The 72089-nt window shown below is 40.5% G+C and overlaps 1 non-coding gene and 2 pseudogenes across 1 annotated transcript; 2 read left to right on the forward strand and 1 right to left on the reverse strand.

The window, feature by feature from the left end:
- Positions 1 to 11610: 11610 nt before the first annotated feature.
- Positions 11611 to 19607, reverse strand: LOC101608740 (annotated as a pseudogene).
- A 390-nt stretch (positions 19608 to 19997) lies between these two features.
- Positions 19998 to 33619, forward strand: LOC101609034 (annotated as a pseudogene).
- On the forward strand, positions 23890 to 23996 carry LOC123456112. The gene has a single exon (XR_006634333.1). It is a non-coding gene; the product is annotated as a U6 spliceosomal RNA (small nuclear RNA).
- Positions 33620 to 72089: the final 38470 nt, after the last annotated feature.

Below are 72089 nucleotides of genomic sequence, written 5' to 3' on the forward strand. Positions count from 1 at the left end.
TATGTCCCTATGATTTTTTGAATTTCTCTGGAATCTGTTGTGATGTTACCTTGTTCATCTCTGATTTTATTAATTTGTGTCTCTTCTCTCTTTCTTTTGGTCAGATTTGCTAAGGGTTTATCAATCTTGTTTATCCTTTCAAAGAACCAACTCTTTGTTTCATTAATTCTTTGGATTGTTCTTTTTGTTTCTATTTCATTAATTTCTGCCCTAATCTTTATAATTTCTTCCTGTCTACTGATTTTTGGTTTGCCTTGTTCTTCTTTTTCCAAGGCTTTAAGGCGAAGCATGAGGTCGTTTACTTGCGACCTTTCTAATTTCTTAATATAGGCACTTAAGGCTATAAATTTACCTCTTAGAACTGCCTTCATTGTGTCCCAGAGATTTTGGTATGTTGTATTCTCATTATCACTTGATTCTATAAATTTTTTGATTTCCTTTTTGATTTCTTCATTGACCCACTCATCATTTAGTAGCGTATTGTTTAGTTTCCATGATTTTGTGTATGCTCTATAGCCTTTCTTGCTACTGATTTGTAGTTTAATTCCATTGTGGTCAGATAGAATGCAAGGAATTATTTCAATTTTCCTGAATTTGTTAAGATTTGCTTTGTGTCCTAATATATGGTCTATTTTAGAGAATGTTCCATGTGCTGCTGAAAAGAATGTATATTCTGCAGCCTTTGGATGAAATGTCCTGTATATATCTGTTAGGTCCATTCCTTCTATGACCTCATTTAGTCCAGATGCCTCTCTGTTTATTCTTTCCCTGGATGACCTGTCAATTGATGAGAGTGGGGTGTTAAAGTCACCCACCACCACTGTGTTTGGTGTTATCTGTGACCTTAGTTCTAATAGTGTTTGTTTGACGAATTTGGGAGCCCCCATGTTAGGTGCATATATGTTTAGGATTGTAATGTCCTCCTGTTGGAGTGTGCCCTTAATCAATATAAAGTGACTTTCCTTATCTTTCTTGACTAATGACGGACTAAAGTCTACCCTGTCTGATATTAGGATAGCAACCCCTGCTTGTTTTCTAGGCCCATTTGCTTGAAACACCGTCTTCCAACCTTTCACCCTAAGATAATGTCTATCCTTTGTAGAAAGGTGAGTTTCTTGGAGACAACAAATTGTAGGATCCTGCTTTTTAACCCAGTCTGCAAATCTATGTCTTTTCGTTGGGGCATTGAGACCGTTGATATTAAGAGATATTATTGAAAGGTGTGTATTTATGTTTGCCATTTTTGTGTGTGTGTGTGTGTTTCTGGTTCTACCTGTGCTCTCTTCTGTTAACTGGTATTTGAGTATAGCTTGTTTTTTCTAGGTTCCTTATATGTGTGCTTTTCCTTTTGTTCAGCATGGAGGATTCTATCAAGTATTTTCTGTAGATCTGGTTTTGTCTTCAAATACTCCTTTAACCTGCTTTTGTCATGGAATGTCTTTATATCTGCATCTATTTGAATGGATAAGTTTGCAGGATAAAGTAACCTTGGTTGACAGTTGTTATCTTTCAGAACTTGGAATATATCACTCCAAGCCCTTCTGGCTTTAAAAGTTTGTGTTGAATAATCTGCTGTAATCCTGATGGGCTTGCTTTTGTAGGTAACTTGATTTTTCTCTCTAACTGCTTTCAATATTTTTTCTTTGGTGTGTGTTTGGAAGTTTGATTATAATATGGCGAGGAGAGGTTCTTTCTGGGTTTTGTCTGGCTGGGGTTCTAAAGGCTTCCTGTATCTGCATTGGCACCTCTTTCCCAATTTGGGGGAAATTTTCTTCTATGATTTTGTTGAAGACGCCTACTACGCCTCTGGAGTGGAGTTCTTCTCCTTCTACTATGCCCTGAATTCTTATATTGGATCTTTTCATGGTGTCCCGAATATCTTGAAATTCCCACTCATACTTTTCTGTAAGTTTGTCTTTCTCTTTGTTGGACTGCATTAGGTCTGCCACCTGGTCTTCTAGCTTAGATATTCTGTCCTCTCCCTCATCCATCCTACTGGTGAGATTTTCTACAGTTTTTTATTTCATTAACTGTGTTCTTCATTGCTAGTAATTCTGACTGGTTTTTCTTTATTATTCTATTTCCTTATTTATGTCTTGTATTGCCTTCTTTATTTCATTAAATTGGTGTCCTGCATCTTCTTTGATTCCTTTGATTTCCTCTTTGATTGTTTTGATGTGTTCTTTGACCTCTTTGAACATATTTATAATCATTCTTTTGAACTCTTTCTCAGGCATTTCCTCTAACTCTTTCTCACTGGAGGACATTTCTGATGCATTAATACTTTTAGGTGGATTTATATTGTCTTGCTTTTTAGTGTTTCTTGTGTTATAATGTATATATTTTTGCATCTTGGATTAAGTTAATGCTTGGGTTTTCTAGCTAACTGTGTATTCTTAGCTGTATCAATTGATTTGATGTAATATATTTTCAGGGTAGGACCTTAAGGTGTTAGGTGTGGCTCTTAAAACTCTCAGAGTATCTACAAAGATGTTCTTAGGTGTTGAGTTTCCCTTCTATAGGAGTATTCAAGCAGGCTGAGTGGAATAAAATACAGGTAGATTCTAAAATTTAACTAAACTCTGTACACATTCAATCAATAACAGCCCCGAGTATGTATGCAAGAGTAGTTATTATAACGACCAGATCCTCTATCAACAAAGAGGTTAAGATATCTGGTCTGTTGAGGGATCCAAGTCAGCTTGCGACCAAGTGAGACCCTTCTCTGGTGCAATCCCAGTTACCTTGGGTGATTTTGGTCTCAGTCAAGTTGCTGCCTGGGTCGTCGGGCTGCTGTTCTGATTTCTGGAGTTGGGCACTTGCTTTTCCTGTGGGGCAAACTGAGCCTGGCAAGTGTTGTCCTGCAGATCAGCACCCCTGCTGCTGGAACTGCTGCTGCTCAAGCTGCCCCTGCTGGGTCTGTAGCCACTGCTGCTGAAGGTGTTGCTGCTGGACCCACCGCTGCTGCTGCCTCTGCTGCTGCTGTAGCTGCCACTGCTGGAGCCACCACTGCTGCTGAAGCTGCTGCTGTGTCCACTGTCGCTGCTCCCCCTGAAGCTGCTGCTGCCGAGTCTGCCACTGCTGCCACTCCTGGGTCTGCTGCTGCTGGGGCCACTGTTACCGGTGCTGGAGCCGCTGATGTTGCTGCTGAACTCTGCTCCTGCTTGGGTCCCGCTGTCAGCCCAAGTTGGTGTGGATGGGTCCCGGGCCGCTGCTCTGTTCACCAGAGCTGGGCTCAGGTGGTGGGGGAGGGGAGGGAGCCGCAGCTGCTCTGGTTCTCTCGCTGCTCCACGTGTTCTTCTACCTTGCGGTCTGCTCCTCTGTTGCTCGCTGCCGCTGTCCCCTCACGTTTCCCAAGTTGCGGAGAGCGCGGTGTGAGGGAAAGCCCCCGCACCTGGCTTTTCCTGCAGCTCCAGCCGAGCCTGGCAGCTTTCTGGTGTGCCGTGGTTGCGGCGGTTGGCCGAGCTGCCGGAGCCGCTTTTCCCGCCTGTGCAGGCTCTGGATGCTCTGGAACTCTTCTACTTCTCCGCTTCCGCTTCAATTTCCTACACACCTCACTTTTTAGTAAAAGTGTGTATTTTGCTGAGTTTTTTTGGTCTTTTTCCCCGCTAGGCTGCTTTGGCGTGGTACCTACGCCACCATCTTAACTGGAAGTCCAATAAAAATGTTTTTAAAAAAGACTGTCAAACACCCACATCATTCAAGTATATATACATACTGTCTATAGTTGCCTTCATGCTATGACAGCAAGCATATCCCATATAGACTCCAAAATATCTTTTTAATTTTTTAGGGCAGGGGAGAAAATTGGCCCACCAGGTCCTCAGTTACTGAAATTGAACTTCAGACACTTGTGCTACATAGTGGACATGTGCAACCTTGAGCTTGCCTCACCTTTATGCATCTGGATAACATTGGATCTGGAGAGTAGAACATGGGTCCTTAGGCTTTGCAGGCAAGCTCCTTAACCACTAAGCCATATCTCTAGCCATATTTTTTAAAATATTTATTTGAGAGAGAAAGGAAAGAGGCAGAGAAAGAGAGAGAGACAGAGAGAATGGGAGCTCCAAAGTCTCCATCCACTGCAAACAAACTCCAGATGCATGTGACACTTTGTGTGTCTGGCTTACAGGGGTCTTAGGAAATCAAACCTAGGTCTTTTGGCTTTGCAGGCAAGCACCTTAGCTGCTAAGCCATCTCTCCAGTACCCAAATATGTATTTTCTTGATTTCTTAATTACTTTTTGCTGATCCCAGAACTACCACTGATTCTCCATGTTGACAGGAACATCCAGAAGACATTAAAAACATTTTTTAAAGGTTTTATTTATTTGTTTGTTTGCTTGCTTGAAAGATGCCGATATAGAAAGAGAATGTGCATCTGGCTTGTGTGGGTACTAGAGAGTCGAACCTGGGTGCTTTGGCTTTGGAGGCAAGTGCCTTAACCTCTAAGCCATCTCTCCAGCCAGGTTTTAATTTTTTTTAATTCATTACTTTATTTACTTGAGAGAGAGAGAGAGCAAAACAGGCAGATAGAGAAAGAGAGAATGGGTGCTCCAGGGCCTTCAACTACTGCAAATGAACTCTAGAGACATGTGCCACCCTGTACATTTGGCTTATGTGGATCCTAGGAAATTGAACCTGGGTCCTTTGGCTTTGCAGGCAGGCATCTTAACCACTAAGCCATCTCTCCAGCCCCAGAAGACTTTTAAAATCATACAGAGTTCTCCCAGGTTACTTGGATTTCCATGGCCTGGGGTGCAACCCGGACAGGTGATGTTCATGCACAACAAAGTTTAGAATTGTTAATTAGCTCAGTGACTTTCATTTTGAGCCATTGTGGTGCCAGGGATAGAGCTAGCCTTAGTGAAACAGAATTTTGGGGAATGGGGTCCAGACATACTAAAGTGTTTTTGTTAAGTTAGACTCCATAGGTAATTGAGAAAATTAGACAGGACTGTGAGCCACTCTCTAAACACAAAAACAGAGATATTCAAAACTGTAAAATATGTCAGAATTACATTAAGGTGCTCAGAATTCCTAGGCCTTATTCTGAGTGAGTCTAACTCAGTAGTTCTCAGCTGGACATGGCTAGGGAGGCCTCCAGAAGCTTCTGGAGCAGGTGCCTCCTTGGGCCCCACAGAGAAACACTGTTCTTAGTGCATAAGCACTTGGGCCCTGCTGGGGCCCACAGGATGACTCCAACTCTGTGACTCACAGTGCAATCCCCCCTGGGCTTGCTTTTCTTAGCCTGCTTGAACTGTGGATAAGTATGTGAATGTGCTTGTTGAAAAATAATGTGTACAGCAAGATTATTTACTGTTCATGAGAGACAAGTGCTATAGTGATATATCTTGTTCTACTTCCAGACAGATTTACATTTATCCCAAAGGATTCTCTAGTGATGAAATCGATGCAACTAGAATTAGGCTCAAAGGAGAAGAGCTGGGTTTTATTGGACCTTTTCTGCATCATTTGATTCACATCCATGTAGTAATAATAAAAGAGAAAAACAAACATTTATTTTCTTAAGAAGTACACAGATCACTTAAGTTAATCCTCATGCAAGTCCTTTATGTTAGGCATTATTAATAGGCTAATTTAACCTTTTAGTGTATGAAGTATGTATAAGTGTGTCCATATGTGTGAGGTCGAGTGCAGCACAAGCTTGGAGGTGAGAGGACACCTTCTGGCGTCGGTCCTCACCTTCTAGGTTACTGGAGGCTGGGTTTCTGTTAACACTCCATTTTCTACGACACCTGGTCCATGAGCTTCTGGGAGCTTCTTCTGTCTCTGTTTCCCATCTCACTGGATGTGCTGGGCTTCCAGAAACCTGCCACAGCTTCTAGCTCACTCTGTAATGTGAGGGCCTGGTGATCTGAACACAGGTCCCCACACTTGCACCATAAGCACATTATCCATTGAGCCATCTCTAACATCATAAATAGGCTAATTTTAAAGATGAGCACATTAGATCATTTCCCCAAAGTCACTGGTAACTAGACTATGTCAGGGCAGCAAGTTCTGACTCAAGTCACCAGATTCTAGAGCCAACTTGAGTATTCTGTCATTCTCGGTTATTCCTGTTGAGTAACTGTCATGACCAGTTTCTTAGTCTGTTTGACTTGCTACAACAAAATACCTTAGTCCAATAACTTACAAATGACAGAAATTTATTTTTCATAGTTAAGAAGGCTGGAAAGTTCAAGGTCAAAAATTGGCATCACTGGAAGAACTTTGTCATTGAGCAGCTTCCATATCTAAAGTGATTCCATGGCCTGACCTCTTACCGTGTGTCAGAAGTAAACTAAGCAGAATTCTCAGCAGAGACAAAAGCATAAGTGTGAGTACAAGAAAGAGAAAACAGTATCACCAAGCATCCCTCCTCTGTAACAGGGACAACATGAAAATCCTAAGAATTCAATACCTCTCAAGACGCTCTTTGCAGCAGTGGTAGGATGGGCAGCCTGGGGAATGAGGGTCTGCTTTAAGCATGTCAGCCATTTTATTGAGACCTAACTATACTTGCACACATGTTTGCATAATGCCAAGGCTGCTGAGCTGAGTAGCTGTGACCAAATGGCTTATGCTTACAACAAGCTTATATTCACTTGCTGATTATTTCTAAGAAGCATTCAGCCGGTGGCCCTGCCTTGGCTGCCATGACCTCCCATGTAGATATAGGTGGTCTCACTAGTCTTTGGACAACATTGGTGAGCACTACACAACAGAGAAGTCAGTAACAAAAGGGGAACAATTCCCTTCTTGTGCCCCACTAGGATCACAGCCAAACCATAGTGGCAGGGACATTCCTGCTCTAGGAGACAGCCAAGCAGAGGGGGCAAAAGGTGGAGCTATCGCATGCACCTGGAGCAGGGCAACAGCTCCTGATAACAAGGCTCTTGCATTTTCTCTTCAGTCTTCTCAGCCAAGAGCTGCTTGGTGCCTGATGAAACAAACAGGCAATGGACGTCACAAGTGTGATGTCTCATGCCTATGATGTCAGCACTTGGGAGGCTGAGGTAAGATTGCCAAATTCAAGGCCAGGCTGGGCTGTGGAGTGCATTCTGAGTCAGCTTAGGCTAGAGACCCTACCTCAAAATAAATAAATGAAGAAGGAAATACTGAATGGTAAGATGCAAGATTCCCACAGCTCTTTGATCAAAAACCAGAACAGGGTTTATGGCTTCTACTTACTTCCTGATCCTTTTGATTGAAGCACACACACACACACACACACACACACACACACACACACACACCACTTCATGAATATTTAACCCTCTTAGCCTTACAAAATAGGTGGCCATGTTGTGTTAGGGTCACTTTTACTTGGGGCTTAATAATTGCATTACTATACACTATACATCTACTACTCCTCTTTGCCTACAAGTTCATTCCTCTGCCAGCAGTCATATGGTTTACCTCATGTACAGCAACTTGACTGAAGAAAAACAATATCAATTTCCACTCATCACTTCTTTACTTCCAGGGCCCCCCACCATACTGGATGAGGGTCTGTATCTGGAAACAGAACTCAAGAAACTGGGGTTTTCAATTCCCCAGTACCCACGTAAAGTCAAATGCACAAAGTGGTGTATGGGTCTGGAGTTCAATTGCAGTGGCTAGAGACCCTGGTATACCCATTCTTTCTCTCTCTCTCTCTCTCTGTCTGTGTGTGTGTCTTAAAAAAAAAAAACAAAAAGAAAAAAAGAAAGTGGGTATTCTGTTGATCCTGCTCTGGAAGTGTGTCTGAAGCACTTCAGTCCTCAGATGTCCCAGGGGACCCCTCCCAACACTACCTGGCAGTCATAACATGGCATCACAACATAAGAGGGGCTTTATCATCACTGCTCAAGAAGTTGCCTCTGGAAGCTATGCCACTCTGCATGTTCAATGCTGATGATGTGTTGCAAGCCACCCTGGCTTTACTCTTTCTATCCTTGGCCTTGATAAGAACCGTTGACCTTAAAGTCCCTGAGAAGATGTTGGGCAGCTGCTCTTTTGGGCTTGTGGGTAGAGTATACAGGACCCAGATCTGACGATAGAGAAACCCTCAGGCTAGAGGGGAAAGAGACACAAACACAACCTGAGCATACAGGTAACTAGCTGTGTCAAGTTAGACTTGGATGTGCTGATTCAACAAGGCTTTCCAGAGCAGTAACATCAAAATATAAGCAGAATCCAGGCAAAGCATTCTTAGCAAGTGATGGGACAGCATGTGTTTTAACCTGGAGGTTTAAGAGAGAGAACTGTGGGCTTCAGTAGGACATTGCTCATACTCTGTCTTCCTTAACTCATGAGGTATGCATCTAACATTACAGATGACAACTGCCTCCTACCTTTATTTGGCCTTCCCATTAAGCCATCTCAAGGTAAGGGAAGAAATCTCGAAATCCCTTTCTTCATCTTTCCAGGTGCTCTGTTTCCTCTAGAAAAAGCAGAGATCCTTCACTCTGCTGAGTTCCTGTGAACCAGTTCCCAGCATTGTGCCTGGACTGTGTAGCACTCACTCATTCTGCTAGGCCTGACACTGTTCTTTCACAGCATGATCAATGGCCAGTCAAAGCCTATGACTTTTGCTGGTCCCTGTGCAGATTTAACTGAGCGAAGCATGAAGGATATTGAGACCTCTGTCCGAGTTCTCACAAAGAGAAAACATTAAAAAATCATTAATCTGGGGTTTGTTTTGAACTTTATAGTTTTCATGAGGTTTATTCAACTGATGCCAGCAACATCTGGAGCAGGAAGTATGTCTGGTCCCATTACAATAAAAAGGCTCCTTTGGCTAGGCTTCTCTTCTAGGAAAAGATCCAGAAAGCAGCGGGGCAGGGAGTAGGCGTATCCGAGGCAGCGCTTCGCAATGGGAAGAGGTATGTACACCCAAGGAGAGATCAGCCATCCCAGCAGGTTAAGGCCAACCCAACCAAGAATCCAGCCAGTTCTTTTCCTCCTGCACCCTCCCCAGATTCTCACTTTATAGGATTTTTATGATTCTTCTGCCACACATGCCATGCAACAGTAATCCACCCACACTCAAAGCCAGGCTTCAGGCCCTAAGGCAATGCTCAAGCCTTCTCCAGTCATTTATTCCTTTTCTTTACTTTTCTTTTTGTGTGTGTGTGTGTGTGTTGGAGGGGAATTTTTTGAGGTAGGGTCCCGCTTTAGCCTAGCTTGACCTGGAACTCACTCTGTAGTCCAAGGCTAGCCTCAAATTCACAATGGTCTTCCAACCTCTGCCTCCCAAGTGCTGGGAGTAAAGGTGTGCACGACCACACTCAGCTTTAGTCTATATCTTTCTTATAGCTACTATATTAAAAAGAAAAGCTCAGCACATAGAGAGTCAAATGCACTTACTAGTGACATCAAAGTCAAATGAGTTTAAGACAATAGGGTAAGGGTGACTTTTCCTGCCATAAAAATTCCTTTTCAGTTATTATGATCATGCTTTGTTAATAAAAATATTGTTTTTATTTCTTCCTCTTTTCTTCCAGATTTTTTAGTCCATTGTATTGCCAACATTTGATAAATCAAGTCAGAGTTGCAAGCTAAAAGCTCACTGCACCAGAACACAAGCATCTTTCAAGATGAATTCTTGCTGTCAAATGATAACTAAATATGGGGTTTCCAACACCCTCTCAGTAGCATGGTGAAATGGTTTTGAAAGGGGCAGGTGTAGAATCCCTGAGCTTTAACAGATGGTAAAGACCTCCTGAGTAAAACCTTCCACCCAGTAGAGGAATTATGTCTATAGCAGCTAATCTCTTCCAGCCAGGGCAACACACATCTATGAGAGGTAGGATTCTCAGTCCTGGATAGTGTTGACTGTTAAAAGTTTTCTTTGTGGTGGCACACGCTTTTAATCCCAGCACTCAGGAGGCAGAGGTAAGGAGGATGACAGTGAGTTCGAGGCCACCCTGAGAGTACACAGTGAATTCTAGGTCAGCCTGGGCTAAAGTAAGACCCTACCTTGAAAAAAGATTTTCGAAGTAGGGTCTCACTCTGGCCTAGGCTGACCTGGAATTAACTCTGTCATCTCAGGGTGGCCTCGAACTCACGGCAATCCTCCTACCTCTGCCTCCCGAGTGCTAGGATTAAAGGCGTGCGCCACCACGCCCAGCAATTTTTTTTTTTTAACTAAAAGAGGATCTGCCTTCCTCAAGATGCTTTTATGGAACCATTTGAGGGCCCGAGACCTACTCTGCCTAAGTCCAGCTGCTCTTTGTGGCAGTGGGGGCCAGCTCTTTGCTTTTACCAATGGCACTGCTAAGAATGTTCTTTTCCGCAACTCCTAGTCCGCCCAAAGCAGGGGTGCCCACATCTAGAAGTGGAAATATTACTAGACCATAGAATAATGAATGTTCAGGCTAGGGCTTTAGAGATGGCTTAGTGGTTAAGGCAGTTGCCTGCGAAGCCTAAGGACCCAGGTTCAGTTCCTCAGAATCCACATAAACTAGATGCCCATGATGGTACATACATTTGGAATTCATTTGCAGTGGGTAGAGGCCCTGGATATTCTCATTCTTTCCCTCCCCCAATAAATAAATAAATAAATATTTTTTAAAAAAAGAGCCGGGCGTGGTGGTATGAGCCTTTAATCCCAGCACTCGGGAGGCAGAGGTAGGAGGATAGCCGTGAGTTCGAGGTCACCCTGAGACTCCAGAGTGAATTCCAGGTCAGCCTGGGCTAGAGTGAGACCCTACCTCGAAAAACCAAAAAAAAAAAAAAGAAAATGTTAATGCTAAAATCTTATTTTTCAAAGTGCTAGTATCATTTTTTTATTCCCACAGTGTATGGCCTTTCATATTTTATTTCTTTATTAGAGAGGAAGAGAGAGGGGATGAGAAAGAAAGAGAGAGAGAAAGGAAAGTGTGTCAGGGCCTCCAGTCACTGCAAACAAACTCCAGCCACATGAGCCACCTTGTATATGTGGCTTACGTAGGTACTGGGGAATTGAACCTGGGTCCTTAGGCTTCATAGGCAAACACCTTAACCACTAAGGCATCTCTCCAGTACCCTTTCTTATTTTAATGAAGAGAAGTTTTAAGCTTTTTTAAATTTCACTACATGAAATTTATTTTTTAATAAAAAATGTATAACACTGACACCTACTTTTAAATTAATTAATTTATGTGCCCAGTCTCTTGTAGAATACATATTGGCATTGAACCAGTTTAAAGAAATGTAATGGCTATCTACAAAAAAATTAGTTTTGATTGTATTACCCCCATACCTTATGTGTATGCACACATAAAATTATAAATTTTCAAACTTTACATTGAGCATTATTTTAAAAAGTAGTTTTCCACTGCTATAATTTTTATAAAGGACTTAAAGTTTCAAATAAAGAAAAGAAAATTAAGGTACTAGGATAGCTCTGCTGTGTCTTTAACAGCATTTGTACACAGAACAACTTGAGTTGGCATGCAAGCAACTTTTCTTGTTGTCACATACCTGAATTAGGGGCAAATCACACCCATTTTACAGAAAAATCCCCATACATACACTGCAATAAGCTCAGAACAATGTTAAAAGGACAAGTGAGTATGGCACACATAACCCTGTTTCTTTATAAATTAACTGGAATTCTTGATCAAGAAATAGACACAAGGAAATCCAGTTCTTAGGGCTTTGCTCTCTGGAAGAATACCTTTAGGTGATTTTTAAAAACTTTAGCGTCAGGTTGCTGAAGCGCTTGACAGAACTCCTGAATTATTGCTGGAGTCATCTGTAAAGAGGGCAGGTATTCTTGTTGGAGATACTGAACACATCCTGGACCCCGTCTGAGATGAATCGTTTTCAGTGTCTCGGCGCATTCAGAAAGTGCCAATACTGTTTGTGCTTCTGCCAGGTCAAAGGTTTGTTTTAAAGGTGCTGGGACAATGTGCTTATAAACAAAATCAGCAAATCCCACTGGTCCATCTTTACCTCCCCAGAGCTCCACGAGCTTTGAGAGGATGATGAAGCATGTTTTCTGGGCAAGGGGATCTAGGTACTCAACTGGTCCTTGGATGACAGTAACCAGCAATTGTTCTACGTTCTCTGCGCCTTGATTTCCGATAACTTCACTCATTCCACTGCCAGTGACGGTCTGTAGAAAGGCAAAATAGCTCCTCCACAACCTCTGCTTCGCTAATGCTGCAGACTGGTCATTGTCTTCTGCTGGCTGGAGCAGAACTTCAAGAATTGCATGAAGCAGGGGCATGAACATCTGTTGTAAAAATGGGGATACCTGAATCTTAAATTTGGCTGTAATCAGGTTGATTAGTGGAATGAATTCCTGGAGGTCTTTTGCTTCACAGTCTTTGAGCATGTGTTCTGAGGCAGATGGGATGAATGGAAGGACTTCTTCCTCAAGGCAAATAATCATTCGATGAAGGAATATGCAAACTCCACTTCTAAGAATATGTTTTTGTAAGGGACAACAGGGCCGGCAGGAACGTCTGCAAACAGTCCAGATAAACTTTGGAGCAGCCACACTGTTTCACAGACTGCTTGTCACTGAAAGCTTTGCTGGTTCAACTGGCAAATCCAATAACATGGTTGAGACAATCTGCAAGAGATGCTTGTCTTTCTTCATCTTGTGCCAGCATCAGTTTTTCCAACAGAATTCTAAACTTTTCCATTAGTGGAGTCAACAGATTCCTCATTAATCCATGCTTCCTTTCTGCTGGGTATTCACTATTAAGAATCAGCACTCCAGCTGTTTCATAAATAAATAGTTGATCATTGCTACTCAATAAGGACTGGTAACCATTCTCAGGTGGAGAAAGGGTTAATAAGTCTTGTATTCTATTCAAAATATCCTCAATGAAAGGATTCATTTGTTTATTGAGAGATTTGACAAATCTAGAAAATAAGTAGGCAGTTCTGCTCTGGACTTTAGCTCTAGAATGCCACAGACCCCTGTGATCCAGGAAGGCCATTAATACACACGGAATATGTTGAGGTTCAACTGTGAAAAACTTTTCATATATAACAACAGTTTCAAAGAACTCCAGTGTCACAGATGTATGCTGATAGGAACTAACGCCTGATGTTACCAAAGTTCGCATCATATCCTGCAAAGCACTAGCTTTTGAAACATTACCTGAGAAGTGAGCACCATGGGACACTGGAAGAACTTCTGCCAACATATGCAGCAATCTTATTGCTACTTCAACGTCCATAAACCGTGTAGTCTGCTAGTTCTGCAGTGTGGCACTAAAAACTCTGTGAACAGAAGCCAGCAGTAACTCTGGTGAAACTTGAGCCTGTCTGTCCAACAGTGACTTTAGTTGTTTTCTATATTCTACAAACATGGCTTCATCTTCACCCTCATTTTCAAAGTTATATTCTTCATTGTAAGTCAGTTTTTTCATGATGGCCAACATTATTGCCTCTACATTAGCTTTTTGCTGATCTGAGAGCACTGTAAACTGTTTCAAGATATGAAGATAATCATAACAAAACCCAATAATGGTAGAAGAAATGTCATCATCCTCATGAGCTAGCAGCTGTAACATAAGTGCCACTTTTGTCTTGAAAGCCTGGAGTGCCTCTTGAGCATTCTTGATATCTCCATTCTTAATTAATTCAGTCCAGCTAACGATCAGTGACTGTCCCATTCCATTTACCAGCTTAGAAAATCTTGCCAGGAAATCCACATCTTCTTCCTGGTCAATGCTGAAAAACCCAGCAGTCTGTAATACCAGACACAAGAATTCTACTAGCTTCATTTTATCAATAGGGTCCATTCCTTTATTTACAATTTCAAATAAACAGTCACATGCTTCCTCCCGTAGAACTTCTACTGACATATGAACTAGCAGCATATTAATAAACCTATCATTGGCTATAAAAGATAAATCTATCCAAAAGACATAAGCCCCAGCTACTTCAAGGCACTGACATGTCACTTCTGAATTTGTATACTGATAATTTTATAAGATTTGGTACCACGATTTGGTACCAGATTTGGAATGCACTGTTCCCTCATAGGATCTTTTATCAAAGTATTCCTACAGCCTCCTCTGATGTATGGACCACATCGCGATCCACCAACTTAGAATCAATGGCCATGAGGATTCAGAGGTACTCCCTTAGGGTTTAGTTCCACAACTGAGAGAATGTAAAAAAAAAAAAAAAAAAAAACAACTTAGGCCATTTAGTGAGATATTCTGTAAGAAAAAGCAAGGCAAAGACTTGGGCTGCTTTATTTCTTATAAAAGTCTTCTGTGGTTGGGGATTCAGCACCTGAGCTTGAAGCCACGATATCTGTGTCTCCTTAATTAGCTGTTGTTGAACAGAGGTTCGTTCTGAATGTTTGTATTTAACTTGATGTTCTAATACTTGAAAGCAGAAAAATTTTATGTGATCATCACTGTATGTTCTCTGTGCTAGAACTTCTGCACACACCTGCCAGGCATCTGGAGAAATCTTTACCTGCTCAAAATAAGCCAGGGCCCTTTGTCTGAAGTCTGAGTCAGCATTTGGATTTAGCCCCGAAAGAACCTGTTCATGGGCACAGAGCGTGAGGACCTGCCAGCGCCTGCAGCCTCATGCAGAGTCCGGACGGCCGCCCGCTGGCTGGGGCCTGGGCCTACAACTCCCAGCATGCAACATGCAAGTTTTAAGCTTTTTAATCTTTATTTTTATGGTGGATGTGTTTTGACTATTTAAGACTTTCTTATTCCAAGATTAGAAGAAATATTTTTGTTTTGTATTTTGATTTTTTAAACATTTCATAATACAGTGGCTTCATGTAAGGAGTAGGGAGGTGGGGCTGCAATGACCTTGGGCATGAGCACCACTTCTCTGCACTTAACAATCCTCTTTTCCAGCTGACTTGTTGTAGCTATTATTATATACCAAAATTCCATCTATATGGACACTTGTTTCTTGGTTCTCTATTTTTTTTAAGGTAGGGTTTTGCTCTAGCGGAGGTGGACCTGGAATTCACTATGTAGACTCAGGCTGGTCTTGAACTCATAATGATCCTCCTCCCTTTGCTTCCCAAGTGCTAGGATTAAAGGTCTGTAGCACCATGCCCAGCTGGGTTCTCTATTTTTATTTAGTATCCAACTTAACTATCTCAACAGCTGTATAAGTACTAATAAGTAGTAAGCAAGGGTCCAGATGTATCAACCTTTGGCATCTGCTTGATTAAATGTCCAAATCACTCTAATGAACTCCAAACCATTTGGAAGTGTGACTGAAATGGCATCAATCAACTTGGACATACATGACATTTTATGATACTGAATCTGTTTATTCCAGAATTAAGAAAGTTCATTTATTTTTTTCCTTTTTGAATATAATTATCAAAATGTCCTCACGAGTCTTAAATATCTTTTTATAAACATATTCTTAAATATTTCATTTTCATTGCTGTTACAAAGTATATCCTTTCTAAAATGCTTTTACTTCTTACTAGTACATAATCATATAAATCTTTTAATTTGCGTTTTAAACAAAACACTTCCCTAAATTCTATTACTACTTTTAATTCCTTTCTTTGGATTTTTCAGTGCAGATAAAGCTATTTTCTTGAGTACCAACTTTGTTTCCTTTTCTTTGTTGTTTGTTTCTCTTCTTCTGCTTCTCATTGCTTTTGCTTACCTTACCCTGTAGCTACAGTCATCAGTGTTGAATACATGCTGTGAACATGGATAATATGCTTTTAAAATATTTTTGTTTGTTTTATTTATTTATTTGAGAGCTACAGGCAGAGAGAGAAAGAGTTGGAGAGAGAGAGAGAGAGAATGGGCGTGTCAGGGCTTCCAGCCACTGCAAACGAATTCCAGACACGTGCACCCCCTTGTGCATCTGGCTAACGTCTGTCCTGGGGAATCGAGCCTCGAACCGGGGTCCTTAGGCTTCACAGGCACGCACTTAACCACTAAGGCATCTCTTCAACCCCATGGATAGTATTTTACACACACACACACACAGGGTGGGGGAGGCTCTGTTTACATTCATATTTTATCAGTTCAGGTTGAATATTTTTATATCAGTGCAGACACTGGCATTTGTACTCAGGACAACCCCATCCCATCTAACTGCCAGAGCCCAGCCCAGCCTGTCTGCAGGATTGAGGGCATCCAAAGGCTCCTTTCTCTCCCGACAGCTCAGCAATATCTCTAAGAATGCACTCTGTCCAGGATGGAAGCATTCTCATAAGATGGTGTCTGGAGTCCTAGTAGTCCTATTCCAGAATCAATAATTTCTTAAATAAAAATCACTTCAACCTGGTTATTTAGACTATTTTTGAGTAAAGAATTAGCTCAATAGAATTTTATGCTGTGCTTTTTCATAACAAGGCTAAGTGAATATGTGGCAACTGTACTGTTTTTCCATCTCCATTGAAATTCCTCTCAAATTACCAAACACATGTGGTGCCAACTCTTCTGTGGCCCTTATGTTACATCCTCCTTGTCAACAGTCTCACCACTGTCTACTTTAGAGTAATTCCTTAATTTCTCTCTGAATGTCCCTATCTTCTTCACAGGAAAGTATAGTCTTTCCCTTTCCTAGGCTTATCTTTCCACTTGTATTCTTACCCTTTGCCATATTCTCTACCCTCTGTGCTTTTAGTTATCCCTTTTCTGAGCTTTCTCTTTTCTACTACTTCCTTCCCCTAAGGTCACAGAATTCTCATGTGGTCTTAGTCCTGTAACCATCCAACTCTGACCTCCTTTTGCTTCTTTGACATAGTAGTGGCTTTAAGACTGGGTGACTTGACATTCCTTCTTGACTTCCTTAATCTTGTCCACATGTCTAGGAGTGGGAACTCACTTAGCTTTCCTTCACTTGAGCATCTGAGTGAAATTTTAACTTCTTTTTTTAAAAAGGAATTCTTTAATTTACTTGAGAAACAGAGTGACATACAGAGAGAGAGAGAGAGACAGAATATGAAATGAACATGGCAGGGCCTCCTGCTACCACAAACAAATTCCAGATGCATACGCCACCTTGTGCATCTGGCCTTATGTGAGTACTGGGAAATAGAACCTGGACATTAGGCTTTGCAAGCAAGTGCCTTTGACCACTGAGCCAGCTCTCCAGCCCCAAATTTTACCTTCTTCTAAGACCTAAGACTTAAGTCCCCAGTTGGGGACTGGGATTTTTTTTTTTAAGTTTTAAAAATTATTTTATATTTATTTATTTACTTGAGAGAGAGAATATGGAGCTTCAGGGCCTCCAGCTACTGCAAACAAACTCTAGACATGTACCACCATGTACATCTGCCTTATGTGGGTTCTGGGGAAATGAAACCTAGGTTCTTAAGATTCACAGGCAAGAATCCTTAACCACTAAGCCATCTCTCCAGCCCTTGTTTTGTGTTTTTTAAAAAATATATTTTATTTATTTATTTGAGAGAAAGAGGTAGAGAGAGAATGAGAGAGAGAGAGAGAGAGACAGGGAATGGGCATCTCAGGGCCTCCAGCCACTGCAAACAAACTCCAGATGTATGCTCCTCCTTGTGCATCTGGTTTGCGTGGGTCTTGGGGAATCTAACCAGGGTCTTTTGGCTTTGTAGGCAAACACCTTAACCACTAAGCAATCTTCTCCAGCCCCCTTGTTTTGTTTTTTAAAGACAATTACATTCAGGTACAACTGAGATTTTATCATTCATTGCTAATGGACTCTTGGGTTACTTCCACTTGCTGGAGAAAGTTTGACTAAGCACATGTTGTTTCACTCCTTAGTCTAGCCTGACCTTGTCTGTAAGACATGTCTAATCCAATAGACCCTTCATAAGAATTGATTGAAACGTTGTGTTAGTCTCTTACTGCCTACTTCTTATGCCATTTCTAAGCCACCTGGGTATGCCAATCCTCAGAAATCTTGAATTTTGCCATGAGACTGTATCTGTCTTCAGCATGATCATGCTGCTCTCAGGTAGCGTCTCTGCTGTCACTCTCTTCTTAACTCTTTCTCCTCCACACTGCTTCCCCTAAAGTCTAACAACAGCCCAGTACTGAGCAACACCTCTCTGACCAGGTCATTCTGAGTTCGTTGATCCCCATACCATTGAGAGCTGGAGGACTATGTGGGATGCTAAGAACAGGACTGAAATTTTCTTCTTGCCAGAGTGATGTATATCTTAGTACATTTCCTGTTAATTAGCTATGACTAGGAGTATTTTCATGTCCCTAGGCTGATCATCCTCATCTAGAGTCACTAGAATTCACTTGGGAGACACTGAAATTTCATGTTTTTAAAAGTAGTCACTTGATAGTCCAGGACTTCTGATTTTGAAAGAAATATAAATCCAGTTTAGCATCAAGTGTGAGTAGCATTTTTTTGCCACCAGGGGATACAGGCATGAGCTCATGCCTCAGAACCCTACTGGATGGTCACTCTTGCTGGACAGTGGGCCTAGGACTGTCACATGAGCATTCAAATAAGCAAACCTAGGTTTGATTTTTTGAGTTCTTTGCTTCCTTGTGGTTTATACATTCTACATGAATCTGAATTCTGTGACAATAGAAGCTTATGCAATGTCAAGCACAATGACACATTCTGTATTTCCCTGGTCTAAGTTTAAGTACCTAGTCCCTTTGAATTATGTAACAACTAATCAGCCAGTTGGCCTGATGTGAATTTATCCTTTGAGGCCCTGAGTGAGTGTGGAGGGAAAAGGGAAGGGCACACAGCCATGTTTGGAGGAGGAAGAGGAAAAAGAGAGAAGCACCCACGTCCCCTCTAGATGGATGAGCTCAACAGGAAGACTGAGGTTGCTACCACCATTTAGAGGCAAGAACAAGGTGAAACCTCACTATAAGACTTCTACAGGCTTTGGTTTAGGACCCCCCTCTAAAAAAGCTCAGGACTGATTTTATTGGGGCCAAGACCCACAACTCAACAGACCTGATATGCAAGTATGTAGTGAGGCTGTTTTGCCTACTACAGCAGCTGGCATGGATGCCACAGGCAAAGCAGGCTTGTTCTAAGGACATAGATGTTTTCTAAAGTAATGCCATCTTTATATTTTCAGTATTTGCCAACCACCCATCAACTTCCTTCCGAATTAACCGCTTGTTTGCACTGTGCTTCCTCATACAATGATCCATTAATAAACTGAGTCCAGGGCTGGAGAGACAGCTTAGCAATTAAGGTGCCTGTGAAGCCTAAGGACCCAGGTTATACTCCCCAGAACCCAGGTAAGTCAGATGCACAAGGTGATGCATGTGCACAAAATTACACATGTATACAAGATGGCACACACATCTGGAGTTCAATTGCAGTGGCTAAGGCCCTGGCATACCAATTCTCTTCTCTCTCTCTCAAAAAAAAAAAAAAAAAAAAACTGAGTCCAGCCCTTGTGTGCTATATTCTTGTGTCTTTATCTCTCTGGTCCTTATTTGGGAAGAATAGTAGTAGGAATCCAAGAAAAAGCAAAAGAAAATAAAAGGGAAAAAAAGCATGCAGATTAGCAGGCTGGTAAATGGGAATGAAGGAGGATAGGAGAAAGCTAGCTTCTTTTATGTAGTTTCAGTTAGAAATTGAGGCCCAAAGAAAACCAGGAGATACCATCCCACATGCTACTTCATCCTGGCAAAAGAGAACCTTTGGCAGAAATGGAATTTGTGTCTGATCAAGACTGAGGTACCGCGCACCCATGCTGTCCCTAGTGTAGCAAACTGGAGCTGAGCTCACTCAAGTGGCTGGACCTGGGATCTCTCTCCAAATCTACAAAACAATCAGAAGTTCCCTTGAATATAAAGGCGGCTGTCTTCTTTCTGTCACTAGCTCCCCCCACTTGCACCTCTCTCTGTTCTCTGCTCTGCAGCCTCTCTTTCCTGGGCCACAGGAACACTCGGGGGTCTGGCTTCCCCTCACCCACACTGGCGGGGTGGGAGGGACATAAAACTGTTCTTGGTCTGGGGTAACTTTTCTGCTTGCCTCTTCTTCTGTTTTAGTTTGGGGTAACTTCTCACTTTGATCACATGCATGATTTTCCCCTGCTGTCGAATCTACTCCTGTGTCTTTCCTTTATACCTAATCGACCTAATGGGCGCCCTCACTATCTCTAGTCCTGCTACCTGTGCAAGTTCTTTAAACCTGGGTTAACTGTGAGTGTAACTTTCCTCCTTATTCATTTCCTCTGACTCTCTCGATATCTGCCCTCTCATTTTTCCTTGAGCCTCACCATTTGCCCTCTTCCCTGCATGGAAGAAAGCATATACAGATACATTGATTCCTTCTAAGTCTCTCTACACAAGCGCCTACATTCTACTTTCCACATGTTTGTGGCTTTATTCTGATTTCTCCTTGAAGGCCTCAGTTTAAATCATCTCCACATGCGTGTGTCTGTATTCATCTTTCCTTAAAACAAAAAAACTCACTTTCTCTTAAATGAACCTTTTGAATTATACGGTATTTTCTACCTAAGTGTGTGTTTCTGACCTCCCATGTTTATGGCTGTGCTCTAGCCTTCCTTCCTAGATGCCAATCTCCCTTAAATAAATTCAAAATTTGTAATTTCTCCCTAAATAAGCTTAATAATTCATAACTTATCCCTTATTTTTTTAAATTATTTAATTTATTTATTTGAAAGAAAGAGAAAAAGGTAGAATGGGGATGGGCACTGCAGGACCTCTAGCCATTGCAGAGAACTCCAGATACATGCACCACCTTGTGCATCTGGTCCTACATGGGCACTGGGGAATCAAACCTGGATCCTTTGGCTTTGCCAGCAAGCGCCTTAACTGCTAAGCCATCTCTCCAGCACAGTTTATCCTTCTTGAGTCCGACTTTATTAATTCTTTATTAAAGGTAGAACAAAGCCCAAAACTTGGGGTTCATAAATTCTGGGGAGCCCCTCCTGAATCCCAAAATACTGCATCAGGAACATAGTAACATTTTCCCCAAGTTTAAATGCTGTCATAAAAACATAAGCACAATAAATAATTACAGATGTTCCAGACCTGGTTTTATAAACCAGGAATTAGAATAGGCCTAGGATCTTGATTTAAGGTCTTGTTCTGGTTGGGAGAGGTGTAGAATTACAGATAAAAGTGTGCACCTGTTCTGTGTTGCCTCCTTGCATAGGCTTTCTCCTAGCCATTTTATACTTCCTCAAAAGTGATTTATCTTTCAGACTTACTTATTCCTGAGATCCAGACAAGTCAGTAGAGGTTTTATTAGAATTTGCTCAAATATAATTGAGAACATTTTCTATGTCTTATTAACCCATACTGAAATGAGAATTTGGGGGTTCCTTATCAATATATCAATAGTTTGGGGTATCCCTAGATTCTTGTCTTATGAATTCAAAGAATTGAAATTCACAGACCAATGGGTAAAGTTTGGAGAGACTTTATTAGGTTAAGAGAAGGAAAGATCTGGGCCAGTTGGTGCACACCTTTAATCCCAGCACTCAGGAGGAAGATGAAGGAGGATTGCCATGAGTTTGAGGACAGTTTGAGACTATATAGTGAATTCTAAGTCTGACAGGGTTACAGTGAGACCCTACCTTGAAAAATAAAAAATAAAAAAAAAAAAAAGAGGGAGAAGGAAAGAGAAGAAAGTCCAGTGCTCCTGCCCATTAAAAGGTGGGAGGTGGTAAAGCCTGCCTGTGACCCAAATTTGGGTTCTTAATAGAGTCTGAATGGGGGCTGAGCTAACAAGCCTCAATGCCAGGATCAGATTTAAATGTTCCAAGAATCTGAATTCTAGGAGGGGAATTCCTTCGCAGAGAGGACCTCAAAGCATTTATGGAAAAACAGATCTAGGGAACTCCTTTATGCAAGAGATAAGGAGAAGTCCACCCTTCTCTGATCTCTAGCAAATTGGGGACTGCAGGCCCAAGCACATTCTTGCTTTTTACTTCTGGGGACCCAATCACACTAAACTGCCTCAATATGAAAAAAAAATAAAAGTCATTCATTGCATGTACCAAAAACATATTTATGTTCTAGGCCTAATTATCGTCAAAATGACTTATAACACTGTTCTTATTTTTGCTAAAGTAGTTTATATTGAGTTTCTGTCAATTAGAACCAGTCCTCATGGATTATAATTATTTAAATTTTCAGATGACTCAACCTGCAGGCTGCCAGTGATGGAGTCCATGGGTGATGTTACTTTGTTTTTGCCTCTGCAGAAATTGGAACTTTTATCTAAGTATTTCAAGAGAAAAACAACTATTTAAAATTAAAATTAATGTTTTGAGTAATTAGCCTCCAAATGCTAATTGATTCATCATGTTAGGAGGCATGCCATTTATATGGTAGTATTTAAAAGTACAATTAGTTAATTGCCTAAGCACGCAATTGCTACTATTTTGTCCTGATAGTTTCATGTTGTCCCCAACTAGTTTCATTAGGATGTTTTAGGATATTTTCTACATCTTTATCTTGGCCACATTGTAGGAGAAGATAATTACTATCCTACACATCAAAGATTTAGTTTTACTTGCACAAAAGAACATGGCCTTTTAAGGTTATGGGTTCCATATTTTCTCCCTATCAGAACCACTTGGAGGGCTCAGTAAGCCATACTGGGTTCTGCCTTTAGCAGGCCTGGGCTGGGAGTCCCAGAATTTACATTTTTCAGAAGTCTTATAGATATTTCTAGTATGGGGATCACTCTACTATTACAGGCTAGCCACACTACAAGTAGACCTCCTTAAACACAGTTTACCACTTCTCTCTCAGCTCTTCATAAACACCTTGTTGGAAGAGGTACTTTACAAATAGCATAGTCAATCATTTACTCAAAATTATTTAGTATGCTCAGAATCCTAAACTCAAATGCTTGAGGGGCCAGGAAGATAACCCAAAGTAGTTCAGGCTAGGAGGCGAGGAGCTAGAAAAAGGAAATGTGTATGCCCATGTGCATACACTGTATAAATGGAGGGTGTATCCCAGCTGAACAGATGTTCTGTAGTCAGGTGCTTGAGATCACAGACCTTAGAGCATGGTTCATCACTTACTAGCAATGTTAGGCTAGGCAAGTTTCTCACTGTTCTCATGCCTTGTTTTCCTTTTCCGTACGATCTGGATTATAAAACATACTTTGTAGGATTTGCTTGAGGATTAACACCAGTACATAATTTAGAAGATAAAGTAATTAGTACTAAGATAACAGTAAAGCTTTCATAGTATTGACTACATGCAGTCACTAGTCAGCATTAGACCAATACTATTGTGCATATTAATTTGTTTAGACTTTGTACACTCTATGGCATAGGTACAATTATTGGCCACATTTAATCAATGAATAAATTGAGGCATAAAACAGTTATATAAAAATCCCAAATTCAGGGGCTGGAGAGATTGCTTAGTGGTTAAGGCACTTATCTGCAAAGCCAAAGGACTGAGGTTTGATTCCCCACTACCCACGTAAAGCCAGATGCACAAAGTTGCACATGTGTCTGGAGTTCATTTGCACTGGCTGGAGGCCCTGGCATGCCCATTCATATTCTCTTTCTCTGTCTCTTTGAAAACAATAAATAAAAATATTTTTTCAGGCAAACCCAACAGACTGGCCTTTTTGTTGTTGTTTTTGGTTTTTCAGGGTAGGGTTTCACTCTATCTCAGGCTGACCTGGAATTCACTATGTAGTCTCAGGGTGGACTTGAACTCATGGTGATCCTTCTACCTCTACATCCCAAGTGCTGGAATCAAAGGCATGTGTCATCACACCCAGCCAGACTGGCCTTTTATATGAGAATGAGAGAGAGAGAGACTTGGCACTCCAGGGCCTCTAGCCACTGTAATCAAACTCTAGATGTGTGCCCCACCTTGTGCATATGTGTGACCTTGTACATGAATCACCTTGTGTGGCTGGCTTTCTTGGATCTGAGAAGTTGAACATGGGCTTCTCAGGCAAGTGCCTTGAAGTGCTGAGCATCTTCCTAGCCCAATAATAAAAATATTTTTTTAAAAAAACTTTTAAAATGCTCACTTTGGCAGCACATATACTAAAATTGGAGTGTTACAGAGAAGATTAGAATGGCCCCTGAGCAAAGATAACACACAAATTTGTGAAGCTTTCCATATTTTAAAAAAGAAAAAGCTTTAAAAATTTTTTTAAATATTTTATTTATTTGAGAAAGAGAGAGAGAGAGGAAGAGGCAGATGAGAGAATAGGCATTCCAGGGCCTCCAGCCACTGCAAATGAACTCCAGATGCATGTGCCCCTTAGTACATCTGGCTTATGTGGGTCCTGGGGAACTGAATGGGGGTCCTTAGGCTTCACAGGGCAAATGCCTTAACCGCTAAACCATTTCCTCAGCTTTTTTTTTTTTAAAGCCCAAATTTAGGGGCTGGAGAGATGGCTGGGTGCTTGAAGGTGCTTTCTTGCAAAGCCTGATGGCCTGGGTTCAGTTCCCCAGTACCCACCTAGAGCCAGATGAAGGCTGGCATATGTGTCTGGAGTTCATTTGCAGTAGGAGAAGGCCCTGCATGCCCATCCTCATCCTCATTCTCTTTCATAAAATAAATAAAATTTAAAAATTAACCCAAGTTCAGAAACTAGTAGAGATGATGACAAACCCAGAGGGCTTGTTCCAGAGTCCTGCTTACTCTCAACAGAGACTGTTTATTGGAGCACAGTGAGGGGCTACAACCTTCCCACGGGATGGTGGCTGAAGCACTGAGCCAGTCTGGGTTCAAGTTTATTAGGATGATCCTAAGAAAAACAGACTGGACCAGGAACAGGTCCAAGGAGAGTAGATAAAGAACTGTAGTTATTTGTGATTTTGTTCAGAATAAGTTGTTTTAGCAAGGTTGTCTAGGAGGGATATCTTGGATTTTTTTTAAAGCTTTTTGAAATAAGGGAAGTTTATCAATTATGGGATTTGACAGGCTTGTTTGGAACTGAATGTCTAATATTTTTAAAAGGCCTATTAGTCTTAGGGACAGTCATTAAGCCTTTAGTCTGGACTCTGGAAGGATGAAAAAGCTTGGAGAAAATTGGGAATGAATGGGGAATTGTAGGGGTGGGTTGTGTGGGAAGAACCCAGGAGGACAACAGAATTTTGTATTATTTTTTGTTGGGAGGGACAGTAGATCTTTTAGGGGTGTCTCATGCAGTCCTATGGAGGTTGGATGTTCAGGGGCTGATATCCAGAGACCATGAAGAATTTAGTGACTTGTTGTGAGGTAAAGGCATGTATTTTTTTCTTGCAGGAATTGAGTGAGACATCTGACTATGTAAGGACCAAAGGAGAGGGTGAGAATTATCATAATCAAGGGAATAAAGTACATGTCAGAGGCAGGATAGGTTTAACTTGAAGGGAGTAGAACTGGGAGATTTTTCAACTTACAGTAACAGATATTTTTAGTTGGGTACAGAGAGATATCAGCTTACATGTAGAGAAATAATATTATTGGCTATTAAAAGCTAATGTTGCCAAAATATTATTGGCTCTGGACTGGCAACATTTTTTTTTTTTTTTTTTTTTTTTACAATTGATGTAGTCCATCTTTGAAGGTGTGGCTTCTGGGAGTTTTAGTTTTCAGTTATTTCTTTTTTTTTTTAATTTTTATTAACATTTTCCATGATTATAAAATATATCCCATGGTAATTACCTCCCTCCCCACACCCACACTTTCCCATTTGAAATTCCATTCTCCATCATATTACCTCCCCATTACAATCATTGTAATTACATATATACAATATCAACCTATTAAGTATCCTCCTCCCTTCCTTTCTCCACCCTTTATGTCTCCTTTTAAACTTACTGGCCTCTGCTACTAAGTATTTTCATTCTCACGCAGAAGCCCAGTCATCTGTAGCTAGGATCCACATATGAGAGAGAACATGTGGCGCTTGGCTTTCTGGGCCTGGGTTACCTGACTTAGTATAATACTTTCCATTTTTCTGCAAATTTCATAACTTCATTTTTCTTTACTGCTGAGTAGAACTCCATTGTATAAATGTACCACATCTTCATTACCCACTCATCAATTGAGGGACAACTAGGCTGGTTCCATTTCTCAGCTATTATAAATTGAGCAGCAATAAACATGGTTGAGCATGTACTTCTAAGGAAATGAGATGAGTCCTTTGGATATATGCCTAGGAGCGCTATAGCTGGGTCATATGGTAGATCAATCTCTAGCTGCTTTAGGAACCTCCACACTGTTTTCCACAATGGCTGGACCAGATTGCATTCCCACCAGCAGTGCAGAAGGATTCCTTTTTTTCCACATCCCCGCCAACATTTATGATCATTTGTTTTCATGATGGTGGCCAATCTGACAGGAGTGAGATGGAATCTCAATGTAGTTTAAATCTGCATTTCCCTGATGACTAGTGACGTAGAACATTTTTTTAGATGCTTATATGCCATTCGTATTTCTTCCTTTGAGAACTCTCTATTTAGCTCCATAGCCCATTGTTTGATTGGCTTGTTTGATTCCTTATTATTTAACTTTTTGAGTTCTTTGTATATCCTAGATATTAATCCTCTATCAGATATATAGCTGGCGAAGATTCTGTAGGTTGCCTCTTTGCTTTTTTCACTGTGTCCTTTGCGGTGCAAAATCTTTGTAATTTCATTAGGTCCCAGTGGTTAATCTGTGGTTTTATTGCCTGAGCAATTGGGGGTTGTATTCAGAAAGTCTTTGCCAAGATCAATATGTTGAAGGGTTTCCCCTACTTTTTCCTCTAGCAGTTTCAAAGTTTCCGGTCTGATGTTAAGGTCTTTAATCCATTTGGACTTAATTCTTGTGCATGGCGAGAGAGAAGAATCTATTTTCATCCTTCTGCAGATATTTATCCAGTTTTCAAAACACCATTTGCTGAAGAGGCTGTCTCTTCTCCAATGAGTATTTTTGGCATTTTTATCGAATATCAGGTGGCTATAGCTACTTGAGCTTACATCTGGGTCCTCTATTCTGTTCCACTGATCTACATGTCTGTTTTTGTGCCAGTACCATGCTGTTTTTGTTACTATGGCTCTGTAGTATAGGTTAAAATCAGGTATGGTGATACCACCAGCCTCTTTTTTGTTGCTCAGTATTAATTTAGATATTCGAGGTTTTTTGTGATTCCAAATGAATTTTTGGATTGTTTTTTCTATTTCCATGAAGAAAGCCTTTGGAATTTTGATAGGGATTGCATTAAATGTGTAGATTGCTTTAGGTAAGATTGCCATTTTCACGATATTGATTCTTCCAATCCAGGAACAAGGGATGTTTCTCCACTTTCTAGTGTCTTCTGCAATTTCTCGCTTGAGTGTTTTAAAGTTCTCATTGTATAGATTCTTTACTTCCTTGGTTAGGTTTATTCCAAGGTATTTTTTTTTTTTTTGATACAATTGTGAATGGGAGTGATTCTCTGATTTCATCCTCTGTGTGTTTGTTGTTAGCATATATGAAGGCTACTGATTTCTGTGTATTTATTTTGTATCCTGCTACATTGCTGTAGGTTTTGATCAGCTCTAACAGCTTGCTAGTAGAGTCTTTAGGGTCCTTTATGTATAGAATCATGTTATCTGCAAATAATGATAACTTGATTTCTTCCTTTCCAATTTGTATCCCTTTTATGTGTGTCTCTTGCCTTATTGCTATGGCTAAGACTTCCAAAATTATATTAAATAAAAGTGGGGACAGTGGACACCCTTGTCTTGTTCCTGATTTTAGTGGAAAAGCTTCCAGTTTTTCCCCATTTAGTAATATGTTGGCTGTAGGCTTGTCATAAATAGCCTTTATTATATTGAGATATGTTCCTTCTATTCCCAGTCTCTGTAGGACTTTTATCATGAAGGGATGTTGGATTTTGTCAAATGCTTTCTCTGCATCTAATAAGATGATCATGTGATTTTTGTCCTTCAACCCGTTTATGTAATGTATTACATTTATAGATTTGCGTATGTTGAACCATCCCTGCATCTCTGGGATAAAGCCTACTTGGTCAGGGTGAATGATCTTTTTGATATACTCTTGTATTCTGTTTGCCAATATTTTGTTGAGAATTTTTGCATCTATGTTCATGAGGGAGATTGGTCTGTAATTTTCTTTTTTTGTTCTATCTTTAGCTGGGTTTGGTATCAGGGTGATGCTGGCTTCATAGAAGGAGTTTGGTAGAATTCCTTCTTTTTCTATTTCCTGGAAAAGCTTAAGAAGCAATGGTGTTAGCTCTTCCTTAAAAGTCTGGTAAAATTCAGCAGTGAATCCATCCAGGCCTGGGCTTTTTTTAGTTGGGAGATTATTGATAACTGCTCGGATCTCCATGTTTGTTATAGGTCTATTTAAGTGATTAATCTCATTTTGATTTAATTGAGGTAGGTCATATAGATCAAGGAAATCATCCATTTCTTTCAGATTTTCATACTTTGTGGAGTATATGCTTTTATAGTATGTCCCTATGATTTTTTGAATTTCTCTGGAATCTGTTGTGATGTTACCTTGTTCATCTCTGATTTTATTAATTTGTGTCTCTTCTCTTTCTTTTGGTCAGATTTGCTAAGGGTTTATCAATCTTGTTTATCCTTTCAAAGAACCAACTCTTTGTTTCATTAATTCTTTGGATTGTTCTTTTTGTTTCTATTTCATTAATTTCTGCCCTAATCTTTATTATTTCTTCCTGTCTACTAATTTTTGGTTTGCCTTGTTCTTCTTTTTCCAAGGCTTTAAGGCGAAGCATTAGGTCGTTTACTTGCGACCTTTCTAATTTCTTAATATAGGCACTTAAGGCTATAACTTTACCTCTTAGACCTGCCTTCATTGTGTCCCAGAGATTTTGATGTTGTGTTCTCATTATCATTTGACTCTATAAATTTTTTGATTTCCTTTTTGATTTCTTCATTGACCCACTCATCATTTAGTAGTGTATTGTTTAGTTTCCATGATTTTGTGTATGCTCTATAGCCTTTCTTGCTACTGATTTGTAGTTTAATTCCATTGTGGTCAAATAGAATGCAAGGAATTATTTCAATTTTCCTGAATTTGTTAAGATTTGCTTTGTGTTCTAATATATGTTCTATTTTAGAGAATATTCCATGTGCTGCTGAAAAGAATGTATATTCTGCAGCCTTTGGATGAAATGTCCTGTATATATCTGTTAGGTCCATTCCTTCAATGACCTCATTTAGTCCAGATGCCTCTCTGTTTATTCTTTCCCTGGATGTCCTGTCAATTGATGAGAGTGGGGTGTTAAAGTCACCCACCACCACTGTGTTTGGTGTTATCTGTGGCCTTAGTTCCAATAGTGTTTGTTTGACGAATTTGGGAGCCCCCATGTTAGGTGCATATATGTTTAGGATTGTAATGTCCTCCTGTTGGAGTGTGCCCTTAATCAATATAAAGTGACCTTCCTTATCTTTCTTGACTAACGTCGGACTAAAGTCTACCCTGTCTGATATTAGGATAGCAACCCCTGCTTGTTTTCTAGGTCCATTTGCTTAAAACACCATCTTCCAACCTTTCACCCTAAGATAATGTCTATCCTTTGTAGAAAGGTGAGTTTCTTGGAGACAACAAATTGTAGGATCCTGCTTTTTAACCCAGTCTGCAAATCTATGTCTTTTCGTTGGGGCATTGAGACTGTTGATAGTAAGAGATATTATTGAAAGGTGTGTATTTATGTTTGCCATTTTTGTGTGTGTGTGTGTGTGTGTGTTACTGGTTCTACCTGTGCTCTCTTCTGTTAACTGGTATTTGAGTATAGCTTGTTTTTTCTAGGTTCCTTATATGTGTGCTTTTCCTTTTGTTCAGCATGGAGGATTCTATCAAGTATTTTCTGTAGATCTGGTTTTGTCTTCAAATACTCCTTTAACCTGCTTTTGTCATGGAATGTCTTTATTTCTCCATCTATTTGAATGGATAAGTTTGCAGGATAAAGTAACCTTGGTTGACAGTTGTTATCTTTCAGAACTTGGAATATATCACTCCAAGCCCTTCTGGCTTTAAAAGTTTGTGTTGAATAATCTGCTGTAATCCTGATGGGCTTGCTTTTGTAGGTAACTTGATTTTTCTCTCTAACTGCTTTCAATATTTTTTCTTTGGTGTGTGTGTTTGGAAGTTTGATTATAATATGGCGAGGAGAGGTTCTTTCTGGGTTTTGTCTGGCTGGGGTTCTAAAGGCTTCCTGTATCTGCATTGGCACCTCTTTCCCAATTTGGGGGAAATTTTCCTCTATGATTTTGTTGAAGATGCCTACTATGCCTCTGGAGTGGAGTTCTTCTCCTTTTACTATGCCCTGAATTCTTATATTGGATCTTTTCATGGTGTCCCGAATATCTTGAAATTCCCACTCATACTTTTCTATAAGTTTGTCTTTCTCTTTGTTTGACTGCATTAGGTCTGCCACCTGATCTTCTAGCTTAGATATTCTGTCCTCTCCCTCATCCATCCTACTGGTGAGATTTTCTACAGAGTTTTTTATTTCATTAACTGTGTTCTTCATTGCTAGTAATTCTGACTGGTTTTTCTTTATTATTTCTATTTCCCTATTTATGTCTTGTATTGCCTTCTTTATTTCATTAAATTTGTGTCCTGCCTCTTCTTTGATTCCTTTGATTTCCTCTTTGATTTCCTCTTTGATTTCTTCTTTGATTGTTTTCATGTGTTCTTTGATGTCTTTGAACATATTTATAATTATTCTTTTGAACTCTTTCTCAGGCATTTCCTCTAGCTCTTTCTCACTGGAGGACATTTCTGATGCATTAATACTTTTAGGTGGATTCATATCGTCTTGCTTTTTAGTGTTTCTTGTTTTATAATGTATATATTTTTGCATCTTGGATTAAGTTAATGCTTGGATTTTCTAGCTAGCTGTGTATTCTTAGCTGTATCAATTGATTTGATGTAATATATTTTCAGGGTAGGACCTTAAGGTATTAGGTGTGGCTCTTAAGACTCTCAGAGTATCTACAAAGATGTTCTTAGGGGTTGAGTTTCCCTGCTATAGGAGTATTCAAGCAGGCTGAGTGGAATAAAATACAGGTAGATTCTAAAATTAACTAAACACTGTACACATTCAATCAAAAACAGCCCTGAGTATGTATGCAAGAGTAGTTATTATAATGACCAGATCTTCTATCAACAAGGAGGTTTAGATTTCTGGTCTGTTGAGGGATCCAAGTCAGCTTGTGACCAAGTGAGACCCTTCCCTGGTGCAATCCCAGTTACCTTGGGTGATTTTGGTCTCAGTCAAGTTGCTGCCTGGGTCGTCAGGCTGCTGTTCTGATTTCTGGAGCTGGGCACTTGTTTTTCCTATGGGGCAAACCGAGCCGCTGCTGCTGCCTCTGCTGCTGCCGTAGCTGCCACCACCGGAGCCACCACCGCTGCTGAAGCTGCTGCTGCCGTGTCCACCACCGCTGCTCCCCCCGAAGCTGCTGCTGCCGGATCTGCCGCCGCTGCTGCTCCTGGGTCCGCTGCTGCTGGGGCCACTGGTACCGGTGCTGGAGCCGCTGAAGTTGCTGCCGAACTCTGCTCCTGCTTGGGTCCCGCTATCAGCCCAAGTTGGCGTGGCCGGGTCCCGGGCCGCTGCTGTGTTCGCTGGAGCTGGGTTCAGGCGGTGGGGGAGGGGAGGGATCCGCGGCTGCTCTGGTTCTCTCGCTGCTCCATGTGTTCTTCTACCTCGCGGTCTGCTCCTCCGCTGCTCGCTGCCGCTCTCCCCTCACGTTTCCTGAGTTGCGGAGATGCGGTGTGAGGGGAAAATCCCACACCTGGCTTTTCCTGCGGCTCAAGCCGAGTGTGGCGGTTTTCTGCTGCGCCGCGGCTGCTGCAGTTGGCTGAGCTGCCGGAGCCACTTTTCCCGCCTGTGCAGGCTCTGGATGCTCTATAACTCTTCTACTTCTCCGCTGCTACCTCAATTTCCTATACACCTCAGTTTTTAGTAAAAGTGTGTATTTTGCTGAGTTTTTTTGGTCTTTTTCCCCCCTAGGCTGCTTTGGCATGGTACCTACGCCGCCATCTTAACCTGAAGTCCCAGTTATTTCTTTGTCAAACTTTATTTTGTAGTTTGTGTACATACTTGGCTGTTATCTCACATGGATCTTATGAACAGGCAAGGAGGCAGCTCTTTAGGACAGTGATAGTTATCAGAGTTATTAGGAAATCTTTTTTAGATCATGTTAATTTATTAGCCATTATGATCTGGTTATTATTTATGTATGATATTTTTGGTATGTGACATGACATTTATAGGTGATATGAATATTATATTTAAGGCTGAAAAATAATAAAATAGGTGATAGGTAAGGAAGAAGGAATTGTTAATTTGGATAGGAAGTTAATTGGAACATGTTAGTTTTGAAAATAATATTTTTTTGTTTATTTATTTATTTGAGAGTGACAGAGAGAGAGAAAGAGACAGAGAGAGAGAGAGATTGAGAACGGGCATGCCAGGGCTTCCAGCCACTGTAAACGAACTCCAGATGCATGCGCCCCCTTGTGCATCTGGCTAACGTGGGTCCTGGGGAACCGAGCCTCAAACCTTAGGCTTCACAGGCAAGCGCTTAACTGCTAAGCCATCTCTCCAGCCCTGAAAATAATATTTTTATCAACAAATCTAAACCAATCAATTTAATTTAGAAATTTTCAGGGAAAAGAAAATAAGACAGTATAAAGTTTTGGCAATTGTATTTGTTAACATCTTTGATTAGTTTAGATGCCTGTGTGGGTGCCACTTACCAAGGAAGGTTGGAAGCAGGGCTATAGAGTTTGAAATCATTTATTTTAGATGAAATCCATTGTTTGAGCATGGGACTACATCTTGTGGGAGAGAATATGTCTTAGGAGTTAATTTAGCAATGAATTTGAATTACCAGAAATGAAATAGTTATTTAATTATTTGATGGTACATAAAAGAGCAGAATTTGGCCAATGTTGAACTAAAACAGATGAGACCTAATACAACATTTTATAAATCTGTTGTTAAAGAGAAAACACTGTTGAATAATTAGCATTTTTAGTTTAAAGAAAGTAGGAGTTATTCTTAAAATATTAATGTTTTTAGTATGAGACCTTTATGTTGGGAAATTAAACACTAATAAGTGGACCTTTATCTTAAAATTTAGTTTTTCCAATATCTAGAACATTTTCCTTGATCTGTCTCTCTGCCAGTTTACAGTTTTTGGAAACCAGCAGAGACTATGGTGAGAAGCTGTAATTAAGAGTATGTAGATTGTCTGATATCTTGTCACTTCTTAGTTTTGTCCGAAGACCATCTTTAAAAAAAAAAAAAGAAAAAGAAAAGGATATATATATATACAGACAACCACCCTGTGGGCCTGGTGCAGCTGCATGCACTCTGCGTGCTCTACTGGAAACTGGTTGCTGACAAATAGGAGAGTGATCCAGAACTGGAGACAATCTGGAGAGAGCGGTACTACTCTTACATGGACATCATCACCATCTGTAAAGATAGACTACCCAGTTGCAAAGGAAAGGTCAAGATGTTCTTTGAAGAACACCACATCTTGATGAGGAGGGTAGTGGGCATTTTGACGTCAGGGATAAGGAGGACAGGTGGATTCGGGTTCACACGGAGAAGGGATACATGATCACACTTCCTGCTGGCATCTATCACCATTTCACATTGGATGAGAAGAACTTATGTGAAGGCCATGAGGCTGTTTGTGGGAGAACCAGTGGATAGCATACCAGCCAGCTGACCATGTCTACGCCTGGGAACAACAGTACAAGAAGTTTTTGTCGCAGATGGCGTAGTGGTACCTCTTGAGCAGTGATTGTGCCTTATGAGACCTCTACTATGATTATCATTCTGGTCAGCAGAGCATAAGTTTGTGGGAACAGGAAGCAAAAATGGGTTACTTGGGGTAATGGTAAGTGGGACCATTCCCATTTTCACCCCTTGATTCCTGTACCTATGAATCTGGGCTATAGGAGAAACAGTGCCATATATAGGACGCTGATTCAGAGCATATACAGCCTGCTGGAGGACACTCCCCCAGCCCTCCAAGCTATTGCCACCTAGTTGGTGCTGTAGCTGTTTCTTCAAAAGGCCATTCCACCATTCTATCAAGCCAGCTGCTTCAGGGTGGTAGTAAGGCCAGTGATCATGATCAAGAGCCTACTGCCATACTTCCTTGGCTGTGAAATGAGTTCCTTGGTCATAAGCAATGCTGTGTGGAATGCCATGACACTGGATAAGGCATTTTGTAAGCCCATGGATGGTAGTTTTGGCAGAAGCACTATGTGCAGGAAAGGAATAAGTATCTATTCCAGGAGGGACAAAATGCTGACCTTTTCATGATGGAAGTGATCCAATGTACTCAACCTGCCAACAAGTTGCTGGCTGGTCACCCTGAGGAATGCTACCATATCAGAGGCTCAGAGTTGTTCACTGCTGCTGGCAGATTTGGCACAAAGCAGCAGCTGTAACAAGGTCAGCCTTAGTTAGTGGAAGTCCATGTTGTTGAACCCATGCATAACCTGCATTCCTGACACCATGGCCACTTTGTTCATGGGCAGTGACAGGGGTGGCTGAGTAAAGAAGATGACCACTATCCACAGAACAGACCAGCTTATCTACTTGATTATTAAAGTCATCCTCTGACGAAGTCATCTTCTGATGAGCATTAACATGGGACATAAGTATCTTTATATCCTTTGCCTATTCAGAGAGTTCTATCAACATACAACTTCCCCAAATGTTCTCCTCATTAATTTTCCAACTGTGTTCCTTCCAATTCCTGTACCATCCAGCCAAACCATTGGCCACAGCCCATGAATCAGTGTATAACTGCACATCTAACAATTTTTCTTTCCAAGCAAAATGCACAGCCATGTTCACTGCCAGAAATTCTGCCCATTGTGAAGACTTAGCTTCACCACAGTTCTTAAGAGAGGCTGTAATGCTGCAGCTGTCCACTTCTGGGAGGCACCCACATAACCTACTGTACCATCTGAAAACCATGCCCTTGTCCTATCCTCCTCACTCAATTGATCATAGGGCACACCCCATGATGCCATGGGTACATGCTTGGGGACAGAAGGCATTGTAAAAGGAATAGAAACCACAGGCATTTGGGCAACTTCCTCATGTAACTTACTCATACCTTCAGGGCCTGCTCAGTCATGTGTATACCACTTCCATTTGATGATGTGCACACCCAACTTTATGGCCTAGTGGGTCAGATAACACCAAGCTCATAATGGGCAGCTCAGGTTGCATGGTAACTTGATGGCCCATTGTCAAATGTTCAGTTTCCACTAAGGCCCAATAGCAGGCCAGGAGCTGTCTCTCAAAGGGAGAATAATTGTCTGCAGATGATAGCAGGGCCTTGATCCAAAAACCCAAGAGCCTCCACTGTGACTCACCTATGGGGGCCTGCCAAAGGCTCCAAATGGCATTCCTATCTGCCACCAACACCTCAAGTACCATTGGATCTGCTGGATAATATGGCTCATAGGCCATAGCAGCCTGGCCCCATTGAAGAGCTTCTCTTGTTCTGGGCCTCACTGAAAACTAGTAGCTTTCTGAGTTACTTGGTATATGTGACAGAGTAACACACCCAGGTGAGGAATGTGCTGTCTCCAAAATCCAAATAGGCCCACTAGTAATTGTGCTTCTTTCTTAGTGGTAGGAGGGTCCAGATGCAACAACTTATCTTTCACCTTAGAAGGAATATCCCTGCATGCCCCATACCACTGTACTCCTAGAAATTTCACCAAGGTGGAAGTTCCTTGAATTTTGGATGGATTTATTTCCCATTCCCTGATGCATAAATGCTGCACCAGCAACTCCAGAGTGGTTACCACCTCCTGCTCATTTGATCCAATCAGCATAATGTCATCAATATAATGGACCAACATGACATCTTATGAAAGGGACAGGTGATCAAGATCCCTGTGAACTAAGTTATGACACAGGGATGGAGAGTTAATATAACTTTGAGGTAAAACAGTAAATGTGTACTGCTGACCTTGCCAGCTGAAGGCAACTTGCTTCTGGTGGTCCTTATGGACTGGTATAGGGAAGAAAGCATTCGCAAGATCAATAGCCACAAACCAGGCACCAGGAGATGAATTAAACTGCTCAAGTAAAGAAACCACATCTGGTACAGCAGCTTCAGTTGGAGTCACCACCTGATTAAGTTTCTGATAATCCACTGTCGTCTCTGGGGCCTGTCTTTCTTCTGAACAGGCCAAATAGGAGAGTGAAAGGGAGATGCGGTGGGAACCACCACCCCTGAATCCTTCAAGTCCTTTATAGTGGCATTAATTTCTGCAATAACTCCAGGGATGCAATACTGCTTTTGACTCACTATTTCCCCAGTGGTGGGACCCTCAATGGCTTCCATTTGACCTTTCTAACTATAATAGCCCTCACTCTATAAGTCAGGGAACCAATGTGGGAGTTCTGCTAACTACTAAGTGTATCTATCCCAATTATGCATTCTGGGACTGGGGAAATAACCACAGGGTGTGTTCGGGGACCCACTGGACCCACTGTCAGTCTAACATTTGCCAAAACTCCATTGATCACCTAACCTCCATAAGCACCTATTTTAACTGGAGGGCTACAGTGCTTTTTGGGGTCTCCTGGAATCAATGTTAATTCAGAGCCAGTGTCTAGTAGGCCCCAAAAGATATTAGTTCCTTTCCCCCAGTGTACAGTTACCCTAGCAAAAGGCTGCCTTCTGAGAAAGGATAGAAGTAAGTTTAATATTGAAACTTTGGGGGGTTGTAGAGGGTCCTTCTTTGAGGGGACCTGACCACTCTTTCAATCAAGTGGCTCAGGATCTGTAAACTGGCCCAAGTCTGGAAACTGATTAAGAGGGCTTGGTTCTTTGCTGCCACACTAACACTTTCTGTCAGAAAGTGAGACCTCTTCTTGATGCTCATCCTTGCACCCCTTAACAGGCCTGTTCCCCAGTGGTAAGGCTGGCTTTTAAAAGTTGCATGGCTTCCCCCGCAGGCTGCCCATCTAAATCAGGGTTCTTCTAAGCCCGACTCAAATCTGCCTAAGTCCATCTTTCTGTTCAAATTCTGTACCTCTAGGCCACATTAGCCATATGACTTTTTCTAATATGATTTTGAATTTTTTGCTTTTTTCTTCTTTTTTCTTTCAAGGTAGAATCTCACTCTAGCCCAGGTTTACACTCTGTAGTCCCAAACTAGCCTCAAACTCACAGTGATCCTCCTACCTCTGCTTCCCAAGTGCTGGGATTAAAGGTGAGGGCCACCATGACTGGCAATTTTGAATTTTTTTGTTTGTTTTGTAAGACAGGGTTTCATGCTAGTCAAGGCTGACCTGGAATTCACTATGTAGTCTCAGTGTGGCCTAGGATTCATAGCAATAATCTTACTTCTGCCTGGGATTAAAGGCATGCACCCCCATACCTGGCTGATTTTGAATCTTAAAAAGGATTTTATGTGCTCTGGTATCTTTTCAGATCATACAGTTCTTTCATATTTACAAAAAAGAAACATTTTATTTATTTGCAAGCAGAGAAAGAGACAAGAGAGGCAGAGACAGAGAAAGAAAGAAAGGTTTGCACCAGGGCCTCTAGCCACCACAAATGAACTCCAGGCACATGGGCCACTTTGTATATCTAGGGAATTGAACCCTGGTCCTTAGGTTTTGCAGGCAAGTACCTTAACTGCTGAGCCATCTCTTCAGGCCCCAATTTTGAATTTTTATATAGTTCTTTATATTACTGGATGAAGCTAATCTGATAGAAAAGATGAAGCATACTGTTCCCAGAAATGATCATTTCTTAAATTTGCCAAATTTATTCATAAAGGACACAGATTGCTATATAAACATACTCATAACTTATGAGGGGAAAATGCCATCTAAATTTTTTAAATTTAATTAATTAATTTATTTGAGAGAGTGAGCAAGAAAGAGGCAGAGAGAGAGAAAGAGAGAGAGAGAGAGAGAGAGAGAGAGAGAGAGAGAGAGAGAGAGAGAGAATGGGCATGCCAGGGCCTCCAGCCACTGCAAATGAACTCCAGACACATGCGACCCCTTGTGCATCTGGCTTATGTGGGTCCTAAGGAATCAAACCGAGGTCCTTTGGCTTTGCAGGCAAACTTAACTGCCTTAATTGCTAAGCCATCTCTCCAGCCCCAGGAATCTAAAATTTTAATGACTCAACAAATGTTGCTGAAAAATCTCCACATTTACATGCAAAAGAAAAATGGTACTGCACACTTAGTTATACCACATCCAAAATTTAAATCCAACTGTATCAAAGACCTAAATGATAGAGCTAAGACTAGAAAACTTTTAGAAAAACATAAGAGACAAGCTAAAGGACATTGAGCTTTACAATGTTTTTTTGTTTTCGTTTTTGTTTTGTTTTTCAAGGTAGGGTCTCGCTCTAGCCCAGGCTGACCTGGAATTCACTATGCAGTCTCAAGGTGGCCTTGAACTCATGGTGATCCTCCTCCCTCTGCCTCCCAAGAGCTGGGATTAAAGGCGTGCGCTATCACGCCCAGCTTTACAATGATTTTTAGACAGCAAAATAAAAACGTAGGCAGAGGAGAGCAAGAGAACATAATGGAAGGGAATGATGCTCAAAATGCATTATAGACATTTATAAAAATTGTCAATAAAATAAAATTCACAAGGAAGAGAAGAAAATAAATTTTATTTCATCAAAAATGAATCACATGACTTCTCAAAAAGGAAGTGTCTAGGCAAAAAAATGAACGAATGGGAAGCCCTGAGGCAGAGCATGCCTGGGCCATGTGGTTACAGTGAATCAACATAGCACAGACAACTGACAGAATGTGAGAAAACACATGCACACTATGCCTATGACAAGAGGTTGGGGTTAGAGTTTCTTATCATAAGGATAAAAAGAATATATTCTTGAAGGATTGAAAGATCTCTCTTTTAAATTTTAGTTTTATTTATTTATTTGAGAGAGAGATACAGAAATAGAGAGAAATTGTGGAGGGGTGTTGGAATGGGCATGCCAGGGCCTCCAGCCACTGCAAATAAACTCCAGATGCATGTGCCACCTCTTGCATCTGGCTTATGTGGGTCCTGGGGGAATTGATCCTGGGTCCTTGGGTTTTGCAGGCAAATGACTTAACCACTATGCCATCACTCCAGCCCACAATCTTTGTTTGTTTGTTTGTTTTGAGGTATGGTTTCACTCTAGCCCAGGCTGACCTAGAATAATATATATATATATATTATATATATATTATATATATATAATATATATATATATATATATATTATATATATATTATATATATATAATATATATATATATATATATATATATTATATATATATATATATGCCACTGTTTCCCAAAAGCTGGGATTAAAGGCATATGCCACCATGCCAGGTCCAGGATCAATTTTTATAATAAAAAATTCTAGAATTCCTCCAAAAGACATAAACAGTTGTGGTTTCAACATAATCCAGAAGACCAAAGGGGAAAGAAATACATTAAAATATAGGAGGAGATTAAAATAGCAGTGGTGAAAATAAAGAATAAGAAAATAGTAAGCATCCACAAGAAAATAAAAATTGTGGGCTGGAGAGATGGCTTAGCAGTTAAACACTTGCCTGTGAAGCCGAAGGACCCCGGTTCGAGGCTCGGTTCCCCAGGACCCACGTTAGCCAGATGCACAAGAGGACGCACGCGTCTGGAGTTCGTTTGCAGTGGCTGGAGGCCCTGGTGCACCCATTCTCTCTTTCTCTGCCTCTTTCTCTCTCTGCCACTCTCAAATAAGTAAATAAAAATAAACAAAAAAATTTAATAAAAAAATTGTAAGACAGAGTTCTACTTGTTGTGGGAGGAAGATGGTGTATCACTCCCATAATAACTAGAGAAAATGCCAGATAAAATAAAAATGTATATACTTTTTGTAATTTTTTTTATGACAGAGAGAACAAGAGAGAGAGAATTGGGGCACCAGGGCCTCCAGTCACCTGAAAGTGAACACCAGACAAGTGTGCCACCTTGTACACATTTGTGATCTTGCGTGCTTGTGTCACCTTCTGTGTCTGGCTTCTTTGGGAACTGGAGAGTAGAACATGGGTCCTTAAGGTTTCTTTCTTTCTAAATCTCTTTTCTCATTTCTTCTAGGCCCACATGTAGGTGTATCAATTTTCCTTCCCTTGCTTTTATATTTCCCTAAATAAATACAATAATTTAATAATTATCCTTCTCAGTTCAATTTGCCCAATTCTTTGGTTAAATACAAACACAAACTCAGGGGTTGGAGTTCAAGGACTCCTGAACTTCCCAGTTCCTGTAACCCTGAGGTAGCAATCAGAACCTCTCCCACTCCATGGATAGATCAGATTTGTCCCATATTCTCCCTGAGGCTCTAATGGCCTTTCTATCCAAATTATGAAAGAAAAGGAAGTAAGAAAGGAAGGAAAGAGAAAATAAAGAAGAAAACTATACTCACAATAAGTGATGCTTAATTCACCATAAATTTCTGGGAAGTGGCAGTTCCACATAAAGTGAATTTGCCAAATCACTGGAACTTACTCACTAAAATATAATGACTTTCAAAGCCTATTTTTCTCAAAGTGTTTAAATATCTCTGAAATAGTCCAAAAGAGATTGGTTGTAGTGGCTGTATATATCAGGCAATCACCTTAACCACTAAGCCATCTCTCCAGCCCTTAAAAATCCTTTTATTGGGCTGGAGAGATGGCTTAGTGGTTAAGCGCTTGCCTGTGAAGCCTAAGGACCCCGGTTCGAGGCTCGGTTCCCCAGGTCCCATGTTAGCCAGATGCACAAGGGGGCGCACGCGTCTGGAGTTCGTTTGCAGAGGCTGGAGGCCCTGGCGCGCCCATTCTCTCTCTCTCCCTCTATCTGTCTTTCTCTCTGTGTCTGTCACTCTCAAATAAAAAAAAAAAAATTTAAAAAAATCCTTTTATTGACAGCTTCCATAAGGATAGACAATAAACCATGATAATTCCTTTCCCCATTCTTCTTCTCCCCCCCTCAAATCCACCCTCCATCAAATCCCCTCCCCCTCCAATTAGTCTCTCTTCTACTTTGATGTCATCATCTTTTCCTCCTAATCTGAAGGTCTTCTGTAGGTGGTGTCAGATACTGTGAGGTCATAGATATCAAGGCCATTTCAAGATGGAAGATTGCATTGTAAGCAGTTCTACCCTTCCTTTGGTTCTTACATTCTTTTCATCACCTCTTCTGTAATAGGCCCTGAACCCTGGAGGTTGTGAAAGAGATGTCTCAGTGTTGAACATTCCACTGTCACTTCTCAACACCATGATGACTTTTGAGTCACCCTAGTGATCACTACCATTTGCAAAGAGAAGCTTCTCCAACCAAAATATAGAGTAGCATTACTGTATGGGTATGAACATTTAAAAAAAGTGCTTAAAGGGCAGTTCAGTGGGCATAATATATGCATTGAGCCGGAAAGCAGCAGGTGTTACTCCCCTAGGGCTCATGATCACACCAGCCGTAGGTTTTGCACTAGGTTTTCAGTACAAGGTATGCATTCCCTCCTGTGAAGAGGGTTTTCAGTCTAATTAGAGTGGTTTATTTCCCCCATAACAGACCGGTTGTCACATTTGGCCTGGCTGGCCAATTTTAAAGTTTGCAGGGTTCACTGCTATTTACCATCATTGATGGCTTCTCTCTCCCACAGGGCTGTGTGCAGCATAGCTCTTGAAAGCTTTCTGACAGCTGGTCAGCAGGAAGGAAGTTTGCAGCTCAGCAAACTTCAGTTACCTGCAGCCCAAGCATGTACTCTTCAACAGTTGGGTCTTACCATTTAGTTTGGGTGGGCAACCAAGAGCTTTGTCAAAAGCCTGTAATGTTTTGGGGGATAAAATGCCACCAGCTCTAGGGATATGGATTTAATGAGTGGATTGGGCAGAATGCTGTTCTACAAACCACCAGACTGACTGCTCTGTCTCAAGGTTATGGGATATCCAATGCGCCTTTGATTTCAGGTCCCCATGCTAGACAGGTATGACAAACATCAAAGTCCACCTGTTCACCAGAGTGCTGCCACAGGCTGTGGCTTTGAGACCTTGATGACCCTGACCTTGTTCTCAGAGGTCACTGGAAAAGCGCTGGGCCAGCACCCAGAAATTCAGAACATGTGGAAGATTGGTGTCATTCAATATATGGACTCTGTGACATATTTGTTGGCCTCTCTGTGACACACCTTATATTGATGTTTGTTTTTAATTTTTGGACTTCTTTTTGCTGTATTCCAGGCATTTCAATGTGGCAGGTGTCTGCTGGATTGGAGGAGTGACCAACAGTGCTGTGGTTTCTAGTGGTGCTTCCTCTTCTACCAGTGAAGTTGAAACATTAGACATGAATAGTTAACTGGCAAAGTGATCAAAGCAAAGATGGCCCCAAGTCTATTTTAAGCTTCTCCTGCATTGAGGCACCAATCTGCCACCAAAATGGCAAACTTGGCCATCACTATCCCAAAGAGTAGTGCTTTTTTAAAAAATTGAAAAAAATTATTCAAGAATTTAGAAAGGAGTTTAAAATCAAGGCATAATACTAGCAATGTTTATGTCCAAAAAGGAAAGCAAAAGAAAGCTGATTACAGAAGTTAGTGGCCAGTAGATTGGATACTCATAGCAATAAGACAGATGTTAATAGTGAAAAACCCATCAACATCTGGAAAGGATAAAATCACACAAGATTTATGGAAAGGAGTTAGAAAGAGTCTGTAAGAAAGAAGCAGAGAGAAGCCAGGTCTTTAGTAAAGGGTTTGGAACTTGGACCCAGGGCTGTGCTCAGCCTGCCTTGCTGCTTCTACTCTGAGGCCAGCTCAGATTGCCTGGAAGAGAACATGGTCACACGGACTCAGCTGTCACATGGTCACATGGATTCAATTGCAAGCTGGGAGGTCATAAATAAAGAATAATGACACAAGAGCCCAGAAACAGTTCTGAGAAGGAGACTGAGGAACTGAGGCCTTTCCCAGAGAGCAAGGGTTTTGTTTAGTATTTTCCCTCATGGTTTTAAATACATGAGCCTGCTTTTTGTATCACATCACTCTGAGAGGGCAACTCTGAGACAAAGCCTAAACCCGTTCTCCCACCATCACCAGACTTAGACCATCTAGATAGGGCTTCTCAATTTTTACTGTGCATAAAGTTTCTTGGGTGGGAGTCTGCATGGCTCCTGGTTTCTCACATAGTGCTGACGGTGGTCTATGGACCACATGTTTGGGAAGAAAAGCTCCAGTGCAGCAGCATCCAATAGAACTTTCTGCAAAAATGGATACAATTTTTATTGCTCATGGGGCTACCAATGTGAATCAAGAGCCAACTTTTAATTTTCATTTAATTTCAATTAATTAACATTTAAACAACAGCTCCAGAGCAATTCTTATGTACAGTAAATGTTGAGAAGAGCTGGCCTGGAGAATATCAGGTCACATGGCTCCTACCGGAGAAGCCATAAACCATGCAGTGAGCTGGGTTGTAAACATACTGCACATCCAGCTGTCAACAACCAGCTCGACCAGAAATCAATTCATATTATTTGGGGAAAATGATTCTTGTTAGGTAGCAGGTACTTAATATCATCCTGTTACCATGCAGAATCACACTGGGCCCAATGCTAATGTCTATATTTTTTTTGAGAAACCTTGTTATAAGAATATATTGCACGCTGGTCATCCAGTTATACTCTTATATCCCCAATATCTCTTGCTCCTGCTCCACTGAAGACCCTCTTCAGTGGGGTTCTCAGTAATCACTATGGGGTCATTAACGCACTGGGTAATTTCTGTGGTGAAGGGGGCAATGCCTTAGGGTACACCTTCCCACCCTGTGGCTCTTATTTTCTTTCCATCCTTTCTTCCAGTGTTCCCCGTGCCTTGGTGGGTAACCAAGTGCTTGGCAATGGCTTGCATTGTTTTTTTTTGTGGGGGGGGAGGGGCTCATGGGCTACTCAACCAACAGCTCACTGTGAGGGGGTGGCCCAATTCTGGCACTAGGTTTATCAACAAGAGTCTATGGTTTCTCTATCTCTCTCTACTTGAAAATAAATAAATAAAATATTTAAAAAAAATATCCAAGAGGATTTCTATGGTATTAGAAATCATACCATCTTTAGTTTTGTGTATCTGCCCCTTCCCTCCCTATCTGACTTCAGTCCCCCTTGGGCCCTTCCTTCCCTTGTATCCTGTCCCCTCCACTTGCCTATCAAATATCCCCTCTTCTCACTTCTCCCTGCTTCTCCTCTCTTGAAGCCTCATTCTAATTTCCTTACCAGAACTACTGATGCCTAGTGTAACTTATAAACAAGTCAAATTATTTCCTGTAAGATTTGCATAAAAGAGGGAACATGCAGCATTTGTCTTTATGAGCCTAGTTAATTCACTTGCTATGATTTTTTTCCAGGTCCATTTTCCTCAAATTTTATTTTTATTTTTTAAAATTTTTATTTGGGTATGGTGATGCATGCCTTTAATCCCAGCACATAGTAAGTTCCAGGTCAGCCTGAGCTAGAGTGAGACCCTACCTCGAAAAAACAAACAAACAAACAAAAATTCTAGTTAGATGGAGCAGGAAATTGAGAAGCTATGATAAAGGACATACCACTATTGATTCTACAGGTATTAAAAAAGATAATAAAGATGTCTTTTGAGTTAACTATGCACCAATAAATACAACTTGGATGAAGTGATCGTATTTCTTTCTTTTCAAATTTTTTATTAATAACGTCCATGATTATAAAAGAATATCCCATGGTAATACCTTCCGTCCCCCCACTTCCCCCTTTGAAATTCAATTCTCCATCATATCCCCTCCCCATCTCAATCAGTCTCTCTTTTATTTTGATGCCATGATCTTTTCCTTGTGTAGGTAGTGTCAGGCACTGTGAGGTCATGGATATCCAAGGAATTTTGTGTCTGGAGGGAGCATGTTGTAAGGAGTCCTACCCTTCCTTTGGCTCTTACATTTATTCCTCCACCTCTTCTGCATTAGAACCTGAGCCTTGGAAGGTGTTATAGTGATATTGCAGTACTGAGCACTCCGGTCACTTCTTTCCAGCACCATGATGCATTCTGAGTTGTCCCAAGGTCACTGCCATTTGAAAAGAGAAGATTCTCTACCAAAAGTGAGAGTAGCATTAATATAAGGGTATGAACATTAAGAGAAGTGCTTACTGGGAAGTGTGATAAGCATAGTATACACATTTAGCCAGACAGCAGCAGATGATACACCCCCTAGGGTGCATGACTACCCTGTTTTAAGTTTTCAGTATCAGGGATATATTCTCTCCCATGGAGTGGGACTCCAGTGCAATTAGAGGGCAGTTGGTTTCCACCATGATAGACATGCCACTAGTGCACCCATTGGCTCATTTGACCAGGCTGGCCAAGTATAAGGCTTGCAGTGTCCACTGTTGAGTATCTTCACTAATGATTTCTCTTACTCCCATTGAACTGAATGCAGATTTAATTCTTCCAGCTTTCTGTCAGCTGGTCTACATGGAGGATTTTATCAGCTCAGTTCCAGCACGAGTTCTCAGTGGCCTTGCAGCCCAAGTATGTGGAGTCTTCACCAATAGGGCCTTACCATCTATTCCTGGTGGAAAACCAAGGGCCTTGGCAATGGCATGTAGTTTTGGGGGCATCAGGGACCTCCCTGGCCAACAAGTCACTGGAAGGTATCCCATCCCTAGCACTGAAAATTTTCTAGCAACAGTCTAAGCTCCTGAATGTTCCATTGTCCAAAAAAGTAGGATCCCATATGATTTATTTATATCCTCTGAGATTTTGATTAGCCCTTGCTCCACCTTTCCTTTATTCGATCTCTTCTCCTGACCTCACTTTGTGGCATTTTACCCCCATTAAACTATTCTTCAACTTACATATATATAATACCATCCTATTAAGTACACCCCCCCCCTTCCTTTCTCTTCCCTTTATATCTCTTTTCTAGGTTACTGGCCTCTGCTACTGAGTTTTTTCCTTCTCACACAGAAGCCCAATCATCTGTAGCTAAGATCCACATATGAGAGAGAACATGCAACGCTTGGCTTTCTGGGCCTGGGTTACCTCATTTAGTATAATCCTTTCCAGATCCATCCATTTTCCTGCAAATTTCATAACTTCATTTTTCTTTGCCACTGAGTAAAACTCCATAGTATATATGTGCCATATCTTCATTTCATCAGTGGAAGGACATCTAGGCTGGTTCCATTTCCCAGCTATTGTGAATTGAGTGGCAACAAACATGGTTGAGCAAGTATTTCTAAGGTAATGTGATGAGTCCTTAGGATATATGCCTAGGAGTGCTATAGCTGGGTCATATGGTACATCAATTTTTAGTTGTCTTAGGAACCTCCACACTGATTTCCACAGTGGCTGGGTCAGATTGTATTCCCACCAACAGTGTAGAAGGGTTCCTCTTTTTCCACATCCTCACCAGCATTTATGTTCATTTGTTTTCATGATGGTAGCCAATCTGATAGGAGTGAGATGGAATCTCAACGTAGTTTTAATCTGCATTCCCCGATGACTAGGGATATAGAACATTTTTTTAGATGCTTATATGCCATTCATATTTCTTCTTTTTCATAGCCCATTTTTTAATTGGCTGGTTTGATTTCTTATTATATAATATTTTGAGTTCTTTGTATATCCTAGATATTAATCCTCTATCAGATGTATAGCTGGAAAAGATTTTTTCCCATTTTGTAGGTTGCCTCTTTGCTTTATTCATAGTGTCCTTTGCCATACAAAATATTTGTAATTTCATGAGGTCCCAGCAGTTAATGTGTGGTTTTATTGTCTGAGCAATTGAGGTTATATTCAGAAAGTCTTTGCCTAGGCCAATATGTTGAAGGGTTTCCCTTACTTTTTCCTCTAGAAGTTTCAGAGTTTCAGGTCTGATGTTAAAGTGTTTGATCAATTTGGACTTAATTCTTGTGCGTGGAGAGAGAGAAGAATCTATTTTCATCCTTCTACAGATAAATATCCAATTTTCACAGCACAATTTGCTGAACAGGCTATCTTTTCACCAATGAGTATTTTATACATTTTTATTTTATTATATTATATTATATTTTATTTTATTATACATTTTTATTAAGTGGCTGTAGCTACCTGAACTTACATCTGGGTCCTCTATTCTGTTCCTTTGCTCTACATGTCTGCTGTTGTACCAGTATCACACTGTTTTTGTTACTATAGCTCTACAGTACAGGTTAAAATCAGGCATGGTGATACCACCAGCCTTATTTTTGTTGCTCAATATTATTTTAGATATTCTAGGCTTTTTGTGATTCCAAATGAAATTTTGGATTGCTTTTTCTATTTCCATGGAATTTTGATGGGGATTGCATTAAATGTGTAGATTGTTTTTGGTAAGATTGCCATTTTCACAATATTGATTCTTCCAATCCAGGAACAAGGGATGTTTTCTCCATTTCCTAGTGGCTTCTGCAATTTCTCACTTGAGTGTTTTAAAGTTTTCATTGTAGAGATTCTTTACTTCCTTGGTTAGGTTTATTCCAAGGTACTTTATTTTCTTTGATGTAATTCTGAATGGGAGTGATTCTCTGATTTCATCCTTTGTGTGTTTGTTGTTAGCATATATGAAGGCTACTGATTTCTGTGTATTTATTTTGAATCCTGCTACATGGCTGTAGGTGTTTATCAGCTCTAACAGTTTGCTGGTAGAGTCTTCAGGGTCCTTTATATATGGAATCATGTCATCTGCAAATAATGATAACTTGATCTCTTCCTTTCCAATTTGTATCTCTTTTATGTGCAGCTCTTGCCTTATTGCTATGGCTAAATTCCAGTACTATATTAAATAAAAGTGGGACAGCAGACACCCTTGTCTTGTTCCTTATTTTAATGGAAAAGCTTCCAGTTTTTTCCTATTTAATAATATGTTGGCTATAGGATTGTCAAAAATAGCTTTTATTATATTGAGATAAGTTCCTTCTATTCCCAGTCTCTATAGGACTTTTATCATGAAGGGATGTTGGATTTTGTCAAATGCTTTTTCTGCATCCAATGAGATGATCATGTGATTTTGCCCTTCAGTCCATTTATATAATGTATTACATTAATGGATTTGCATATATTGAACCATCCCTGCATCTCTGGGATAAAGCCTACTTGGTCAGGGTGAATGATCTTTCTGATATATTCTTGTATTCTGTTTGCCAATATTTTGTTGAGAATTTTTGCATCTATGTTCATGAGGGAGATTGGTTGGTAATTTTCTTTTTGTTCTATCTTTGCCTGGTTTTGGTATCAGGGTGATGCTGGGTTTGTAGAAGGAGTTTGGTAGGATTCCTTCTTTTTCTATTTTATGGAAAAGCTTCAGAAGCAGTGGGGTTAGTTCTTCCCTGAAGGTCTGGTAAAATTCAGCAGGGAATCCATCTGGGCCTGGGCTTTTTTTAGTTGGGAGATTATTGATAACTGTTCAGATCTCCATGCTTGTTATAGGTCTATTTAAGTGATTAATATCATCTTGATTTAATTTAGGTAGGTCAAATAAACCAAGGAAATCATCCATTTCTTCTAGATTTTCATACTTAGTGGAGTATATGGTTTTATAGTGTGTGCCTATGATTTTTTGAATTTCTTTGGTATCTGTTGTGATGTTGTCGTTTTCATCTCTAATTTTATTAATTTGTGTCTGTTCTCTCTTTCTTTTGGTCAGATTTGCTAAGGGTTTATCAATCTTGTTTATCCTTTCAAAGAACCAACTCTTTGTTTCATTGATTCTTTGGATTTTTTTTTTTTTGGTTTCTATTTTATTAATTTCTGCCCTAATCTTTATTATTTCTTCACATCTACTGTTTTTTGGTTTGCCTTGTTCTTTTTCCAGGCTTTAAGTTGAAGCATTAGGTCATTTACTTGCAACCTTTCTAATTTCTTAATATAGGCACTTAAGGCTATAAATTTACCTCTTAGAACTGCCTTCATTGTGTCCCAGAGATTTTGATATGTTGTGTTCTCATTATCGTATGACTCTATAAATTTTTTGATTTCCTTCTTGATTTCTTCATTGACCCATTCATCATTTAGTAGTGTATTATTTAGTTTCCATGATTTTGTGTATGCTCTATAGCCTTTCTTGCTATTGATTTGTAGTTTGATTCCATTGTGGTCATATAGAATGCAAGGAATTATGTCAATTTTCCTGAATTTGTTAAGATTTGCTTTGTGTCCTAATATATGGTCTATTTTAGAGAATGTTCCATGTGCTGCTGAAAAGAATGTATATTCTGTAGCATTTGAATGAAATGTCCTGTGTATATCTGTTAGGTCCAATCCTTCTATGACCTCATTTAATCCAGATACTTCTCTGTTTATTTTTTTCCCGTGATGACCTGTCAATTGATGAGAGTGGGGTTTTAAAGTCACCCACTACCACTTTGTTTGATGTTATCTGTGACCTTAGTTCTACTAGCATTTTTTAAATGAATTTAGGGCTCCCATGTTAGGTGCATATATGTTTAGGGTTGTAACGTCCTCCTGTGGAGGCTGCCTTTAATCAATATAAAGTTGCCTTCCTTATCTTTCTTAGCTAATATTGGACTGAAGTCTACCTTGTCAGATATTAGGATAGCAACCCCTGCTTGTTTTCTAGGTCCATTTACTTAAAACACCATTTTCCAGCTTTCACCCTAAGATAGTGTCCATCCTTTGTAGAAAGGCGGGTTTCTTGGAGGCAACAAATTGAAGGATCCTGCTTTTTTGTTGTTGTTGTTTTTGTTTTCTCTTCAGCAAATACAGGCAGTTTGGTACCATTATTAGGCTCATCTACGACCTACCGTCTCCCCCTTGGCCCCTCCTTGTTGAGGTATATGGGTCATGCCTTGTGGAGTTAGCCCTCAGTTATTGGTACGATAAATGTCTCTGCATATCCTGACCCAACATGTGGCTCTGACATTCTTTCCGCCCCCTCTTCCACAAAATTTCCCTGAGCCATGTTGGGTTCATTTTTGGTCTGCTTCAGTGATGAGGTATTGTGGGCAGGATCCTGCTTTTTAACCCAGTCTGCAAACCTATGTCTTTTGGTTGGGGCATTGAGGCCGTTGATATTAAGAGATGTTATTGAAAGGTGTGTTTTCATTTTCATCATTTTTTTTTTTTGTAGTTCTTCTGGTTTTACCTTTGCTCTCTTGTGTTAAGTAGTATTTGAATATTGTATGTTTTTTCCCGGTTCCTTATATGTGTGCTTTTCTTTTTCTTCAGCATGGAGGATTCTTTCAAGTATTTTCTGTAGAGCTGGTTTTGTCTTCAAATACTCCTTTAGCTTGCTTTTGTCAGGGCATGTCCTTATTTCTCTGACTATTTGAACAGATAGCTTTGCAGGATAAAGTAACCTTGGTTGACAGTTGTTATCTTTCTGAACTTGGAATACATCACTCCATGCCCTTCTGGCTTTTAAAGTTTGTGTTGAGTAATCTGTGGTAATCCTGATGGGTGTGCCTTTGTAGGTAACTTTTCTTTGCTGTGTGTGTTTAGTAGTTTGATTATAATATGGCGAGGAGAGGTTCTTTCCAGGTTTTATCTGGTTGGTGTGCTACAAGATTCCTGTATCTGCCTTGGCATCTGTTTCCCAATTTGGGGGAAGTTTTCTTCTATGATTTTGTTGAAGATGCCTACTATGCCTTTGGTGTGAAATTCTCCTCCTTCTACTAAACCCTGAATTCTTATGTTTGATCTTTTCATAGTGTTCCGATTATCATGAAATTCCCATTCATACTTTCCTATTAGTTTGTCTTTGTCTTTGTTGGACTGTATTAGATCTGCCACCTGGTCTTCTAGCTTAGATATTCTGTCTTCTCCTTCATCCATTCTACTGGTAAGATTTTCTACAGAGTTTTTTTTATTTCTTTAACTGTGCTCTTCATTGCTAGTAATTCTATTGGATTTTGTTTATTATTGCTATTTCCTTCTTTATGTCTAGTATTCACCTCTTTATTTCATTAAATTGGAGTCCTGTATCTTCTTTTATTCCTTTGATTTCTTCTTTGACTTCTTTCCTACAAGGCCGATATAAAGGATTTGTGCTTTTTACAGGCCCTGAAAACATGTCACAAGCATCATTGCAAATGCATTTTTACTTTGATTATTTTTAAAATTTATTGTATTTATTTTAAAGAGAGAAAGAGGCAGATAGAATGGGTGCACCAGGACCTCTAGTTACTGTAAACCAACTCCAGACACATGTGCCACCTGGTGTGGCTTTATGTGGGTACTGGGGAATCAAACTTGGGTCCTTTGGCTTTGCCGGCAAGCACCTTAACCACTAAGCCAGCTCCCTAGCCCTGCTTTGATTCTTTCAATGGATTTCTTTCCTTTTTTTTTTGAGGTAAGGTCTCACACTAGCACAGGCTGACATAGAATTCACTATGTACTCTAGGATGGCCTTGAACTCACATTGATCCTCTTGCCTCTGCCTCCCAAGTTCTGGGATTAAAGGTGTGTACCACTATGCCCAGCTCCCTTTCATTGACTTTCTAACCACCTTTCCTACTTCTGCTTTCCCCCCACCACTCTCAATTTTCTACACAGTATCCAAAGGAGATTTAAAGGACAAATTGAATAACACTAGTGAGGCTGCAGAATGGAAAATACTGTGCCTCTACCGACTTTTACAAAATCAAATATTTGACAACCACCCAAAGACAAAACGTGCATTTGTGGAAGTTTAGGAATCAAGGCAGGAGATTACAAAACCCTGAAGGTGTGTAGGACCAAATTCACATACAGATGGCAGATCCGTCAATGATGGTCCTATGTATGGACTGATTCAGCCTTCTGCTCAACTCCAGCCCTGCTGATCCCCAGAACTGCCATCCACCTTTTCTTCAGGGGTTATTGGAGGTTCTGTACATGTCTATGCCCCCCAGAATAGGACAAACCTGCCTTGGATCCAACTGTATTCCCTGAAGCAGTCTCATGGTCTGGTTTTAGCCATATTTTACCATGGTTCATGGAATTCTTGGCCACTCAGAGACCTGCTTAGGGACTTGATGGACCAGGTTCCTATGGACTAATGCCACTCTCATGGGCCTCAGATAACAGAGCTGACAACCTCAGGTAGATTCAAGTTTACTTGCTGAGGCGGTCCTGTGTTTTTACTCCAACACTGTTCTCCTATATTTTGGAGGCAGTCTAGCTCACCTAGAATCATCATCTATTGATCAGGAGCATACTCAGGAACTGACAGGGGCCACACCTCACTGAGCTTCTGTCCAGTTGTGCACCTCACTGTGGACCTGATGACAGCATTAGACTTGGCTCTGGTGCTGTGTAGCCCTGACTCAAGCATTAACAAAATCAGGAGAGAAAATTAAAACCCTACAGTTAAATGAAAATAGAAACAAAACATACTAGAACCTGTGGGATGCAATGAAAATGGTTCTAAGAGGGTCATTTACAAATATCTACAGTTTAAAAATGCAGAGATATCTCAAATAAACAACTTAATGACATAACTCAAGGTCTTAGAAAGATAAGAATTTTTGTGTGTGTGTGCTTAGTAACAGCAATGTTTAATATAAAAACCTTTTAGTATTTTTCAGCACCAACCATTTGCCAGGCACTATGCTAGATACTTCTAGACCCTACAGTTTTCTTTCTAAAAATATTTGTATGTATGTATGTGTGGGGGAGGGGCCAATAAAGAGAATGAGAATGGACCTCCAGCCACTGCACTTCAACTCTAGACCCATGTGCAACCTTGTGCATCTGGCTTATGTGTGTACTGGAGAACTGAACCTGGGTCCTTAGGCTTCACAATTAAGCACCTTAACCACTAAGCAACCTCTCCAGCCCTGGACCCTGACTTTGAATTCTGAAAACCATTCTTAGCTTGACAATTAAAACTGTTTCAGCTTTGTCTTTACAGTTAAGAAAAATGAAGCATAGTAAACATGAATGGAAACTTGATTAATCCAAGGCCATATAGCTGGTAGGTTGCAGAACTGAGGTTTGAATCCAACTTTTTTCCCCCACTCTACTTACTACATAGAAAAACAAGCTAAATAAATTGCAATTATTACTTTAGCTAAATTTCATTAGTAAAATCCCAGGGATGGCCCACTCTTCTTATATGGAAATATTTATCTTTCATGATATAAATAACAGAAAACTCATGAATCTAGAAATCAAGTGTTATCACAGATAACAACAAAACTGTTCTTGTCCTCACTTTGACAATTTAGAACAAGTCTTCCAATTCAAATATAAAAATGATCCAGATAGAGAATTAAAATATTCTATTTAGTCACACAAGAGATTTGAAACCCCACGTCCTTCCTCCTCCTTTTGAAGCAAGGCCTCACTATGTAGCCAGGCTAGACAGGTATATCCAAGGTGGCCTTGCATTATGATCCTTGTGCCTCTGCAGGGGCTAATGTTGTTGTTGTTTTGAGGTAGGGTCTCACTCTAGCCCAGGCTTACCTGGAATTCACTCTGTATTCTCAGGGTGGATTTTTGTTTGTTTGTTTGTTTGTTTTGAGGTAGGGTCTTGCTCTAGTTCAAGCTGACCTGGCATGCACTATGTAGTCTCAGGGTGGCATCAAACAATGATCCTCTTACCTCTGTCTCCCAAGTGCTAGGATTAAAGGTGTACACCACCATGCCTGGCTTTTTTGAAATCGTACTTCTGAGCCACTTCTGTATAGAAAGAACCCAGCTTATAATAGTCAGCAATGGGATATTAAACTAAAAAGTCTCCATGGAGGTGGAAGTCCTGACAAAATTCTACATTGATGATGACATTTGCATACACAGGAGACAAAGTTAGGCCTTTCCACACAGCTGCAAATCTTTGCAATGACTTTGTTTTAGGTCAGTGTCTCTTCATGTCGTATGTATTCTCCAATGTCTGCTTGATGAAATACCACAATCGCCAGGGGGTCAACTTTCCTGCAATCCTGTGTCGACTTTGCTGCCACTCCAAAACCCAAAGGCATGTTCGCCATGGAATATGCCACCACCCCCTGGTATTGAGATGTGTTCTCAGTGATTCGACCCAGACCAGATTTGAACACATGGTTTCCATGCAGGAAGGACTGCTCTGCTCCAGGCTTTATCCACACTTTATGCTTGGCATAAGGAGCGAGGTAATCCAGAGCTGTAACGTGCAAGCAGAACTTGTGCGTCTTGGTGAATTTTCCAAAGCAGGTCCCGAGTGACACGAGTTTGCTCCCGGAGATACTGGCGGCCAGCTTCAGGAAGTTCTCACTGACGCAGTGCACGCGGTCGTTGTGCAGCCGGAAGCAGTAGGTGCCGTGGGGCCGGTCCACCAGCAGCTGCAGGTTCTCCCGATGTATTTCGCGATCTTCTCGAACATGACCCGGGTCTCCTCTTCGGTCAAGGGCCGCGTCGTCTCTCTGGCTGGGCCGCCGCGGATCCTCGCGCCTCCGTAGCGGCTCCCTGGGCAAGCCCGGCCTCTAGCCCGACTCCACATGTTCCTCGCGTCCGTCTCCACCTAGCCCGGAGGACCTCAAGATAAGAATTATTTAAGCCACAAATCAGTATTGGAGAGAAACAATAAAGACCAGTGGTAGTTAATTTAAAAGAATAAAAGAATCAATGATATAGTAAGTTACTTTGGGATAGATAAATGGGACTAACAAACTATTAGCCAAATTAGCTAAAAGAAAGAGGAGACACAAATTAATAAAATTAGATGGGCTCAGTTGGTAAAGTGTTTGCTTCACAAGAATGAAGAATAAGCTTAAAACCCAGTTCCTACATAAACGCCAGGCATGGTGGCACGTATCTGACCTGAAATCTTACTATTGGGGCACTGTAGGACAGGAAGGTCTTTACAACTGGCTGGCCAGTTAGAATAGCCTAACTGATAAGCTACAGGCCAATGAGGGACCCCGTCTAATAAAAAGGTGGTGGCTGTCCTCTGCCCTCCACATGTGCACATGTGCACTTGGTCCCACAAGCACACATATGTAACTACATGCACAACACATGCAAAAAAAAGAATAAAATGATAGACTAAAGGGAGATAGTACAAACATAAGTGAAAATGAGAGGATCATTAGGACTTCCTTTGAAGATCTCTAGTCCAAGAATATATACATATACATACATATACATATACATATACATATACATATACATATACATATATATATATATATATATGTATGTATATAATTTGAAAAGTCTAAAAAACAGATACATGTCTAGACTCACGTGTCCTACCAAAGTTAAACCAAAATGATATAAACAACTTAGATATTTCTAAAACTAGTAAATAGACTGGTACAGTAATAAAGTCATTCCAACATTAAGAAATTCCAGACCTAAATGGATTCTTCCATATCCTTAAAGAAGGTTTCCTAAAAGAAAGACAGATTTCTGTCCGAGTACTTGATGACCCACCAAAAGTTAGTGGTAAGACCCTACTACTGAAGACACTGTATGTGGTCGACACGTAAAATGGAATGGCATGGCTGGGAGCTGGAAGAGAGTCAGCCTCCAGACAGTCAGCACGTCTCGTGCCAGAAGGTGCTACATGTGCAACTGGGGGAAATGACCAGTATATGTTCAAGCATCTAACCTACTTAGAAGCATATAACCTGTTGTGATGCCCACACAAGTGCAATAGGGGCACACAGCCATGGTGGGGAACCAACTGCTCTTGATTTGGCTAACTGATCCCCTCAGTGGTATGAGACCCAGAGCTGGAGCTGGGAAACAAGTCAGAACCATATCCAAACATAAGCCCACTCTCCAATATCAAGCTACCATCAATCATGGGCTACAAGAGGGCCTATACCTATTAAATTCTCTATATAAAAAAGTAAAGGTTAGCTCATTTGTCCTGGTGCTAACTTACTCTCCGTTGGAGAATCTGCTTCTCTTTTTTAGATAGATGTAGATCCTAAGGAGAGAGCCACCCCATAATACCTCATAAAGGCCCTGCTGAAACTAAGAAAAATTGGTGAAACTAGCAAGTGTGCTGTTTGCCTGATGAACCAGATACCAGCACAAGGGGGAAGGAGACCAACACAGAGAAAAGTCAACTCCTACCAAATCAGAGAGCCAGAGCCTCAGAGGCCCCCCAACACCTCATCAGTAAAGCAGACCAAAAATGAACCCAACATGGCTCAGGGAAATTTTAATAATAATTATTATTATTTTTAAATTTTTTGTTCATTATTTATTTATTTATTTCAGAGCTACAGACAGAGAGAAAGACACATAGAGGAAGAGAGAGAGAATGGGCGCGCCAGGGCTTCCAGCCACTGCAAACGAACTCCAGACGCATGCGCCCCCTTGTACATCTGGCTAACGTGGGACCTGGGGAACCGAGCCTCGAACCGGGGTCCTTAAGCTTCACAGGCAAGCGCTTAACCGCTAAGCCATCTCTCCAGCCCGGCTCAGGGAAATTTTGTGGAAGAGGGGGCAGAAAGAATGTCAGAGCCACATGTTGGGTCATGATATGCAGAGACCTTTATCCTACCCATAAGTGAGGGCTAACTCCACAATGCATGACCCATAATACCTCAACAAGGAGGGGCAAAGGGGAGGGGGTAAGTCACGGATGAGCCTAATAATGGTACCAAACTGACTGTATTTGCTGAGTACAAAACTAATTAATAATAAAAAAGAAGAATTAATGCTGCTGTTCCTTGAACTATTCCATAAGACAGAAACAGAAGGGTGCTACCAGACTAATTTTATGAACCCACTATTACTCTCATACCAGAATCAAATAAGGATACAACAAAAACAGAAAAGCAGGGCTAAAGGGATGGCTTAGTGGTTAAGGCATTTACCTGCAAAGCCAAAGGACCCAGGTTCAATTCTCCAGGACCCATGTGCATAAGGTGGCACATGCATCTGGAGTTCATTTGCAGCAGCCCTTGCATGCCTGTCTCTCAAATAAATAAACAAATAAAAGTATATGCCAACCTCCCTGTTGAACATATGCAAAATAATCTAATGATATACTTCAAGGCTCCAGAAAAGCAAGAAGCAGGCAAACCCCAAATGCAGGCATTGGCAAGAAATGGAAAGAACAGGGCAGAAAATAATGACACAGACACTGAAATAATACATAAAATTAATCAGAGTTGGTTCTTTGAAATGATTAACAAGATTGACCAACTCCTAGCCAAACTAATTAAAAGAAAGAAGACTCAAATTAATAAAATTAGAGATGAAAATGGAATAATAGACTCCCATGAAATTCAGAAGATATTCAGGAAATACATTGAAAAGTTATATTCCAGCCAAATTGGAAAACAAAATACAAAATGCATACAAAGTATCAAAATTAAAACCAGAAGATAGAAACAACCTGAACAGACCCATTACAAGCAATGAAATTGAAGCACTAATTAAAAGTCAGCCCATAATTCAGCCTGAGGGTCAGGGACTTATTGTTGGATTCTACCAAACTTTATAACAACACTGGGTGAAGATATAATAACAACATTCTATGAGTGATTCCACAAAATGTAAAAGGCATGCTAATATAATACCAACACTAGATAATGACACAACAAAAAGAAAATCGCAAGAGGGAAATACTTGACAGCCATACATTTGAGTTAGGGCTAATGTCTAACGTATATAAAGAGTGCAGATAATTCATGAAATAAATACCCAATTTTAAGCTGGGAAAGCATCTGGATGGTCATTTCTAGAGGAAGACATACAAATGGCCAAGCAGTAAAGAGTGCTCAGCCCCACTAATCAGAGGAAAGCAAAACATCACAGTGACATCTTGTACCTGTGAGAATGCCAACTAAAAGGCAAAAGATAACAATTGTTGGTGAATATGTGGAAAAAAGAAACCATTGTACAGTATTATTGGGAGTATAAATTGCTAAAGTCATCATAAAAGTTCCTCAAATAACTGAAAATAGAACTATCATGTACTCTAAGGGAATGAAATCGGTATTTGCAGGAGATACCGCTACTTTCTTTTTTTTTTTTTAAATTTTTTTTTAAACTTTATTTTTACGTTATTTATTTGAGAGTGAAAGAGAGAGGGAAAGAGGCAGAGAGAGGGAGAGAGAATGGGCACATCAGGGTCTTCAGCCATTGCAAATGAACATCAGATGCATGTGCTTCCTTATGCATTTGGCTTATGTGGGTCCTAGAGAGCCAAACCGGGATCCTTTGGCTTTGCAGGCAAATGTCTTAACCACTAAGCCATCTCTCCAGCCCCAGATACCGCTACTTTCATGTTCATTGCAGCATTATTCACAAAAGGCCAAGATATGCTAACAACCTGTTTGTTGTTGGATGAATGAAAATATGCATTCATGCATGGATATTTTTCAGCTTAAACTAAGAAGGAAGTCCTAGTATGTGGGATAATACGTGTGAACCAGGATATTATGCTAGGCGAACAAAGTCATATCCAAAGAGAAAATAATACATGATTTCACTTACATGTGGAATCTTAAAAAGTTCAACTCATAAAAGCATTAGAGGAGAATGGCAACTGCCAGAGACCAGTTGGGAAAATGGGAAGATGTTGGTGAAAAGGTGCAGGCTTTCAGTGACACAGATGAGGACGTTCTGGGGATTGAAGGCATAGTGACCATAGTTAGTAATACAGTACTGTATACTTGAAATTTACTATGAGAACAGGACTTTAGTGTTCTTGAATGCCCCACTCCTGTTGCAGCTGTATGAGTAATAGGAAACATTAATTCACTTGATTGTTAATCATTTCAAAATGTTATCTTTTATGAAGTCTTCTCTATGGGTTAAGTTATGTCTTCCTCCCTTTCCAACGTTTTTTTTGTTTGTTTGTTTTGTTTTTCCTGAGACAAGGTCTCTTGTGTAGTTAGGGCTAGCCCCAAGTTTACGTTACTCCTGCCTGAGCCTCCAGAGTATTGGAGTTACAGGCATGAGCTATCATAACCCCACTTACTCAGTAGCAGAGGCCAGTAAGCTAGAAAGGAGATAAGGAGATATAAAGGAAATAGAAAGGGATGGAGGAGAGACTTAATAGGATAGTATTGTATATATGTAAGTAGTAGAACAGATTAATGGGGAGGGGGTGAAAAGGCCTAAGGGACGTCAGGGGAAGAGATTAAATTAGGAAAGGTGGAGGGGGGGGTAATCAAAATCTAAGAGGATATAAATAAGTCATATGGAAACCTATTTTTTGGAAAATGGAACACACAGGAGTCATAGATTGTTACTAGAAAATTTTCAGTGCCAGGGATGGGATACCTTCCACTAAGTTGTTGGCCAGGAATGTCCCAGATGCCCACAAAACATTACAGGACATTGCTGAGGCCCTTGGTTTCCCACTAGGAATAGATGGTAAGACCCTATTGCTGAAGACTCCACATACTTGGCCTGTAAGGCCACTAAGAACTCCTGCTGGAGCTGAGCTGAAAAATCTCCTCCATGTAGACTAGCTGACAGAAAGCTGGAAAATGCTAAGCTGCATGCAGTTCAAGGGAGGGAGAGAAATCACCAGTGAAGATACTCAACAGTGGACACTGCAAACCTTTTATTTGTCCAGCCAGGTCAAATTAGCCAAATGGTGCAATAGTGGTACATCTGTCATGGTGGTCACCAACTGCCCTAGAATTGGACTGGAGGCCTGCTCCATGGGAGGGAAAACATCCCTGATACTGAAAACCTACAACAGGGGTAGTCATGAGCCCTAGGGGTGTAACATCTACTGCTGTCTGGCTAAATGTATATACACGCTCATCTCACTGTCCAGTAAGCACTTCTCTTAATGATGATACCCACATATTAATGCTACTCTCACTTTTGGTAGAGAACATTCTCTTTTCAGATGGAAGTTACCTTGGGATGACTCAGAAAGCATCATGGTGCTGGGAAGAAGTGATAGAGGAGTGCTCAGCACTGCAATACCTCTATCACACCTTCCATGGCTCAGGAAGAGGTGATGGAAAGCATGTAAGAACCAAAGGACTCCTTACAACGTGCTCCCTCCAGACACAAAATGGCCTGGATATCCATGACCTCACAGTGCAAGACCATCATAAGAGGAGGAAAAGATCATGACATAAAAATAAAAGAGAGACTGATTGAGATGGGGAGGGGATATGATGGCGAATGGAGTTTCAAAGGGGAAAGTGGGGGGAAGGAGGGAATTACCATGGGCTATTGCTTACAATTATGGAAGTTGTTAATAAAAATAAAATTAAATTTAAAAATACCACTGCAAAAATAAGAGTTCCATTAAAACCCAAATGAGCTTACTTCAGAGAAAGTTTTGCATTAAGGAAAGCCTGTAGGTCAGTTATGCATTTCATTCTTTTGTGTCTTCCTCCTCTCTAAGCTAGAAAGTTCTCTGCTCTATTTGGATCTAGCACAGTTTTCCCTCTATCTGCCCTCTAGTTTCTCATAGCACCCTCTTTACAAGTGCAGAGAGTTTCCTTCACTATCTTCTGGTCAAGATGCAGGCGAGGCTGGGGTTGGTGTGTTGCACAGTTCCTGGCACATAATATGTACCACAGGGAATGTTTGCTAATGGAAAGGGTTTCAGGGGAAAGATGAGGTCTGAGACAACAGGATAAGTCATGAATTTCCCCAATGGATGTTCTTAGCCTGACTTTGTTGGGACCTCCTATCCACACACAACTCACTTAAAAACATAGCGCTAGCACCAGCTGCAATACTCAACTTTGGGTCACTGTGACAATGCCTGAGACAGCCAACTTGCAAGAAGGAAGGTTTATTCTGTTCAGAGGTGAAGTCCATGATTACATAGCTAAGTTGCTTTTGCTTTTGCATTTGTGGCAGTGTACTTGCTAGAAGAAGCACAGGCAGAGAAGTTTGCTTGCCTTGTGGGAGCTAAAGAGGGAGACAGGGGCTGGAGAGATGGCTTAGCTGTTAAGCGCTTGCCTGTGAAGCCTAAGGACCCCGGTTCAAGGCTCAATTCCCCAGGACCCACGTTAGCCAGATGCACAAGGGGACGCACACATCTGGAGTTCGTTTGCAGTGGCTGGAAGCCCTGACGCACCCACTCTCCTCTCTCTCTCTCTCTCTCTCTCTCTCTCTCTCTCTCTCTCTCTCTCTCTGCCTCTTTCTCTCTCTGTCGCTCTCAAATAAATAAATAAAAATATACAAAAAAAAATTTTAAGAAACAGGGAGACAGAATCGGGATAGGTGGTACTGGGGTCCTAATACCCTTCAAGAGTCTTCAAGAGTACGCCCCTATGACCTAACTTCTTCCACTGGGACCTCACATCCTAAAGTTTCCACCACCATGCCAAAGCTCCATCAGCTGAGACCAAGTCTTCTGCGTGTGAACTTTCAGGGCCTGTTAAGAAGCAAGGCATAGGGCTGGAGAGATGGCTTAGCAGTTAAGCGCTTGCCTGTGAAGCCTAAGGACCCCGGTTCAAGGCTCGATTCCCCAGGACCCACGTTAGCCAGATGCACAAGGGGGTGCACGCGTCTGGAGTTCGTCTGCAGTGGCTGGAGGCCCTGGCGCGCCCATTCTCTCTCTATCTGCCTCTTTCTCTCTGTCGCTCTCAAATAAATAAATAAAAATAAACAAAAAAATTAAAAAAAAAAAAGAAGCAAGGCATAACAGCAAGACATGCATTTGATCTGTATGGTGATTGAGCAGGGCTTCTCTCCTCTGAGAACTTCCTGCAAGGGGCTAGGGAAGCTGACGCTGCTTCTGTCTTCAGAGTTCACTGGTCCACGCCCAGGGTCCTGGCTTTCTGGCTCTTCTCAGGCCTACTATGCAGGCTGTGCCCTGAGCCTGGCTTTCCCTGCTAAGAGATGAAGGATGGAAGACCTGGTGGACAGCAGCCATTCTAAGAAGGGAGGGTGAGAGCTAGAGGAAGGGCTAGATATTTTCAGTCTTGCTGCCTGGCCAGAGTGAAGTAAGGTGGAGAGAAACTTGCTTCCTACTTTGCTGAGCCTAGATGATGGGTCCATGAGAAATACTTAATTGTACACAGAGAGAGGACATCTCTCTTTGGCAGAGGGTTTAGACTAATCAAAAGCAGCCCCCAGCCTCCGCCCTTCTTCCTGCAGTAAATTCAACTTGATGGGCACAAGGAGAAACTCCAGCCTCCCCAGGGCTCCTAGGATCACTGCCTCACTGGAAGCCTTAAATATGGGGCATTCAGAAATAGTTCAGAATTTCTCAGCTAAGAGAGGGGAAATTCCAACATGAGTCCACCTTGGCCAGGCTTCTCCATGCACTGGTATCTAGCTTGGATGTCCTTAATTCTGGCCGGAAAAAAACTCCTCCTATATGCCAGAAGACTTTATGCTGGGGATGCTTGACAAAAAAAAGCAGGGAGTAGAGATAGCAGACCACTGGGGACACAAACAGGTCAAGGTGCCAGTGAAATAGTTTACCTCTATCTTTTATTATTTCGTTTTATTTTATTATTATTACTTGTTTGTTTTTTGAGGTAGGGTCTTGCTCTAGCCCAGGCTAACCTGGAATTCACTATGTAATCTCAGGGTGGCCTTGAACTCATGATAATCCTCCTCCCTAAGCCACCCAAGCACTGGGATTAAAGGCGTGTGTCTTTCAATTCCATCTTTTCATGGAATACCTCTGTCATACAATAGCTGCATGACCTCAGCACTCAGACAGCCACGATGATATTTCACCTACTCCTCTAAAACAGGATGAAAACACCTTCCTGGAGTGTGTGTCCCAATAATGTGTGAAATGCCTTGTGTTCATTCTGTTTTTTCTCCCAGGCTGAACAGGGTACTAAAGACAAGCTGCAGATGGTCTTTCCACCTCCTCTTTTGCTACCCTGCTCCTGATTTCATTCAACAGAGAAAATTCCATTTGCCTATTATTCCTATTATTTTTACCATGAAGTCCTTAAATTCCAATCTTCATTTTCTGTTAGGTACAAAACAATAGTTTGTGTCTATGTACATTTGAAGAATATATAACATATGGAAGCACAGTACAGTGTGGTGAAAACATAGTGAAATTTGAAGATTAACCAGGATGGTTGAATGCAAGGGCAGGCTGAAATTGCAAGATTCTATAACAACAGATGGGCTTCTGAAACACATTGCATGTACATTTTCAGCTCGAACAAAGAGTCATATTTGAAGACACTGTTTTAAGAGATTCAACAACCAGCAAGTATTTTCAGACACTTTTAGTTGTCTCTGCAGTTATTCTCTTTTTCCTGTCTGTAGCCCTGGGCAGAAAGGAAATGGATGTAAAGTCCCCTTCTCTCCTTTCATTATGTGGTGGGCCTCCAATACCTGAAGGAAACAGTCTCCATCCATCCTCTTAGATTCTCCAGCTACCTTATTCATGAAAGGAGAGATGTTTGAGGCTGGACTGTGGGAAGAGTAAATTCAAATTTTCCTCTCTGCCAAACCACTTCCGCATGTTTCTTTTCTCGTAAAATGTCCGTAACTCCTCACATGACTGGAATGAAAATTTTCACTACACTTTAGAGTCTGTCACCAACTTGACTCTCACTTGACCTACATCAACCCTCCAGATCCAGACTGTGGTTGGGAGATAACTGCGTCATAGCAACCTGCTGCTGGTTCTGATCCAGCCCCAACTTCTCAAGCTGTGTGCTACTGGAGGTGTCACCTGTCCGCTATTAGGTGTCCTCAAATCTAAGACCAGTGGGATGTGAGAACGCTAGGCTGTCCTGTGAAATGTGCGCATTGATTATGGTCACTAGGTGGCAGTATACAGAAAGAAAACTGGCTGGAGCCTCTCTGGACACCAGGGTCTCTGAAGTATTTTGCATCAAGGACACACCCAGGTTCAACCTGAGCAGAAAGCTATGAGTTTCACTCAGTCAGCTGGTCCCCACACAGTTACTGAGCACTAGCCTTTGCCGGTCCTTTGCGACTCAGCTCCAAGAGGTCTCTTGTGAAGCTTCCCTCATGCAGCCTCTCCCACACTCTTGGACCATGTTGATCATCTGTCTCCACTGTTCTTAACCCACCCTGGATAGGGACGTTCTTCTCTCAGCCTCCCTGTGGGTCCCACAGATAAGCTGTCTTCATCTCACTTTCCCAAGTGCCCAGCATGGGACTACCACGTGCTTGCTATATGTGTGAATTAATTCATGGATCATTTTGTTACAAGCAAATTAACCCTTTTATTTAATTGTTTTTGATTTGCTTTTTTTTTCTTGGTAATTCAGTATTAAGAGTTATTCCTGTATTTTGAGCAGCAAACATTACTTTGGTGGGTTTTAAGCAGGGCTCTAATATAGTTTTAAAAATAGTAACTTGGATATTGTACCAATACATCTTTTTATCTCTGGCTCTCAAAAACTGCCTGAGGAAACACTGGACATACTGGGGGCAGCGGTTGTGCTCCTATCACCAGGCAAATTCAGTGTTAGAGGAATGTTCAATTCTTTCAATGTTACCCAGTGATCTTTTGCAGATTCTTTTTCTCCTGAGTTCAGCCTCCTAACAACCTAGTAACTTCCATGTGTACTTCAGAACAGCCCAGCTGTTCTGGCTAGATGCTTCTCATGAGTTTTCTGTAGCCACTGTGCATGCTGCTATCTTAGCAGTAATGCAACCACATGGAAACTGCACACTTGCTGGTTATCTTCATAAGCTACTTTCTCTGAGATTGTGGGTTTCTTTAAGATGAAGATCTTTCTTAAAATTCCAATCTCCTCTGTATGTAAGATAGAATGTGGCAGGTAGAAAGGACTTAATAATGCTTTAGAGTAAGTTTGCACTATCAACAACACTCTTATTTTTTCTTTCTGGATTAGTATAGCTTGTGATTGTGGAATTTCATTTTGAAAATCATCACTATTTGAAGTACTGCTTTATGTACTCAGTATATCTGTTCCTTGTGATGGTGATTTTAACTTGGGAGATGACATAGCCATTTTTCTCTCAAAGTTCCTCCCATTTTGATACCAATAATCCATTATTATTTGATGTTGAAATGTAGGCTAGTCACAGTTGACACAGTAAAATGCCAGTGAAGTGAGATTAAAAAAAAAAGAGAAAAAGGTGCCCAGAGAACAACTTAGAATGCATTCCTCTCAATCATGCCCTGCACCTTAGCTTCTCAGTTACATATAACAGGGAAATAACTGTGTGTGCCCATTTTCTGTCTAGGAAATATATATCCACAATATCTCTTCTGCTTTCCCTCTTTTGTTATGAAATAATGTTCCATCCCTTTATTGACAGTCTTCTGACACATTACTACTTTCTAGAGGCTCTCCTGGGTGGTAGATTTTGGCAGTCATGTGGTCCTGTTCTCCTTTCTTTGCTTTTCTATTTGAGGTAGAGATTTGACAGAGAAACTTCACAGGTCAACTCCTTCATTTTGATAGTGAGAAAAACATAGCCCTATAGGACCAAATTAACTTGCCTCATGGGAGTGAGATTAACAGCTAACATTTATTGTGTGTTTACTATACTCTACATTTCATACAAATTACTTTAGATAATCTTTGCATCAACTCTATGGAGTATTATTAGCATTCCTAATAGACTTGAAAGATTCAGAAAATGAGGCTTATAGAGATGAATTCACATGTCCAAAATAACTCATCTGGTGAGAAGCAAAACAAGGGTTCCATGTACAGCCATCTGGCTCAGGGGTTCACTACCAAGCTCTGTTGGCCAACACAACAAGGCTTCTTGTTTTCCCATTGCCCAAAATGCATTTTATCTTCATTTCTGATTTTTCTCATTTAGTAATAAGTAGAGATGTTGGACAAATGGTAATTGGCCTTAATGCTTCATTAAAAATCTCTGCATAAATATACAAGGGAGAACCTATTTTAAACATTAAGAATTTTGGGGTAATTCAAATGTTCTACACTGAGAATGTGGGTTCTCATATAGGAACATTCTTAGAACAAGCCTCAACTGTTTTGGAAATGAATGGTTCAGGAGATAGGGAACACTATTTGTATTTAAGTGGAAAATTCCCCTTGGTTGCAAAGGTAAATGAAAAAATGACTGATTAAGGAAAGTAAGAGTGTACCATTAGTTCTTTCGGCACACATGCTGTTTGCTTAGGCCAAACACTTGCCATTTGTGAACAGAAGTCAAACACCTGTTGCTCCAGAAAGGGAAATTTTAGACCCTGTGTTGTAGGGTTATTGCTGATAAGGATTGACCATGAAAACCTTAAAAACTCGACATCTGGACCCAAAACTTTATCTTCCTCTTGTTGACTTTCTTTATCTGTATGTATGCCTCAGCTTGAAACATAGTTTTCCTGTCCATTCCAGGCCAGGACCCACTGACTTTTTCATTTCTGTGAGGAACACTAATTTCTAGGTGGTGAGGAGGAGAAGAAAGGAGGCTCATCTGGTCTGTCCCTCATGTAATCTGTAGGGTCTTCCTTTACTCAGGGTGGATACAGATTCCTTAGCAAACACCTTTTTGGCATAAACCAGTTAATGTCTAGCCTCACACCAGCTGCATCCACCTTCTTAAAGGTCCACTTTGACCATGTGCTCTTGCCTCCTAAGGTAGGAGTGCCTGGATATGTACTCTTGCCAGGGGAGCAAACCATCTGACCTCATCACCTATAGCTCTCCTAACCCCAGAGTTTGATCCATTGAATCAGGAGGCAGACTAGGGGCTGTATTTTTTCACAAGCTTTCCAAGTAAGGTGATAAACATAAGTATGTCCCCAACAAGACACTGCATCCAGGAGGGTTCAATTCCCAAATTACCACCAGCTGGGGACATGGCATTCAGAACACCTAAGTTTATGGGGGACACCTGAATTAAACCACCACATTTTCCCTACACACACACACACACACACGAACACACACACACACTGTATGTATGTATGTATGTATCTACCTATCTATCTTGGCTCTTGTGAATAGTGTAGTAATAAACACGAATATACAAATGTCTCTGTGGTGTGCTGACTAAATTCTTTTAGGTATATACTCAGGAGTGGTATAGTTGTTATCATATAGCAGTTCTATTTTGAAGAACCTCCCTACTGATTTTCATACAGGCTATAACTGTTTACATTCACACCAGCTTATTCACATCCTTGTTGACATTTCTTCTTGTTTTTTAATAATGGCCATAATGACTGGTGATAGATGGAACTTCAATGCAGTTTTAATTTGTATTACTCTTGTAATTAAAGTGTTGAATACTTGTTGAAATATGTATTGGCCATTTGTATTTCTGCTTTTGATACCTAGATATTTGATTCTTTGTCCACTTATTTAAAAACTTACTTTTTGGAAGTTTTTTTAAAGTTTGTAGATGTTAAATGTATAATTGGCAAATTTTCTCCCATTTGCAGGCTGTCTTTTCATGCCAGTAATTGTTTTCTTCTCTGTACAATTTTTTTTACTTTCAATCAAGTCCATTTGCAATTTCTTGTGTTATTTCCTATGCTATTGGAGTCCTTTCACAAAACCTTTGCCTATGATTATATCTTGAAGTTTTTCCATATTTTCCTTAACGTTGTTTCAGGTCTTACATTAAGGTCTTTGATGAAGTGAGAAGTGAGCCTTTGTGCAAGGTAGAGGTATGGTTCTAGCTTCTTATATTTAAATATTGAGATCAATACATAATACAGGGAAGCAGCACCACTTGTTGAAGAGGTTGCCTTTCCTTCAATGTATGTTTTTGAAACTTTTATCAAAAATCAGGTTGTTCTAGTAGTATGGTTTTATTCCTTTAGTCTATTCCTTTGGCATACCCATAGGGTTTTATATCAATAGCGTGTTGGTTTTTTTGTTGTTATTGTTACTGTAGATCAGAAGCACAATTTGAGAGCAGATATTGTGATGCTTTCAGAATTGTTTCAGGGTGTTTCATGCTTCCATATAAATTTTGGGATTTTTTTTCCTAGTTCTGTGAAGAATATCACTGGAATTTTGGTAAGAATTTTGTTAAAACCATAAATAATTTGTAGTGATATGGCCATTTATAGAACATTAATATTCTCAGTTCATAAACATGAAAGGTCTTCCCATCTTCTAGTGGTCATATTCAATTCCTTTATTTGAGGTTTTAAATTTTTCACTGTAGAAGCCTTCCTTTCACCATCCTGGTTAGGATTGTTCATAGTACCTTTTGCAGCTATTGTGAATGAAATTTTTCCCCTGATTTTTTTCTCAACAAATTCATTATTGCTATACAGCAAAGCTATTGATTTTTGTATCCTGCTACTTTGTTGAAAAGTGTTAAACAGGTTTAAGAGTTTTCTGGTGAAGCTAAGATTTCAAGCACTATGTTGAATAAACATATTCTTGATTTTAGAGGAATTACTTTGAGTTTTTCCCCATTTAAAGTAAGTGGATATGGATTTGTTGTACATAGTCTTTTTTATTTTTTTATTTTCAGAATTTTTATTAACATTTTTCATAATTATAAAAAATATCCCATGGTAATACCTCCTCCCCACTGTACTTTCCCCTTTGAAATTCCATTCTCCATCATATTACCTCCCCATCTCAATCATTGTACTTACATATATACAATATCAACCTATTAAGTACCCTCCTCCCTTCCTTTCTCTTCCCTTTATATCTCCTTTTTAACTTACTGGCCTCTGCTACTAAGTATTTTCCTTCTCATGCAGAAGCCCAATCATCTGTAGCTAGGATCCACATATGAGAGAGAACATGTGGTGCTTGGCTTTCTGGGCCTGGGTTACCTCACTTAGTATAATCCTTTCCAGGCCCATCCATTTTTCTGCAAATTTCATAACTTCATTTTTCTTTACCGCTGAGTATAAATGTGCCACATCTTCATTATCCACTCATCAGTTGAGGGATATCTAGGCTGGTTCCATTTCTGTTGAGAATTTTTGCATCTTGTACATAGTCTTTTTATGTTGAGATGTATTCCTTCTCTTCTTAGTTTCTTCAGGGCTTTTATCATGAAGGAACACTGAATTCTGCCAAATGCCTTTTCTGCTTCTATTGAGATAACCACATGATTTTCTGTCCTGAAGTTTATTTATATACAATAATGCATTTATGGGTTTGGGTATGTTGAACCCTTCATATATCCATGGAATAAAGAAAAACTGGTAATGGCACATTATAGTCTTAATGTGTTCTTGAATTTTGTTTGTATTTTATTAAGAATTTATGTATTCGTATTTACCAGGAATATTGATCAACAGTTTTCCTTTTTTGTGTCCTTATTTGCTTTTGGCATCATAGTAATATTGGCTTCTTAGAATGAGTTTGGTACAGTGTTCCTTTCCTTTTTATTTTATAAAAGCATTTAGGAGCATTGGCATTAGCTCTTCTTAAGCATTTTCTGCAACTCAATAGTGATAATCAGTCTGGTCCAGGCCTTTTCTTTGTTAGGAGACAATTCATTGCTCCTTCAATCTTAATGATTGTTTATAGCTCTTTCAAAGTTGTTCACATTCTTTCAATTTAATACTGGTATATCATGTTTCAACGATCCATTTCTTTAGGTAAATTCAAAGTATTCACTAACGATCCTCTGAATTTCATTGAAATATCTTGTAATGTCCCCCTATTCACCTCTGAATTTATTATTTATTATTTTGGACTTTGTTGCTACTCTTTTTGGTTAGTTTAAGTATTTTTTTTGTTGAATTTGTTGAATTTATGTTTTTCAAAGAACCAACTCCTGTTTTATTGCTTATTTGTAGTGTTATTTAGTCTTCATTTCTTTAATTTCTGCCCTGATTTTCATTATTTCTTTCCATCTGTTGCTTCTGGGTTCTAATTCTTGTTTTGTTTTGTGTTTTTGTTTGTTTGTTGTGCTTTCATTTCAGTTGATTCTAGGAATTTTTTAATTTCCTCTGTGATTTCTTCCATGTTTGTTCAAGAGCATATGTCCAAATTTTCATATACTTTCTCTGATTTCTTATATTACTTTAAAAATATTTTACTTATTTGAGAGAGAGAGAAACAGATAGAGAAAGAGAGAGAGAGAATGGGTGTGCCAGGACCTTCAGCCACTGAAAATGAGCTCCAGACACATGTACCGCCTTGTGCATCTGGCTTACATGAGTCCTGAGGAATCAAACCTGGCGCCTTTAGCTTTGCAGGCAAGTGTCTTAATTGCTAAGCTATTTCTTCATCCCTCTTATATTATTTATTTCTAGTTTTATTCCACTATGATCTGATAATATACAAGAAGATACTTTTGTTATTTTTTAATTTATTTTTAAGAAGAGATAGAAAGAGAGAATATGAACGGGCATGTCATGGCCTCTAGCCACTGCAAACAAACTCCAGATGATGCACCACCGTGTACATCTGGCTTTACGTGAGTACTGGGGAATCAAATCCAGGTTGCTAGGTTTTGCAGGCAAGCATCTTAACCATTGAGCCATCTCTCTAGCCCCTATTTATTTTATATTTACTTTGTGGACCAAACTGTGATCAGTTTTGGAGAAAATTCCATGTGAAAATATATTTTATAGTTGTTGAATGGATTTTCTATTAATTTATGTTAACTGTATTCAGTCTATGATTCATGTTAACTAATGTTTATTTATTTACTTTTAGAGGATCACTAATCTAGTGAGGAGAGTAGGATGTTGAAGTTACCCACTATTAATGTATCTGTATGTATGGACCTATGTATCTATGTTCATTAGTGTTGTTATGAAATTTGGAGCCCAAAAGTTTGGTGCATATTTATTTATAATGTTATATCTTCTTGGTTGATTTTTCTTTTATTAACATGTAGTACTTTTATTTATCTCTTCTTCTGAATTTTTGTCTGAAGTTTAGTTCATCAGCTATCAGGATAGCTATGCCAGCTTGCTCTGGGCTTCATTTACTTGGTAAATTGACATCCGTAATTCCCCCTCAGTCTGTGAGTGTCATTGCCAGTTAAGTGTGTTTCTTGAAGGCAGTAAATAGATGGGTTTTGTTTTGATTCCAATCAGCTAGACTGCAGTTTTAAATTGGAAATTCAAGACTTTGTATTGAGGGTTATTATTTTTCTTTTTTCATATTGTTTATTAAGTTGAAACTTTGTATGGATGCATCAAATGTTGGTACCATCATTTCCCACGTTCTTGCCCATACTACACTGAGGGCCTCCATTAGTGGGATTGCTAGTAATCACCATGGAGTTGTGGGTTATGAATTGTGAGGGCAGCAGTCATTGTGTGGGGGAAATGCCTCTGAATATTCCCCATACCCTGTGGCTCTAACATTCTTTCTACCCCCAGTTATTCAAAATTCCCTGAGCCTTGTGGGTGTGCTTTAACTCTACTACAGTGTTGAGTTCTCAGCAGTTTCTGGAGTTCTGTTTGGTGAATTTTGAGTATCCTCAGTGTTTGTCTCTGTCACCCTCATGTTGGTTGTCAGGTTTACTACAGAAGCAGCCTTCTTACTCATGTTGCCAAGTACTTTGTGTTTTGACCTGGACCCTAGCTGCTGTGTTAGGGGTGGTTCACCTACTGACATGGAATCAGATATCATTGTCCTGTTGATAGATTTTGGTTGTCCTCAGCTTTCCCTGCTTTCTGAAAAAGAAAAACAGATTCTCTAATGGAGAGTTAGATCAGGAGAGGTTAATGGTGTAAGCATTGTTAATTTAAAGAGATCTTGATTGATATAACCTCACTTTTGGCTTTTCATTGGAGTCCATAATTTTGGTCTCCATAGGATTCTGGCTTGGTTCCCAGTTCCAGTGGTTTTTTGTCCACTGAGTGAATCTCTTAGCCAATCAAAAAGCCATTAGTTACCTACCCAGGCCATGTGCCACTATTGCATATGTGTGTACATCTTGTCAGGAAACTTCGTTGCATATAGCAGGGTTCCCCTGCTTGCTCACAACATTGTTGGCCATTTTATACCCAGCATCTCATGATGCTGTTTTCAGCACTACATGGGCTAACCATCTGGGAGCTAACTTCCTTCCAGATTCTTCCAGATCTCTCAATGTTCTGTGCCAGCAGCATGTGTTGTCTTCAGCAATAGTGTCTTACCTTTCCCTTTAGATAGGTAATCAAGTGCTTTGACAGAAGTCTGTCTTGTTTTGAGAACATTATAAGTCTCTCCAATTGACAGCACAATGTGGGTTGTAACCCATTTCTGGTACTAGGATTTACCAGCCAGCATCACATATTTTAGGGTTAGGCTTCATCCCATCCTCTCTAGGCCCCATTGTGCCAGACAATCTCCCCATGCTTCTATTGAAGGTTATATCTTTTAGCATGCTATCAAAGAGGAATGTTTCTATGGTACCAATTCATTTTGGATTTTTTTTTTTTACATATCTCCCTCTACCACCCTACAATTCCTCATCCCCTAAACCCTTCTGTACC

Source organism: Jaculus jaculus, chromosome 19 (assembly GCF_020740685.1).
Source record: "Jaculus jaculus isolate mJacJac1 chromosome 19, mJacJac1.mat.Y.cur, whole genome shotgun sequence".
Taxonomy (NCBI): Eukaryota; Metazoa; Chordata; class Mammalia; order Rodentia; family Dipodidae; genus Jaculus; species Jaculus jaculus.